At 36.5% G+C, this 72,089-nt stretch overlaps 2 protein-coding genes across 2 annotated transcripts; both read left to right on the top strand.

Annotated features, from left to right (window-relative positions):
* The first annotated feature begins 22,098 nt into the window (after window positions 1-22,098).
* dhrsx (dehydrogenase/reductase (SDR family) X-linked) lies at window positions 22,099-32,112 on the top strand. Its single transcript, XM_061715832.1, has 7 exons — window positions 22,099-22,214; window positions 25,599-25,706; window positions 27,626-27,694; window positions 27,773-27,874; window positions 28,767-28,974; window positions 30,815-31,022; window positions 31,928-32,112. The coding sequence occupies exons 1-7, from the start codon at window positions 22,115-22,117 to the stop codon at window positions 32,108-32,110; spliced, it is 978 nt and encodes a 325-aa protein (XP_061571816.1). The 5' UTR covers window positions 22,099-22,114; the 3' UTR covers window positions 32,111-32,112.
* Window positions 32,113-37,202: 5,090 nt separating this feature from the next.
* On the top strand, window positions 37,203-58,878 carry LOC133425011 (protein downstream neighbor of son homolog). The gene is made up of 11 exons (XM_061715648.1): window positions 37,203-37,657; window positions 40,216-40,293; window positions 43,065-43,241; window positions 44,701-44,879; window positions 44,953-45,028; window positions 46,782-46,884; window positions 48,852-48,948; window positions 50,852-51,170; window positions 54,152-54,221; window positions 55,957-56,084; window positions 58,597-58,878. The coding sequence occupies exons 1-11, from the start codon at window positions 37,304-37,306 to the stop codon at window positions 58,840-58,842; spliced, it is 1,827 nt and encodes a 608-aa protein (XP_061571632.1). The 5' UTR covers window positions 37,203-37,303; the 3' UTR covers window positions 58,843-58,878.
* Window positions 58,879-72,089: the final 13,211 nt, after the last annotated feature.

Here is a 72,089-nt window from a genome sequence, read left to right as displayed (position 1 = left end):
AAAAAATTGCATTTGAACACTTTTTTATGGATTGAAAATATTTTTTTCGATTTGAAGTGATTTTTTTTTGATTGAAGTGAAAAAAGTTTTGAAGTCTTTTTTTTTTTTTTATTGAATCATTTTGATTCAGTGGGCAGAGCTTCCCCATTGGTCAGCCCAGAGTCAGACATGTTTGATTATCAAATATTTTTTGGGATTCAAACACTTTTTTTCTTTGATTGAAATAAATTTTTTTGATTGAAGTAAAAAAAAAATTTAGTTGAAAATATATTTTTTGATTAAATAATTAAGAAACAAATCTACCTCCATACTTTTCCACTAGAGCCTACTCGGATCTACTCCATGGGGCCCTAAGCAAAATTAGATTTTGGGGCCCTCTACTACTGCCAAAAATACTGATTATTGATCCTTCACACACCCACTATAAACGTATTTCATGTTCTTCCCTGTCATTGGAAATACACTTGTAAAACTAGATGTAAAAACTGTTTGTTGTAGTTAGATTGTAATCCACAGGGATTAAGACCATGGAAGCTACGGAAGAGTATTATGGCAGGAGAAAAAGAGAAATAGTATTTTAGAGGAGGAATTTTTTTTTTCATTATGCACAGCGAGAAAAAAGAAAAAATGTCGAGAAAAAAGTCAAAATTTCTTGAATAAAGTTGAAATGTTGAGAAAAAAGGCGAAATTTCGAGAAGTTGAAGTACAATATCGAGAAAAAAGTTGAACTGTTGAGAAAAAAGGCAAAATTTCGACTTCATTCCCGAAATTTCGACTTTATTCTTGAAATTGTATTTCCACATTATTCTCGACATTTCGACTTTTTTCTCGACATTTCGACTTTTTTCTCGAAAAGCACAATAAAAAAAAATCTTCCCACTCAAATATCTTTTCTCCTGCACGGCCCTGATTCTCTTCCGTTTGGAAGCAGAACAACAGAATAACAAACTTGCAGAAAAATCTTTCATTAATATTGATCAGAGTCAGCATCTGCCCCTACTGGCCACACAGAGAAGCAAAGGTCAAAGGTCAAAGGTCACAGTTGCAGCAGAGTTGTTTCCATCATCCTACTGTCATTCTGGCAGGTTTTTACCATCTATGGTTTTTAATCTGAAATGGAGCAAATTCAGCTACAAGAGCAGCCTGGGGTTGATTTACACTAATATTTAAAGTGATATAGTACTAAGTGATACTGAGTGTCATCTACAATGTAGGCTACTAAAATAACAAAATAATCAAATAGATCATTTATAAACCCTTTACTGTAAACACATTATCTACTTTATTTTTGGTTTTAAATAAACTGCAACAACAATTAAGCAACAACAAAGTACTAGAAAAACTACAACTATAATTAAAATCACTCAAGTTAGATAAACAGAACCTGCCAACATGTTCTCCATAGAAGAATAAATTCAAATGTACAAAAACAGACATTATTAAATAGAATAAACAAATAAAATCCAACAAATACTTTTTTTTACAGTTTTTGTACAATAACACAATAACAACCTTTGATAATGTATGAATCATCACTCACACATAACAAAATAATTGTATTTTATTTATTTTAACTCTTGGGGGCCCCCTAGTGGCTTTACATCAACATTAAAAGCAGCAAGACACAATTCAACAGTAGATACAAAATAAAATGAATGAATAAAAACAAATAAAATGATAAATAAAAATCACAAGTTGTTAAAAAGTAAGGTCAGTAGATTACAGCAGGTAAGTATTTAATTTAAGAGTAGCTTCACTAAACAGTAATGTTTTTAGGCTGATTTAATTTTCAGTCATTTCCAAAATAAGAATTCAAATACAAAAGAAATGAAAGAAGAGAAAACCACAAATAAACATGAAGTTAATGCTAATATATTGCATTAGACCAAAATATATAAACAAACCAAGACCGAAAAGGTGCAGGCGGGAGTTTAGCTTATTGATAGGGATGCTATTGATCGATTCATTCATTAATTGATGACCTTATCAATCGATTAACAATTAATTGACAAGGCAAGTTTATTTGTATAGAACAGGGCTCGGCAACCCGCGGCTCTAGAGCGCCGCCCTGGTGGCTCCTGGAGCTTTTTCAACAATGTTTGACCTTTTTTTTTCCCTTTTTTTCTTCTTTCTTTTCCTTTTTTTCTCTTCTTTTCTCTTTTTTTCTTCTTTTCTTTTTTCCTTTTTTCTTTTTTCTTCTTTTTTTCCTTTTTTCTCTTTTTTTGTTCCTTTTTCCTTTCCTTTTTATTCTCGACCTTTTGACTTTTTTCTCGAAATTTTGACTTTTTTCTCGACATTTCAGATTTTTTCTCAATATTTCGACTTTTTTTCTCAACATTTCAACTTTTTTTCTCGACATTTCAACTTTTTTCTCGACATTTTGACTTTTTTCCAGAGATTGTACTTCAACATTAATCTCGACTTTTTTCTCAAAATTCTGACTTTTTCTCGACATTTCAACATCAAGTGCATAATGAATAAAATCTCCCCCAGTTCTAACTAACATAGAAACATGCAGCATGTGTTTCTTCATTCTAATTCTGATACAAGACTTTTCATTTTTTGCGGCTCCAGAAATATTAGTTTTTTGTGTTTTTGGTCCAATATGGATCTAAAACATTTATGGTTTAGACCCCTGGTTTAGCACAATTCAACACAAGATAATTAAAAGTGCTTTACATCAACATTAAAAGCAGCAAGACACAATTAAACAGTAACAAGTCAATGAAATAACAAATAAAATGATAAGAAAAGAGGTCAAATAATAAAAACATAAGGGCAGTAGATCCAGCAGGTAAGTATTTAATTAAACAGTCATGTTTTTATCCTGATTTAAAGGAGCTGAGTTTGAGCAGACTTCAAACCACAATCATCTTCTGTAACAATGCACCTTTCAATAACCATGTCTTCCTCATTCTGCTGCACCTTTCACTTATTTAATTTGTATATATGTTAATAAGATCCATTGGTCTATTTACTGTTTGCTACTATTTAAATCTGAGTTCAGTGAGCGAAATAACCAGAGTCAAATTCCCGTCTGACATGTTCAAACTTGGCCAATAAAGCTGATTCTGATTCTGATCGTGGTGTTTCCATGTGCAAACTAAAATAAAATTAAACGAGGATCAAAAGTTCCCTTTTTTTTCTGTGGTTTATCAATATTTGCTCAGGAAAGTGAACATTCACACTTTTTCAGACACTGGAAATACTGGGAGTTCTTATCTGTCCATGGAGACCAGGATTCTGCAGATTGTTCTTATAATTGTGGAGATATTGTTGATTTAACTTGTATAGTTTCACCTCCAAAACCCCTGGAGGTTAACTGGTTAATAAAAGGGTTAATAATGAAGAATATCTTCCAGGATTTAAAGGAATTATCCTGAACAAGGTCCTAGAAATAAACTTTGTAGATGCAGAGCTGCCTGTAACCACCAGGGGGCAGCAAAGCTACGATGTCACGACACTGTTTTTAGGTTTTTTAATGGGTTGTTGTTGTTTTTTTTCAACATTATCTTTATTTGTTTTTCAAAATCCTCCCAATGAGACAAAAAAAAATAAAAGGAAACATCGAAGCAGCTGAATTATTGTCCAGCATTCAAATCATATTTCCTTACAAGTCAGGTATTTATGAGATTCAATTCAGGAAGTTTTTTGGTTTTCACAGCTTCTCTCTTCTTAGCCCCATTGCATCAAATCACTTTTTTAAACCATCCCGTGAGGACCCCACCTTCCAGGAATGGCACAGGAAGAGTATAATCCGTTTTAAAGATATGTTCATAGACAACACCTTGGTATCTTTTGAGCAGTTAAGTAGTAAATTCAGCCTTCCAAAATCACATTTCTTTAGGTATCTTCAGGCTAGACATTTTGTTCTTTCCCAGACACTCAGCCCTGGTGCATCGATAAGCTTGACCACAGTTGACAAAGTTCTTGCCACAGACCCGATCATTTCATCTTTCTATGGCATGTTAGTGGATCTTAGGAGTGCAGATAAACTTAAAGCAGCGTGGGAGAAGGACTTAGGGCTCCCCCTAGTGGAGATACCTGGGAGTCCATACTCAGATTGGTTAATTCAACCTCCATGTGTCCACGTCACTGCTTAATTCAGTTTAAAGTGGTACACAGGCAGTGGCATCAATTCAGTCTTACTAAGGTATGGCAAGGTTACGAGTCACAGAACTGAACTAGAGTATCAATCAACACGTCCAGCAAATACTCATCACAGAAGTTTATGTATCTGATCTGTGTGGTCAAGAAAACTGGAACTTTTTCAAATGCAGTCTCACTCACTGCAAAAACTCAACATCTTACCAGGAATATTTGTCTTATTTCTAGTTAAAATGTCTCATTTTTAGTAAAAAAAAAAGTAGATTTTCACTTGAAATAAGTAGAAAAATCTGCCAGTGGAACAAGATTTATCTTCTTATTACAAGCAAAAAAATCTTGTTTCACTGGCAGATTTTTCTACTTATTTTAATGGAAAATCTACTTGAAACAGGTGAAAATTGATGTTTTTTGAGTCTTGTCTTAAATGTAATGAGATTTTTTTTTTACTAGAAATTAGACATTTTACCTAGAAATAAGACAAATATTCTTGTTAAGATTTTGAGTTTTTGCAGTGTAGGCTATAACTACTAGTGAAATCGATCATGTTGTTCTGATTTGCATTTGTAGTTATTCTATATGTATTCAGTAATAGAATAATCAATCAATACAAATAAACACAGAGTAATTCCATAAATGTATTTAAACTAATGAGTTTTATCTTTAGCTTGTGGTTTTCTGAAGCGTCTCTCTCCAGTTCGGTTCTGATGTCAGCGTGGGGATCAGGACCGGTTAAATGTGGTTCTGGTCCGGGCCCTTCACCTACTAGTCCCTGCTTCATGGTTACCATGGTTACTCCAGGACCCTGGAGGCCACGCCTCCCACCTGTCAGTCAGGTGACCCAGTCCCGGGTTCATCACCGTTCATCGGACCGTGGTTCCGCCCCAGAGGCTCATGGGAGATTAGAGCAGCGTGAATGGGGACGTTGTCGGGTCCAGATGAACCAGAAGGACCAGTTCTGGTTCTGGGAGCGCTCAGTTCCAGCTCACTGCACTAATCTACCCCACAGCAAAGCAAAGAGAGTTTATTTGTTTAGCTCAGGGATCGGCAACCCGCGGCTCTCTAGCGCCGCCCTAGTGGCTCCCTTTTCCCTTTTTTTCTTTTTTTCCTTTTTTCCTTCTTTTTTTCCTTTTTTCCTTCTTTTTTCTTTTTTTCCTTCTTTTTTCTTTTTTTCCTTCTTTTTTCTTTTTTTCCTTCTTTTTTCTTTTTTTCCTTTTTTCCTTCTTTTTTCTTTTTTTCCTTCTTTTTTCTTTTTTTCCTTCTTTTTTCTTTTTTTCCTTTTTTCCTTCTTTTTTCTTCTTTTTTTCCTTCTTTTTTCTTTTTTTTCTTAATTTTTTCCTTTTTCTCTTCTTTCCCTTTTTCCTTCTTTTTTCTTCTTTTTTTTCCTTTTTTTTTCCTTCTTTTTTCTTTTTTTCTTAATTTTTTTCCTTTTTTTTCTTCCTTTCCTGAAAAATAATCCTCCCCCAGTTCTAACTAATATAGAAACATGAAGCATGTGTGCCTTCATTCTAATTCTGATACAAGACTTTTCATTTTTTGCGGCTCCAGACGTATTAATTTTTTGTGTTTTTGGTCCAATATGGATCTAAAACATGTTGGGTTTAGACTCCTGATTTAACACAATTCAACACCAGGTAATTCAAAGTGCTTTACGTCAACATTAAAAGCAGCAAAACACGATTAAACAGTAAATAACAAATAAAACAGCAGTGAACACACGAGTTTTCTGTGATGGTTTTTATTCAAGTTTCCTCCGATCCCTCACTTTTACTCCCCAACTCTCCTGATCAGACTCTTCCTCCCTCTGATCCTCTTCTCTTCTGGAAACAGAGTTTAAGTTGGAACAATAGCAGATCAATATCCCTATTTAAACCCTGTTTTTTTAGTGGTCCGATCTGGGTGACATCCAATTTGAGGGGTGGAATAACAAAGATAAGAAACTGCTACAGTTTCCTGAACCCCCACTATAGAATGGATAGGAATAATATATGAAATATATGGAATGGAAAAGTTGTCATTCTCTCTAAAAAGGATCAAAATGTGTTTTGTAATATGATATATTGATATAATCTACAGCACAATCTTTACTCATTCTGCTTAGTGTGTAATTTTCTGTATGTAATATTTAAAATGAGAAGCTTTCCATGTTCCATGTAAATATTTTAGAAAAAGAAAATTCTGGGAAGAGCCAGGACATCAGAAGTTACAAAATGTCATGCCAATGTTACGTTAACTTACTTAAAGTGATTTTGACGCTATGAAAATCTGCATCTGTGAAATCAAGCCTTTTCCAAATAAAAGATACAAATTTAAAAAAAGAAAGTGGTCCAATAGTGGCGGTATCAGCAGCTCCTGCCAGGTCGGTTAATTAACGGGAAAATCAGGGACAAAAGAACCGCCATGATTGATCTGCAGTGAGACCTCTGACCTCTCTCATGCTCTGTTCTTACAACTGTTTCTGGTTCATAGTTCTGGTTCTGGGTCTGGGTTTGGGATCAAACCGTCCGATTTTCCTCAACTTTTACACTCAAAATCAGGGATAGAAAGGGGGGGGGGTGGTTCTGATCACTGACCGTGGTGGAGGTTTATCTTTTTTTCCTCTTTTTTCTCTTTTTTTTTAATATTTTTTCCTTTTTTTCCTCTTTTCCTCTTTTCTTCTTCTTTTTTCATCTTTTTTTCCTCTTTTTTCTCTTTTTTTCCTATTTTTTCTATTTTTTTCCTCTTTTTAATCTTTTTTTGCTCCTCTCTTTTTTCCTCTTTTATCCTCTTTGTTCCTCTTTTTTCTTCTTTTTTCCTCTTTTTTCTCTTTTTTCCTCCTTTTTTCTTATTTTTTTCATCTTTTTTCCTATTTTTTCTCTCTTTTTTCCTCTTTTTCCTCTTTTTTCCTCTTTGTTCCTCTTTTCTTCTTCTTTTTTCATCTTTTTTCCTCTTTTTTCTCTTTTTTTCCCTCTTTTTCTTTCTTCTTTTTTTTCATCCTTTTTTCCACCTTTTTTCTCTTTTTTCCTCCTTTTTTCTTCTTTTTTCCTCTATCTTTTTTCCCTCTTTTTTCTCTCTTTTTTCCTCTTTGTTCCTCCTTTTTTCCCAAATTTTTTCTCCTTTTTCTTCCTTTTTTCCTCTTTTTTCTCTTTTTTTCCCTCTTTCTTTTTTCCTCCTTTTTCTCTTTTTTTCCTCTTTTTTCCTCTTTTTAATCTTTTTTTGCTCTTCTCTCTTTTATCCTCTTTGTTCCTCTTTTTTTCTCTTTTTTCCTCCTTTTTTCTTATTTTCTCATCTTTTTCCTCTTTTTCCTCCTTTTTTCCACCTTTTTTCTTTTTTTCCTCTTTTTTCTCTTTTTTTCCCTTTTTTCTCTTTTTTCCTCTTTTTTTCCTCTTTTTTAAATATTTTTTCCTCTTTTTTTTAATATTTTTTCCTCTTTTTTCTGGTTCTGGTTCTGACCGTGGTGCAGGTTCTGGTTCTGACCGTGGTGCAGGTTCTGGTTCTGACCGTGGTGCAGGTTCTGGTTCTGACCGTGGTGCAGGTTCTGGTTCTGACCGTGGTGCAGGTTCTGGTTCTGACCGTGGTGCAGGTTCTGGTTCTGACTGTGGTGCAGCTCACTGATCCTCCTGTTGAAGGAGTTGGTCGGTTTGACTCAACGGCGCCCCTGGTCAGAACCAGCAGACCTGACGGGTCAGAGAGGACGTGCAGCCTGACACCTCACCGTTGTTGACTGGTTCTATTTCAACCACTAGAGGGAGCTGTTCCCTCAGCAGTTACCACCAGAACCTCAGACGGTCCAGAGACTCTTCACCTCCTTCACCTCCCTCCTCAGCTCCAATCTCAAGAGATGACTGAATGAGCAAACATGTGCTCTCACTTTTACTCATTTAAGTGTTTGGAGCTGAGCATGTGTGGATGGACCATCACCGCCCACATCTGCAGTGTTTACATCCACTCTCACCTGCATCCGCTAAACTGAGAATTTATGCCGCACAATAATAGAGATGCATTGATTTAGTTTCTTCTCTCGTCCCGCAAGAGAAATGTCCAGACAAATCTTTCTGATTTAATGTTAACATGATCATTGTGGAGCTTGATGGATGATGGACAGTTCATAGGTCACCTGACCTAAAGTTAGAAGCAAATCCATCCTTTATTTTGCCTTTATTTTGAACTGTTTTATTTTTCTTTTAATGAATGAAATAAAGAAATAAAAGATAAAGAAGCTTTAATCCGGTTAACTATGACCTAATGTTTGTTATTTTTGTTTTTTTTAAATTACGTTCATTGGAAAGTGTTTTTTTTTATTTGTTTTTCCTTTTTTTTATTAATAATCAATTTTAATAATCAATTTTATTTATAGAGCGCTTTTAAAAGACGCTTCACAGACACAAAGATAAAACATGGAGATCAAGAAAGTTTTAATTTAAAAAAGGATAAGAGATATATATTATTACATGAATTGAAATGTGATTTCTTAGGAAAAAGGGACAGATAAAATAAACTTAGTCTTCTTTCTGTTTCCTTTCATTGAAGGAAAGAGATTTGTTGTAATGATAGTGAATAGAGCGAATGTCTTGGATCACGATGACGGAGCAGAAACGTTCATCAGGGATCAACGAGGGGACAGGATTATCTTTGCTACGTTAATAATTAAACACAACCCTCTACTGTCTCCATGCCCTGAAAGCTGCTGAAATAGTTTCACACTTCATGATTGGACTTAAATTGTGCAGTTATAAACTTACACAAGTGGCCGTTGTGTGGCTGGTGGAGTTTTCTATTGATCACGAACCAGTACGTTCTTGTTCATATTAAGGCTTTTTATGCAGATTTAGAGTTTAAATCCTCAGTTAACGGTTGATTTGTTCAAGTTAGAGCAGATGAAACATTTGCAGCTCAGGTTTCATTCGTTGCATCATTTCATTTATTTTTTTATTTATTTAGCACCATTTTTTAAATGGAGGGAACGAAGCCCGAATGGCTTGTACTGTGATGAAGTAACAAAGAATGTACAACAAATTAAAAAAAAATAGAATATTTTAGAGGAAGATTTTTGTTTCATTATGCATTTGAGAAAAAAGTCGAAATGTCAAGAAAAGTCACATATATTGCATAATATTGTGAGAATAAAGTCGTAATATTACGACTTTATTCTCATAAATTACGACTTTATTCTCCTAATATCACGACTTTATTTTCGTAATATTACGACTTTATTCTCATATTATTATGACTTTATTCTCGTAATATTACAACTTTATTCTCGTAATTTTACGACTTTATTCTCATAATATTACGACTTTATTTTCATAATATTACGACTTTATTCTCGTAATATTATGACTTTATTCTCGTAATATTAAGACTTTATTCTCTTAATATTATGACTTTATTCTCATAAATTACGATTTTATTTTCGTAATATTACGACTTTATTCTCATATTATTATGACTTTTTATTCTCATAATATTACGACTTTATTCTAGTAATATTACGACTTTATTCTCGTAATATTACGACTTTATTCTCGTAATATTACGACTTTATTCTCGTAATATTACGACTTTATTCTCGTAATATTACGACTTTATTCTCGTAATATTATGACTTTATTCTCATAATATTACGACTTTATTCTCATAATATTACGACTTTATTCTCGTAATATTAAGACTTTATTTTCGTAATATTACGACTTTATTCTCATAACATTATGACTTTATTCTCGTAATATTACGACTTTATTCTCGTAATATTAAGACTTTATTCTCGTAATATTATGACTTTATTCTCGTAATATTACGACTTTATTCTCATAATATTACGACTTTATTCTCGTAATATTACGACTTTATTCTCATAATATTATGACTTTATTCTCGTAATTTCCCTTTTTTTTGGTCTTAGTTTGGCCCTAATACTCCGTCGTACAATGTGTATATAAACTGAAAATATTTAAAATAAATAAATGTGCTTTAATCCACTTTTGTTTTTTCATCTAGGTTCTATTATAGGAATTACAAACATAGGAATGTCCACAGCATGTCAGTGTCAACAAAGGTAGAACTATCAGATTCTGAACACATAATTGTAGTATGTAAGTGGTTGACAGGTAGTTATTATCGATTTATCTTAAATCTGTCTTAAAATGTCAGATACTGGAGCTCGGTTGCATAGACATATATACATAGACGCCGCATTGACTGACGCGGCCGACGTCGGGAGTGGCCGCCATCTTGGATCGGTGGCGCTTTGACTCCAGTGCGTTCACTTCTATTGAGGAAGGAGGTGTATGCATAAGTAAAATAACCAGAGGTGGAAAAAGTACTGAAAAATTGTAATTGAGTAAAAGTATCTTTACTTTGCTTAAATCCTACTCAAAGTAAAAGTAAAAGTACTCATCTAAAAATTTACTCGAGTAAAAGTACAAAAGTACTTCATTTAAAATGTAATTTGAGTAAAAGTTACTTTCAGTTATTTAATGCAAAAAAAAGGATGAGTCACGAATCAAATTAATCAACTTCGAGGCATATTAAAGTACACATCCACACTTGTTCCAGTACATTTTTTTAGATGTTGAAGTCTTGAAGGTTGAAAGCTCCGCTCTGCCGGGCAGGCACATTTTACACTGCATTATAATGTTGTTGCCTTTTGTGCGTTTGAACGCGAATAAGTCTTCCAAGTTTGGCCAAGGGTTTTTGTTGTTTTTGTGGCTGGTTTCTGCCCGCATTTAATTTTTTCACCATAAATTTTCTACTCAGTAACGTGAGGGGGTTCAAATGTAGCAAAGTAAAATACTTGGGTCAAAATGTACTCGAGTAAAAGTAAAAATTACATATTTCAAAAACTACTTCGAAAATTACAAATTACTCCTAAAAAGTACTCAATTACAGTAAAGTGAGTAAATGTACTTTGTTACTTTCCACCCCTGAAAATAACTATAACTCACTTAATTTTCAACCGATTTTCACGCGGTTTGCTTTGTTACAAACGGCAGACATGTAGCTATGATACAGGATGCTTGATGTACGTTACAAATGCAGGCTTTCATGCTAAAATACGTGCTGGCAGGTAGTCACACTACTGCTATTTAGGTATACACACACATATATGTGTGTGTATATATATATATATATATATACACACACATATATGTGTGTGTATATATATATATATATATATATATATATATATATATATATGTGTATGTATGTATGTATGTATGTATGTATGTGTATATATATATATATATATATATATATATATATATATATATATATATATATATATATATATATATATATATATATATATATGTGTATGTATGTATGTATATATATATATATATATATATATATATATATATATATATATACACACACATATACACAATACAAAATACAGTATAGCATATTAATGAATGTATTAATATATTTTAATAACAGACATAACAAACTTAAAAACAAAAAACATAACGGATGACAGCATACAATTGTCTGTATATATGTCTATGCTCGGTTGGACTGGTGGGACGGCGGCGTAACATTTCCCGTATTTTTAGATCCAAAACTGGTCGTAGAGGTTTTCCCAGAACACCCAGGAACACTACAGGTCCGTTGTTTTTTTATTTTTAAAGAGAACCACACTGACGAAGGCGTTAACAGTTGAGGGTTTTCCCTCCCAGACTCAGTACCATACTGTCTAAACCAGGAGTCGGCAACCCAAACTGTTTTAGAGCAATGTTGGACCAAAAACACAAAAAACTAATATGTCTGGAGCCGCAAAAGATGAAAAGTCTTGTATCAGAATTAGAATGAAGAAACACATGCTGCATGTTTCTATATTAGTTAGAACTGGGGGAAGATTTATTTATTCATTATGCACTTCGAGAAAAAAAGTTGAAATTTCGAGAAAAAAGTTGAAATTTCGAGAAAAAAGTCAATATGTTGAGAAAAAAGTCGAGAAAAAAGTCGAAATGTTGAGAAAAAAGTTGAAATGTCGAGAAAAAAGGTGAAATGTCGAGAAAAAAGTCGAAATGTTGAGAAAAAAGTCGAGAAAAAAGTCAAAATGTTGAGAAAAAAGTCGAAATGTTGAGAAAAATGTCAAGAAAAAAGTCGAAATGTTGAGAAAAAAAGTTGAAATTTCGAGAAAAAAGTTGAAATTTCGAGAAAAAAGTCAAAATGTCAAGAAAAAAGTCGAAATGTTGAGAAAAAAGTCGAAATGTTGAGAAAAATGTCAAGAAAAAAGTCGAAATGTTGAGAAAAAAGTCAAAATGTCAAGAAAAAAGTCGAAATGTTGAGAAAAAAGTCGAGAAAAAAGTCGAGAAAAAAGTCGAAATGTTGAGAAAAAAGTTGAAATTTCGAGAAAGAAGTTGAAATGTTGAGAAAAAAGTCGAGAAAAAAGTCGAGAAAAAAGTCGAAATGTTGAGAAAAAAGTTGAAATGTCGAGATTAAAAAGGAAAGGAAAAAGGAAGAAAAAAATAGATAAACAAAAAAAAGAAGAAAAAAGAAGAAAAAAAGGAAAAATAAAGGGGAAAAAAAGAAGAAAAAAAGGAAAAAAAAAGGTAAAACTTTTTTGAAAAAGCTCCAGGAGCCTCTAGGGCGGCGCTAAAGAGCCGCATGTGGCTCAACAGCCGCGGGTTGACGACCCCTGGTCTAATCTGAGAGGGAAAACTAATTGCAGATTTGCTGCAGCTGTGTCAGATTAGCGTTAGCCCTGCAGTACGTGGTGGTCGGGGGGAATGATGGTTTCTTGTTGGGTAAAGAAGACATTCACTGTTTGTTTTATCTGATATCTGCGATGATCCACATGATGGTTCAGCCGTTCAGCCGTCATGCTCTGATTGGTCCTGATTAGGCTTTATTTATATGAATTCTGTCATTTATAAACTATCACAAAGACCTCAGTTCATGATTCAGTTCAATGACTTGAACTGTTTATCAGGATTTCACCATAACTAGTAAAAGTTGTAGATGTTACTGATTCACAAACATCTATGGAGCATCAGTTGATGTTATAAACTCGTAAAACTGTTGATAAGAGCTTAACACACCTGCTGTTTGTTTGTTTACCTTTGTAAGTAAATTACTACAATCTTACAAATGCCATCCATCTTTGGTGATTCGGTGAATTCAACCAGACAAATAATGTGTTTGCAGAACAAATGAGACAAAACACTTGGAGAAAAGTCAAAATTTCCAGAAAAAAGTCGAAATGTTGAGAAAAAAGTCGAAATTTCCAGAAAAAAGTCAAAATGTCGAGAAAAAAGTCGAAATGTCGAGAAAAAAGTCGAAATGTTGAGAAAAAAAGTCGAAATGTTGAGAAAAAAAGTCAAAATGTGGAGAAAAAAAGTCAAAATGTCGAGAAAAAAGTCGAAATGTGGAGAAAAAAAGTCGAAATGTTGAGAAAAAAGTCAAAATGTCGAGAAAAAGTCAGAATGTTGAGAAAAAAAGTCAAAATGTCGAGAAAAAAGTCGAAATGTGGAGAAAAAAAGTCAGAATGTTGAGAAAAAAAGTCAAAATGTCGAGAAAAAAGTCGAAATGTTGAGAAAAAAGTCGAAATTTCCAGAAAAAAGACAAAATGTCGAGAAAAAAGTCGAAATGTTGAGAAAAAAGTCGAAATTTCCAGAAAAAAGTCAAAATGTCGAGAAAAAAGTCGAAATGTTGAGAAAAAAAGTCGAAATGTTGAGAAAAAAGTCAAAATGTCGAGAAAAAAAGTCAAAATGTCGAGAAAAAAAGTCAAAATGTCGAGAAAAGAGTCGAAATGTTGAGAAAAAAAGTCGAAATGTTGAGAAAAAAGTCAAAATGTCGAGAAAAAAAGTCAAAATGTGGAGAAAAAAAGTCAAAATGTCAAGAAAAAAGTCAGAATGTTGAGAAAATAGTCGAAATGTGGAAAGAAAAGTCGAAATGTGGAAAAAAAAGTCAAAATGTGGAGAAAAAAGTCAAAATGTTGAGAAAAAAAGTCAAAATGTCAAGAAAAAAGACGAAATGTCGAGAAAAAAGTCGAAATGTTGAGAAAAAAGTCAAAATGTCGAGAAAAAAAGTCAAAATGTGGAAAAAAAAAGTCAAAATGTCAAGAAAAAAGTCAGAATGTTGAGAAAAAAAGTCAAAATGTCGAGAAAAAAGTCAAAATGTCGAGAAAAAAGTCAAAATGTTGAGAAAAAAGTCAAAATGTTGAGAAAAAAGTCAAAATGTCGAGAAAAAAAGTCAAAATGTCGAGAAAAAAGTCGAAATGTCGAGAAAAAAAGTCAAAATGTCGAGAAAAAAGTCGAAATGTTGAGAAAAAAAGTCAAAATGTCGAGAAAAGAGTCGAAATGTTGAGAAAAAAAGTCAAAATGTCGAGAAAAAAAGTCAAAATGTGGAGAAAAAAAGTCAAAATGTCAAGAAAAAAGTCAGAATGTCGAGAAAAAAGTCGAAATGTTGAGAAAAAAGTCAAAATGTCGAGAAAAAAGTCAGAATGTTGAGAAAATAGTCGAAATGTGGAAAAAAAAGTCAATGTGGAGAAAAAAGTCAAAATGTTGAGAAAAAAAGTCAAAATGTTGAGAAAATAGTCGAAATGTGGAGAAAAAAGTCAAAATGTTGAGAAAAAAAGTCAAAATGTTGAGAAAAAAAGTCAAAATGTCAAGAAAAAAGACGAAATGTCGAGAAAAAAGTCGAAATGTTGAGAAAAAAGTCAAAATGTCGAGAAAAAAAGTCAAAATGTGGAAAAAAAAAGTCAAAATGTCGAGAAAAAAGTCAGAATGTTGAGAAAAAAAGTCAAAATGTCGAGAAAAAAGTCAAAATGTTGAGAAAAAAGTCAAAATGTCGAGAAAAAGTCGAAATTTCCAGAAAAAAGTCGAAATGTCGAGAAAAAAGTCAAAATGTTGAGAAAAAAAGTCAAAATGTCGAGAAAAAAGTCAAAATGTTGAGAAAAAAGTCAAAATGTCGAGAAAAAAGTCAAAATGTTGAGAAAAAAAGTCAAAATGTTGAGAAAAAAGTCAAAATGTGGAGAAAAAAAGTCAAAATGTGGAGAAAAAAAGTCAAAATGTGGAGAAAAAAAGTCAAAATGTGGAGAAAAAAAGTCAAAATGTTGAGAAAAAAAGTCGAAATGTCGAGAAAAAAGTCGAAATTTCCAGAAAAAAGTCGAAATGTTGAGAAAAAAAGTCGAAATGTTGAGAAAAAAAGTCAAAATGTGGAGAAAAAAAGTCAAAATGTCGAGAAAAAAGTCGAAATGTCGAGAAAAAAGTCAAAATGTTGAGAAAAAAAGTCGAAATGTTGAGAAAAAAGTCAAAATGTTGAGAAAAAAAGTCAAAATGTCGAGAAAAAAGTCAAAATGTCGAGAAAAAAGTCAGAATGTTGAGAAAAAAAGTCAAAATGTTGAGAAAAAAAGTCGAAATGTTGAGAAAAAAGTCAAAATGTCGAGAAAAAAAGTCAAAATGTCAAGAAAAAAGTCAGAATGTTGAGAAAAAAAGTCAAAATGTCGAGAAAAAAGTCGAAATGTCGAGAAAAAAGTCGAAATGTTGAGAAAAAAGTCAAAATGTCGAGAAAAAAAGTCAAAATGTTGAGAAAAAAAAGTCAAAATGTGGAGAAAAAAAGTCAAAATGTGGTGAATTCAACCAGAAAAATAATGTGTTTGCGGAACAAATGAGACAAAATACCTGAAACTCTGGATTGTTTGGCCTTTTCACTGCTGAAATCCTCAACGCTCTGTTTTTTCTGTTGTTGTTGTGAATGAGGCTGGTACTTCAGTATACTTCTGACTTTAAAATAAATAGCTAAATAAGTGACTCCGATGTCTAAAATACACACATTTTTTTAGATTTACTGGGCACATAAGGTGTATTTGCACAATGTATCGGTATCAAATCGGTATCGCCGATACCAGCCTGGATTTTACTCAATATTCGATCAGAAAGAAAATTGGTGGTATTGAACATCACTAACCAACACCGACTGTGGAAAACAAGCACTAGGTCATGTGACTCGTTGGTTTTCTGTTCCGTTTTTTCTTCACACTAGCGCAATAATGTGTATAACTAGACAATTTCTTGCAGAAATTTTGAGAGTGCCACGGCGGGCTGCTGCAAATTTGTGTACATTTTACAAGCAATAAAGGTGAAGGACTCAATACCGAGTCCAATGACACCACCCATGACTCTCTATGTCAAACCATTCAAAAGATATTGGACTTTAACATATCAGCCAATCAGAAGAAGGGGTGGGGCTAATTTGCACCAATGAGGGTCAGGGACTCGATACTTAGTCATTTGACACCACCCATGTCTCTGTATGTCAAACCATTCAAAAGATATTGGACTTTAACGTATCAGCCAATCAGAAGAAGGGGCGTGGCTAATTTGCACCAATGAGGGTCAGGGGCTCGATACTTAGTCATTTGACACCACCCATGTCTCTGTATGTCAAACCATTCAAAAGATATTGGACTTTAACGTATCAGCCAATCAGAAGAAGGGGCGGGGCTAATGTGCATTCCCTGGGTCATGTGACCAGTTCTGGGTCACATGACCCGGAAGTGTATACTGTATTATGCTGTATATACTGTGGATGGATGGATGGATGGATGGATGGATGATGGATGGATGATGGATGGATGGATGATGGAGGGATGATGGATGGATGGATGATGGATGGATGATGGATGGATGGATGGATGGATGGATGGATGATGGATGATGGATGGATGATGGATGGATGGATGGATGATGGATGGATGGATGGATGGATGATGGATGTATGGATGGTGGATGGATGATGGATGGATGGATGGAGGGATGGATGGATGATGGATGGATGATGATGGATGGATGATGGATGGATGGATGGATGGATGGATGATGGATGTATGGATGGTGGATGGATGGATGATGGATGGATGATGGATGGATGGATGATGGATGGATGATGGATGGATGGATGGATGATGGATGGATGATGGATGGATGGATGATGGATGGATGATGGATGGATGGATGGAGGGATGGATGGATGATGGATGGATGGATGATGGAGGGATGATGGATGGATGGAGGGATGGATGGATGATGGATGGATGATGGATGGATGATGGATGGATGGATGGATGGATGATGGATGGATGGATGGATGATGGATGGATGATGGATGGATGGATGATGGATGGATGATGGATGGATGGATGGAGGGATGGATGGATGATGGATGGATGGATGATGGAGGGATGATGGATGGATGGAGGGATGGATGGATGATGGATGGATGATGGATGGATGATGGATGGATGGATGATGGATGGATCATGGATGGATGGATGGATGGATGGATGGATGATGGATGGATGATGGATGGATGGATGATGGATGGATGGATGGATGGATGGATGATGGATGGATGATGGATGGATGGATGATGGATGGATGGATGGATGATGGATGGATGGATGATGGATGGATGGATGGATGATGGATGGATGGATGGATGATGGATGGATGGATGGATGGATGATGGATGGATGGATGGATGATGGATGGATGGATGATGGATGGATGGATGGATGGATGGATGATGGATGGATGGATGATGGATGGATGGATGGATGATGGATGGATGGATGATGGATGGATGGATGGATGATGGATGGATGGATGGATGATGGATGGATGGATGGATGGAGGGATGATGGATGGAGGGATGATGGATGGATGGAGGGATGGATGGATGATGGATGGATGATGAATGGATGATGGATGGATGGATGGATGGATGATGGATGATGGATGGATGATGGATGGATGGATGATGGATGGATGGATGATGGATGGATGGATGATGGATGGATGGATGATGGATGGATGATGGATGGATGGATGGATGATGGATGGATGATGGATGGATGGATGATGGATGGATGATGGATGGATGATGGATGGATGGATGATGGATGGATGATGGATGGATGATGGATGGATGATGGATGGATGGATGGATGGATGATGGATGATGGATGATGGATGGATGAATGATGGATGGATGGATGATGGATGGATGATGGATGGATGGATGGATGATGGATGGATGATGGATGGATGATGGATGGATGATGGATGGATGATGGATGGATGATGGATGGATGGATGGATGATGGATGGATGATGGATGGATGGATGGAGGGATGGATGGATGATGGATGGATGATGGATGGATGGATGATGGAGGGATGATGGATGGAGGGATGATGGATGGATGGAGGGATGGATGGATGATGGATGGATGATGGATGGATGATGGATGGATGAATGATGGATGGATGGATGGATGATGGATGGATGATGGATGGATGGATGATGGATGGATGGATGATGGATGGATGGATGGATGATGGATGGATGATGGATGGATGATGGATGGATGGATGGATGATGGATGGATGGATGGATGATGGATGGATGATGGATGGATGGATGATGGATGGATGGATGATGGATGGATGGATGGATGATGGATGGATGTATGGATGGATGATGGATGGATGGATGGATGATGGATGGATGGATGATGGATGGATGGATGATGGATGGATGGATGGATGGATGGATGATGGATGGATGGATGGAGGGATGGATGATGGATGGATGGATGGATGATGGATGGATGGATGGATGATGGATGGATGATGGATGGATGGATGATGGATGGATGGATGATGGATGGATGGATGGATGATTGATGGATGGATGGATGGATGATGGATGGATGGATGGATGATTGATGGATGGATGGATGGATGATGGATGGATGATGAATGATGGTTGGATGATGGATGGATGGATGATGGATGGAGGGATGATGGATGGATGGAGGGATGGATGGATGATGGATGGATGATGAATGGATGATGGATGGATGGATGATGGATGGATGATGGATGGATGGATGGATGATGGATGGATGGATGATGGATGGATGGATGATGGATGGATGGATGGATGATGGATGGATGGATGATGGATGGATGGATGATGGATGGATGGATGGATGATGGATGGATGATGAATGATGGTTGGATGATGGATGGATGGATGATGGATGGATGATGGATGGATGGATGATGGATGGATGGATGGATGATTGATGGATGGATGGATGGATGATGGATGGATGGATGATGGATGGATGGATGGATGGATGGATGATGGATGGATGGATGGAGGGATGGATGGATGGATGGATGGATGATGGATGGATGGATGGAGGGATGGATGGATGGATGGATGGATGGATGATGGATGGATGGATGATGGATGGATGGATGGATGGATGGATGATGGATGGATGATGGATGGATGATGGATGGATGATGGATGGATGATTGATGGATGGATGGATGGATGATTGATGGATGGATGGATGATGGATGGATGATGGATGATGGATGGATGATGGATGGATGGATGATGGATGGATGATGGATGGATGATGGATGGATGATGGATGGATGATTGATGGATGATGGATGGATGGATGATGGATGGATGGATGGATGATGGATGGATGATGGATGATGGATGGATGATTGATGGATGTATGGATGATGGATGGATGATGGATGGATGATGGATGGATGGATGATGGATGGATGATGGATGGATGGAGGGATGGATGGATGGATGGATGGATGGATGATGGATGGATGATGGATGGATGGATGATGGAGGGATGATGGATGGAGGGATGATGGATGGATGGAGGGATGGATGGATGATGGATGGTAGAGGAGGATGATGAAGGTAGAGGATGGTGAAGGTAGAGGATGATGAAGGTAGAGGATGATGAAGGTAGAGGATGATGAAGGTAGAGGAGGATGATGAAGGTAGAGGATGATGAAGGTAGAGGATGATGAAGGTAGAGGAGGATGATAAAGGTAGAGGATGATGAAGGTAGAGGATGATGAAGGTAGAGGATGATGAAGGTCAGGGTTCAGATTTCTCCATTTTCCAGGTTATATTATATTAAGTCTGTACTGACTGAGTCATGTGACCAGTCCTGGGTCACATGACCCAGAAGCCTGCGGGGGAGATGAGTCATCAGAACAGAGAAGCTTCTAGAAACTTCAGAAGCTTACTAGTATATATACAGAGGTAATGATTCAGCTATGTTTTCGGTTGTGACAAACCTCAAATCACTCCACTTTGTCATCAAACCGTAGCTCTTAGCAGAAAAATGAAAACATCGTGAGCGACGGAGAACCCAGCAGATTCCGGAAATGTTATTTTCATACAGATATCACTTAAAATGTGTTAGTAACGGCAATTCGAAAACAAAAGTGAGATTTTTTTTAAGAAAACTTCATTTAACATGGGACTCAATGGAGAGAGAGACAGGAATTCCCGTGTCTGTTGGCCCTGCCGTTCCAATTTTGTGCACACAACGCCTGTCAAAGTCACATTATTTGAAACTCAACATCTATGTCTACATTCTGACCAAAAATTATCTTTCTAGCTTTTACGGTTTGGCCGTGACCTCGAGTTACAAATAAGAAATCATGTTTTTTTTTCAGAGTAACTACACTCTAGCGAACTGACTCCCGTGCTCTAGATTTGAAAAAAAGTGATTTCCAGTCCTCGCTTGAGTGCTCATATCTTGAAAAGTGTACATTTTAGGAAAAAACTGTTCCAGGTTCAGAGAGAGAAGAGAAGTTTTCCTCCGTTTTGAAGTTTGAATGACATTTCTACGTGCAAGTATGAGAAAGATACGTGACTCAGAAAAAAGGTGAATTTCGTCTTTTTTCTCCCATCCGCTTTGAATGGCGCCATAGGAATGCATGGGACGTGATCTCCCCATTAGTTTGGGAAATTTGGAAATGTTTTTGCACTTCGTGCAAAAACTATTTGTGCCATCGCTCTGAAAATCCAGAGGACTGTAGTTAAATTCAGGGCCTACAACTTTGTAATTTGGTTCAGAATTTTTCGAGTAACCGTGTGCGAGTGGTGAGGCCCCAAAGTTCTCCCAATGCATTCCGGATGGGTTTTAGCGCGCACGTTTGTGCACGTTGCGCAAAAACGTGCACGCCAATTGCTTATAAAAGTCATAGCACACGATTCCCGATTAAGGCGCATGTTTCTACGTTTTTACTTTTCGCGTTTTCTCAAAGCTCTAGGAGGAGTAGCGAACCGAAAGTTGTCCGGAAGAGGAATAAGTTGAATAAACCCGCAGAATAACAATAGTGCCTCTGGCCTCCGGCCAGAGGCCTACTCCTCCTTGCTATTGCATAGCTTTGGAGGAGTCGTGCCTCTGGCCGGGGGCCGTGGCACTAATAAGTTCACCATCCCTCACGTTTTTATTATTCACTATTAATCGATTAGGAATCAGATTCAGCAGATTATTTGTTGGTAATTGATGTGTTTTGTCAGGTTTTATTTTATTTTATCCGTACTTTCACTCACACAGACACAAAGGAAACTGAGTTGTTTGAGTTCACATTTTATCCCCAGTTTCTGTATTTTCTGTATGTACATTTATGGTTTTGATTGCTTTTGAATTAGTAGAAAACTTAATAGAGTCCAGATACTGATTGAATTCACAATGAAAAGTAAAAAAAGAGGGTTTTTTGTGTAAGAATTTGGATTTGTGGATGTGGAATTTTGCAAGGATAATCAATAAATTATAATAAATGTTTCTTTCGGCTTTGTTCTAATCGTTAAATGGTCAAAAACACCAACAACACATCCTTCCAAAATCATTTGAAAAAGTGACCTCTGCTCTAGTTCTGAGAACCAGCAGTGATGATGAAGGAGGAAGTGACGTCAGCAGCTCCAGCTCAGCTGCGGTCATTATTTTATTTATTTTATTATTAAAGTAGTTAAATTTACTTTAAGATTATTTTAATTTAAGCTATTTTTTATTAATTTAATTAATTTTATTGATTTAATTTGCGAGCTGCGGTGATGAAGGCGGAAGTGACGACACCAGTTCCGGGGGGGCGGAACCTCCCTCAGGTTTAAACGCCGCGGCGGCGATGCCGGACGCATTAGCGGGGAGCGCAGCAGGAAGAGGGACCACCATGTGGCTGCTGGAGGTGCTGGTTCCACTCCTGAAGCTTTACCTCTGCGGCTTCAAGGTGCTCGTTTACCAGATGTTCCACCGCTCGTTCCCGCTGCCAGGTCCGGTGAATTTATCCTCCATTCCTGCTGTTCTGCAGTTAACTTTATCTGCCGGTCCGACTAGTGGCGCCGGACTCCGTTAGGAATATGTGCAATTTTGACAATGTTTCATTTATACACGGTGTAATTGTTTTTTTTTAGGAGAAAATTTTAAGTTTTACTTTAATATCAAAGACCTGTGAATGGTTCGGCAGAGATGTCACGTGAAAATGGCACTTAATTGGACTTTAAACATAATGTCTTAGTTTGGCTTATTGTAATAATGAGCCAAATTAGGATGGGCATATGTGCATTTTTGATAGTATTCTATTTATACTCGGTTTAATTAGTTGTTAGGAGAAAATGTTAACTTTTATTTTAATATCAAAGACCTATGAATGGTTCGGCAGAGTTGTCACGTGAAAATTGCCCTTAATTGGACTTTAAACATAATCTCATGATTTGTCTTACTTATTAATTTGACTCTTTATTAAAATGACCTGTTATTATATTTATATAAATCAGTGTATTGTGTCATATATCAGTGTACATGTAGAGATTATTCATTTTTATTGGTTGTTATAGCAACATTATTACAAAGTTATTGGGAATCAGTGCAGCCTTAAATTAGTAAAATTGTCAATGTAGTTTTGAATGCAAGGAGGTAACTAGGGAGGTTTTTATTGTATTATATCTGTTAATGCTGCTTTGATATGTAGATTCACATTTAATTTAAATGCATGTTTGTTTAAAGAAAAATCTCTGAACTGTTTTAATACTGTGTGTGTGTGTGTACATACATTCAAGTATTTATTATATATATATATGTTTGTGGTGGGACTCTATTTAAAAAAAATTAATCTAATCAATTAATCGCATATCAATATTTGACACGAGAAGCAACATTTTTCAATTTAAATGGATTTTGGTTTTTGACTGAATTGACACATAAATGAGCTTAAACAAAAAATAATGTTTATTTTGTTAACTGAGTGTTAACATAAAGTGTAATATGAATAATAGGAATATGATTGCATTGTCCACAAGGCACAAACGTAAATTCAATTTGGTGATATCCATCGTTCCTCTGACGGGGTTGGAACCAGCAACCGTCTGTCTGGACTCTGGACTGTGATTCAGACGCAGCAGCGCGACCTTTGACCCCCGTTGCCCAGGCGACATGTCGTCAGCCTCATACACATGACTTTACTGTTACCATGGCAACGTAAGAGTACGGTAGCCGAGACCCGCCATTGCTGAAAATAAAAATAACGCTGCAAATAAAAAACGCTGAAAATATAAAGAAACCCTGCTGCAAATAAAATAAAAAAACGACTCAATATAAAATCTGCACCGGTGTTTTTATGTGAGGAGAGGAGGAGGAGGAGGAGGAGGAGAATAAGAAGACGTAAGCGACGTTGAACACTAACCTTTTCACTTATTTTCTCGTTCGTTCTTCTTATTCCTCGCTCTTCTTATTTCTTTTTCACTTACGTCCTCTTCGTCTTCTTCTTCTCCTCAAGTAAAAAACACCGGTGCATCAGCAAAAATAGTCCCCGTAATTCACTTCCGTTGTGGCTTTTTTATTTGCGTCGTTTTTTTTTTATTTGCGTCGTTTTTTATGTGCAGCGGGGTTTGTTTTTATTTGCAGCGGGGTTTGTTTTTATTTGCAGTGGGGTTTGTTTTTATTTGCAGCGGGGTTTGTTTTTATTTGCAGTGGGGTTTGTTTTTATTTGCAGCGGGGTTTGTTTTTATTTGCAGCGTTTTTTTTATTTGCAGCGTTTTTTATTTGCAGCGGGGTTTGTTTTTATTTGCAGCGGGGTTTGTTTTTATTTGCAGCGGGGTTTGTTTTTATTTGCAGCGGGGTTTGTTTTTATTTGCAGCGTTTTTTATTTGCAACGAGTTTGTTTTTATTTGCAGCGGGGTTTGTTTTTATTTGCAGTGGGGTTTGTTTTTATTTGCAGTGGGGTTTGTTTTTATTTGCAGTAGGGTTTGTTTTTATTTGCAGCGGGGTTTGTTTTTATTTGCAGCGGGGTTTGTTTTTATTTGCAGCAGGGTTTGTTTTTATTTGCAGCTGGGTTTGTTTTTATTTGCAGCGGGGTTTGTTTTTATTTGCAGCGGGGTTTGTTTTTATTTGCAGCGGGGTTTGTTTTTATTTGCAGCTGGGTTTGTTTTTATTTGCAGCGGGGTTTGTTTTTATTTGCAGCGTTTCTTTTATTTGCAAAGCGTTTCTTATTTGCAGCGGCGTAGTTTCTGTTTGCAGCGTTTCTTTTATTTTCAGCAATGGCGGGTCTCGGCCGTGGTATAAGAGGGCCCTTAATCAGGCGTTAAAATGATCCAGAGTCAGAGTTTGCTCCTCCGTGTGTTTGATCACCACATCACTAAAAGATGGAGTTGTTTTCTGGAAGAACGTCGACCCGTTAAAGTGTAATATTCCCCCACTCTGACCGTGAAATGAGATTAAAGCCCCGAGAAACGATTAAACTTTCATCCCTCTGGGAATTTCATGTCGATTTAAGAGGCAGAAACTAAAGCAAACGTGACCCTGGGATTCGGGGACAAAGACGGGACTGTTTCCCTCGGAGGTTTGGGATTAAACCCAGATAATCGCTGGCCCAGGGACCGGATTATGAAATATAAACAATACTAGTTTTTTTATTACCGAGCTGAAACAGTCATGTGACCTTTCACCCGTTAAACATTTAAGATATTTCCAGGTCTGAGACTACTTTAATAAAGAAATCAAACAATTAGACAATATTGAATTCAACTTGATCAAGATCTTTACTGATGCATATCAGGCTAAAGACAGTAAACATCTAATATCACACATTTATAAAAGATTACAAAAATACTGGGAAAAGGTGGACTTTATATTCTGTGGAATGTAACTCAATGACTGTGTGAATGTAAAATCCTGTGTTTTTTGGAGTTTTCTTTATTTTTTTTATTTTATTTTTTTACCTTGTCTGCATATATTTATATATATATTATATATATATATATATTTTTTTAATGGTTAATACCATGTTGGTAAGAACCTAAGGCATATATATATATATATATATATATATATATATATATTATACATTTTTAATATAAAATATATATTTTTTAATATATCACATATATATATTTATTTATTTATATATATATATATATATATATATATATATATATATATACATGCACACACACACACACTTATTTTTTATTCTTTATTTTATTAACACCTTTTTATTTTTTATTAATGTATGCCCTAAGTCAACCTGTTTGTTCTCTAATTGTATAAATTTTTTTTTTTTTAACTTCCTTTATTGTTGGAAAAAACTTTAAAACACCAATAAAGAAAAAGTTGCAAAAAAGAAATATAAATGTAACTGTTCCTGCCGTCTCGTCCCCCAGCGTTGCCGAGGCAGAGCGGGAGGGTTGCCATAGTAACGGGCGGGACCAGAGGAATGGGCTACGAGACGGCCAGACACCTGGCGGGGCTGGGTATGCACGTCTTCATAGGTGAGTCCTGGTCTAGTCCGGTATCAGGTTGACTGTTAAGCAAAGGTTGAAAGATCAATTTCTGCAAAAATGGCGAAGTGAACTCTATAGGACGACATGATGTGATATTTATGTAGAGATTAAGCAAGAGTTTGAGGCCACGTTTCCACATAGCTGGTATTTACAAAAACTGACATTTCCCCCTCTACGTTTGTAAAAATCCCATCATTTCCAGGAACCTGCATAAATATCTGTTAAGGTGCTATGAGCAGCCAGACCTACAGGTCTTTTTTTGACTTTTTTTCTCAAAATTTCGACTTTCTTCGCGACATTTCAACCTTTTTCTCAAAATTTCAACTTTTCTCTCCAATTTTCTACTTTTCTCAAAATTTCAACTTTTTTCTCGACTTTTTTCTCAAAATTTCAACTTTTTTCAATTTTTTTTGACTTTTTTCTCAAAATTTTGACTTTTTCTCGACTTTTTTTCTCAAAATTTCAACTTTTTCCAGGAACCCACATAAATATCTGTTAAGGTGCTATGAGCAGCCAAACCTACAGGGGGCAGTGTAACGAGAAGATAAAGTCATGCTAGCCAATCAGAATCCTGGAAAAAAACATCAACAAATGACACCAGTAACTTCCAGTTACTTCCAAGATGAACCAGAGTCTTTGGTTTGGAGCGACAGAGAAGTGGAGTTACTTTTTTTTTTTTTTTTGGGCTCTAGTGGCCCTTTATTGTAGATGCAGACTGGAAAGGGGTAGAGAGAGAACGGGGAAGACACGCAGCAAAGGTGCGCGGGCTGGATTCGAACCCGCGACCGCTGCAGGAGGAGGACTGTAGCCTCAGTATATGGCCCGCCGCTTAACCCACTGCGCCACCAAGCCCAAGTGGAGTTACTTTTAAGTGTGACTTTGAGCTTCGTTTTCGTGTAAACGAACGGCTAAAACGCAGGAAAACGTCACCGTTTTTGCTGCTGGTAAACAGGGCCTCAGCTAGAACAGTACTTATTATGTCAAAGTCAAAAGTATAGATGGGCCATTTGTAATTTTAGGATGAATAACACCAGAATCCCAAAAGTCACTGGAAGGTTTAAAGGTTATTATAATAAAGGTCTGGATAGAAGTCAGAGTCAGAGTTTCATATTTAGTTTGAATGTAAATATAATGAATCTCAGACAAAAATACTTACCAAAGTTTTATACAAACCAACCATCTATGTTTAAATAGATTTTGTTATTATAATCTAATAAGTTAAATGTTTTTTTTTTCTTTTAAATGCTCCCTGACTCAATACAGAGGTTTTTTTCAATTCATGTGACTCCCTATAATCTTAGAGGTGTCTGCAATTTTACTGAACAAAAAGCTAAAAAAGGTCTGAAAAGGAGATGAGTCTCCATTACTGGAGTTAAATTCTGGAATGATGCCAACATAAATTTAAAAACATGTCATTCTCTTTTGGTTTTTAAGAAAATGGTTTATGAAGCTATTTTTGAAGCTTTTAAGTGCGATTGACTATCTGTTAATGTTTCTTTGCTTTTCTATTGTTTCTTAAGTTTTCTGGAGGTCGGTAGCCAGAAAAATAAAGTTGGTAATAAAGGATAGGCTTTTATAAGCAGTTTGCTTCAGCCTTTTCAGTCATTGTTCAGCACATGATTATTGGTTTTGTGTGAAATGTCAAAGCTGTGCACAATGTTTTTTGGTGTTGTGTTATGATTGAATAAACTTCATTCATTTATAAATTAGGCGCCTTTTTGAAGAATGTCCTTCCTCTGTTCAAATGATATTTATTTTGCCAAATTGAGCATTTTAATTGAACATTTACAGCCCGTCACTTGCTGTAAATGTACAATCGTTTGTAAACTTGTTCTCCATGTGATCCTGGTGATGAGTTAAATGATGATGATGATGAGGTTCTGGTTTCTGCTCTCCTTCGTCTCCAGCGGGGAATGAGCGTGAGGAAGGAGCAGCAGCCGCCGCTGCCATCAGTGAGGAGTGTCGTCCGGGGAAAGGTGAGGCTCTGCCGGGAACCAGAACCAGAACCAGGTTCCAGAACCGGGTCCAGGATTAACCTCAGCTTCTCCTCACAGCTGAGTTTGTGTTCGTGGACCTGACGTCGCTGAAGTCGGTGCGACGTTTCGCCCAGACGTTCAGGGCCCGAGGGCTGGAGCTGCACGTGCTGGTGAACAACGGTGGGAACAAAACTTAACTGTAGTTAAAGTGGTTAAAGTTCTTCAGGTTTGAATTCTGCACTTTGAAAAGCAGCATCTTGAAAGATCCGTACCTGAATAATCAGTCAGTGCGTTTACATGGGAAGTTTAATTCCTCTTTAATTCAGAATTGAAATTAAATCCGATTTTAAAATGAGTAAAAATGACAATGTAAACACCTAAGTCCTAATGAAAATGGCCATTTGAATTAAACTTAATTCCCAAGTGAGTGGCTGGTTTATTCTGATTTTAAATCCGCGACCATGTATACACTCATTCCAAAAAAAATAAAAATGAATAAATAAATAATAAAGAAAAACAAATAAATAAATAATTAAATAAATAATGAAAAGAAAATAATAAAAGAAAAAATAAATAAAAAAAGAAAAATAATAAATACAAAAATAAATAAATAAAATAAGAAAAGAGAACATTTTTTTAAAATAAATATTTAAATAAAATAAATAATAAAATAAAAAAATAAATATAAAAAGAAAAATAATAAATACAAAAATAAATAAAAGAAAAACAAATTATAATTAAATTAAATGAATAAAAACAAATTAATACATTAAAAAAAAATGTATCCACTCATTCCTCTTTAAATTAATTCCGGTCTTTCTTTCTGCTCGTTCCCTCGCCCGTCTGTCTCCATGATCTTATATTCCACGCTGGGCTGGTTTTCTAAATAAACAGTAATAATAATTAAGTAAATAAAAATTAAATGGGCCTAACGGGTTATGAACGGGGCCAGTAGTTCTGTGGGCGGGGCCTAACGGGTCTGGTAGGACTGTGGGCGGGCTCTAACGGGTTGTGGGCGGGGCCTAGCGGGTTGTGGGCGGGGCCTAACGGGTCCTGTTGTGGTGTCTCGTAGCCGGGACCATGCTGGTCCCTGAGAGGACGACGGAGGACGGGTTGGAGTTCCACTTCCACCTCAACTACCTGGGCCACTTCCTGCTGACGCAGCTGCTGCTGGAGCTGCTGCAGCGGTCGGGCCGGGCCGGACGCTGCTCCCGGGTCATCAACATGTCCTCGGCCACGCACTACGCTGGAGACCTGGACCTGGACGACCTGAACCGCAGGTACTAGCACCACACCGAAAATATGCTGCGATCCAGCCAAAAAACGTGGATCTCAGTGCAGGTGAAAACTACGATACTAGCACTCCATTCCAAAGATCCAGTCCAGCTTTTCCATCCAGCACTAGGTCCTAGACTAGAGCCCTGTGCGGGACTGTTTTCTTCCTCCTGCTCCCGCTGTATTTCTGACCATTACCACCCGCACCCGCAAAACTCTGAGAATTCATGCTGCACAATAATAGACATGCATTGATTTTGTGTCTTCTTCCGTCCCGCAGGAGAAATGTCCTTGACAAATCTGATTTAATGTTAACATGATAACAGCGCACTCCGGCGGCTCCCTCAAACAACCAATGTTGTTCCAAACATTTGAAAAGCGTGAACAACTCCAACGAGACAGCAAGAAGGGAAAAGCAATTACAGAAAAGATTGCGTAGTTTATTGTGCTTGATGACCCGCCCTGTCAGTAGTGAGTAATGTGGGATTTTAACGTTTAATTCAACACATGGACCCTCGCTAACGCTACGTTATTTCTAGTTCTGTTCTCACCACAGCAGCACAGGTTGCTACTGGCAGTAGAATTTATCTGACTTTTATGGATGGTAAGAGATGTCAAACAAAGCCTACTTTTAGTAAATACATTTTGAAATTTGCTTTTTTTTTGTTGTTTTTTTTATATTGGCTTTTTCATTTTCAATTTTATTTATATAGCGTCTAATACAACAGATGTCTCTAGACGCTTTCCAGAGACCCAGAACATAAACCCCCGAGCAGTTATTACATAAACAATGGCAGGTAAAAACTCCCATAATGGGAGAAAAACCTTAAGCCAAACAGTGGCAAGAAAAACTCCCCTTTAGGAGGAAGAAACCTGGACCAGGACCTGGATCATAAGGGGGGACCCTCCTGCCGAGGGCCAGACTGGTGGGTCAGGGACGGCAACAGCACAGCAGGCAGGTGGAAGCAGCAGCGGGATGACCAGGGGTGGGGACCGCAGGCCAGCATGCAGCTCCCGAAGCTCCGGCCCAATCATCAAGCCCCAGGTTGGGGTGCAGGGTCGGGGAAAGGTTGAGAAGGGGCAGGGCCAAGGAGAGGAGTCTTGACGGACAAACCTCTCCCCCGCCTGACCGGGCCGTTACCCTGCCCCTCTCACTCCCACGCTGCAGGAGCCCGTGTTTTACATTCAGAGATGCTCTTCGCCACCAGCAGAGGATGCTGCACCATGTACAAAAGAGAAGAAAAGGGGGGGGGGGCCAGCACAAGAAACTACAGGAGCGACTCTAACACACTAGAGTTTACACTACCTAGATCTACATTTAGATACTCTAGGCACTACGAGTAAACCTGCACCCTGGGAGCGGAGAGCTCTGCCAGGAACATAAGGCACTATCAGGTCTTGTAAATACTGCGGAGCTAAGCCGTTTTGGGCTTTATATGCAAGTAATAAAATTTTTAATTGGATTCTGAATTTTACGGGTAACCAATGGAGCGACGCTAACACTGGAGAGACGTGGTCTCTCCTGCTGATTCCTGTCAGTACTCGTGCTGCTGCATTCTGGATCAGCTGGAGCCTATTCAGCAAATTATTTGGACATCCTGCTAACAACACATTACAGTAATCCAGTCTAGAAGATACAAACGCATGAACTAGTTTTTTAAATACCCGGCTATGTGGAAACATAGCCCTAGTTACTCCTGGTGACACTTAGCAACACCTCGTAACAGATGCTAACGCCTAATGACACCTGGTAGCGCCTGGCGGCGGCGCCTGCTAACACTTGGCGGCGCCTGCTAACACTTGCTAACGCCTCCTCCTGTGATGACTTGCTTCCCCCCCTCCCAGGAAGTGCTACAGCTCCCACGCCGCCTACTCCCAGAGCAAGCTAGCGCTGGTGCTGTTCAGCTACCGCCTGCAGGAGCGGCTAGCCGCGGCGCGGCTGCCGGTGACGGTGAACGCCGTGGACCCGGGGATGGTGGACACGGCGCTCTACGACAACCTGTGGACGCTGGCGCAGATGCTCAAGAGACCCGTGGCCAAGCTGCTGTTCAGGGTGGGTGTCAATCACACGGAGAGGGGGCGGGGCCTCTGGGAGGGGGCGGGGGGGGCAAGCTCCTGTTCAGGGTGGGTGTCAATCACACGGAGAGGGGGCGGGGCCTCTGCGAGGGGCGGGGCCTCTGGGAGGGGCGGGGCTTAGACACAGGGGCCTCCAGAACTGTTTCCTAGGGGGGCAGATGGGGCCACTTAAACTCTTGGGGTGGAACCAAAACTAAAAGCTGTAATATATTGTTTTGTTACTGTGGCCATTACAGGATTTTATTATACTGTTGTAGAAGTTTTTTTTTTTTACTTTCTAAACTTGTCTGCATATATGTTAATGGTTAATACCATGTTTGTAAAAACCTTTAATATACATATATATAATATTTTAATATATCATATATATATTTTAATATCATATATTTATTTTATTAATAAATATTTTTTTTTTTGGTATATGTATATATATTAGGCTCAGAAATACTTTTTTTTTCAATCATATAATATATCATTTATATTTAAATATATCATAAAATATCATTTATATCATATAAAATATCATTTATATTTTAATATATCATATCAAATATCATTTATATTTTAATATATCATATCAAATATCATTTATATTTTAATATATCATATAATATATCATTTATATTTTAATATATCATTTATATTTTAATATATCATTTATATTTTAATATATCATATAAAATATCATTTATATTTTAATATATCATATATTTATTTTGTTTTTTTTTGTATATGTATGTATGTACAGTGTATATATATTATATTAGACTCAATACTCAAAGAAACACCTACTAAAATGCATTTGGCCCAAATGATTTGGGATGAAACGCATAACTGACGATAGAATCTATGTGACCGGAAAGTGTTGGTTTTTTTCTTTAGACTCCGGCGGAGGGCGCGTCCGTCTCCGTCTACGCAGCGGCAGCAGCAGAGATGGAGGGCGTGGGCGGCTGCTACCTCTACAACGGCCGCCGGACGCCGTCGTCACCGCTGTCGTACGACGCAGAGCTGCAGGAGAAGCTGTGGAGGAAGAGCTGCCAGCTGGTGGGCCTGCAGGAGGACTGAAGCCTGGTTTAAGGTTCTGCGTTAAACCAACGCAGAGCCTACGCCGTCGCCGTGACGCCGTCGCCGTGACGCCGCCGTCGTGAACCCTCCGTGAACCCTTCGGACTTCTCCATCTCTCCATTTCACCGCGGTGCAGTACCCCCCCAGAGCGCTAGTTGGGCTACGGCAGGGGTCGGCAACCCGCGGCTCTAGAGCCACATGCGGCTCTTTAGCGCCGCCCTGGTGGCTCCTGGAGCTTTTTCAAAAATGTTTGACCTTTTATTTCCTTTTTTTCTTCATTTTTTTTTCTTTTTTTTCCCTTTTTCCTTCTTTTTTCCCTCTTTCCTTTTTCTCTTTTTTCTTTTTTTTTTCCTTTTTTTTCTTTTTTTTTCTTTTTCGTTTCCTTTTTAATCGCGACATTTCGACTTTTTTCTTGACATTTCAACGTTTTTCGAGACATTTTGACTTTTTTCTCGAAATGTCGACATTTTCTCGACATTTTGACTTTTTTCTCGAAATGTCGACATTTTCTCGACATTTTGACTTTTTTCTCGACATTTTGACTTTTTTTCTCGACATTTTGACTTTTTTCTCGAAATGTCGACATTTTCTCGACATTTTGACTTTTTTCTCGACTTTTCAACTTTTTTTCTCGACTTTTCAACTTTTTTTCTCGACATTTTGACTTTTTTCTCGACTTTTCAACTTTTTTTCTCGACTTTTCAACTTTTTTTCTCGACATTTTGACTTTTTTTCTCGACATTTTGACTTTTTTCTCGAAATGTCGACATTTTCCTCGACATTTTGACTTTTTTCTCGACATTTTGACTTTTTTTCTCGACATTTTGACTTTTTTTCTCGACATTTTGACTTTTTTTCTCGACATTTTGACTTTTTTCTCGACATTTCGACTTTTTTCTCGAAGTGCATAATGAAAAAAAAGTCTTCTCCCGCTTGTCTTCATTCTAAGGCTGATACAAGACTTTTCATTTTTTGCGGCTCCAGACATATTAGTTTTTTGTGTTTTTGGTCCAATATGGATCTAAAACATGTTGGGTTGCCGACCGCTGGGCTACGGCGTAGGCTACAGAGAGACTCCGGCGTAGCCGCGTACCCTACGGCGTAGGTTTAACGCAGAACCAGAATTCAGGCTTTAGTCCCGCCTGGTCCAGGTCCAACCACCAGGGGCACTTTTAAAGTTTTTATAAAGTACGGTTTTATATTATTCATGTCGCAGCGGCCTGTATCACGTCCTCCAGCGGGAGTCGGACCTCGCCGGACGGTTCAGGTTGCTAAGTTGTCTAGATCAGGGGTCGTCAACCCGTGGCTCTTTAGCGCCGCCCTAGTGGCTCCTGGATCTTTTTCAACAATGTTTGACTTTTTTTTCCTTTTTTCTTCTTTTTTTTCCCCCTTTATTTCTGTTTTTTTTTTTTTTTTTTTTTTTCTTTTCTTTTTCTACTTTTTTTCTTTTCTTTTTTAACTATTTTTTTCTTTTTTCCTTTCCATTTTAATCTCGACATTTCGACATTTCTGGGAATTTAGACTTTTTTCTGGAAATTTTTCCCTTTTTTTTTTTCCTTTTTTTCTTTTTTCTCTTTCTTTTTTTCCCTTTTTTTTTTCCTTACTTCCATTCCTTTTTAATCTCGACATTTCGACTTTTTTCTCGACATTTCGACTTTTTTCTCGACATTTCGACTTTTTTCTCGACATTTCGACTTTTTTTCTCGACTTTTTGACTTTTTTCCTCGACATTTTGACTTTTTTCCTCGACATTTTGACTTTTTTCCTCGACATTTTGACTTTTTTTTCTCGACATTTTGACTTTTTATCTCGACATTTTTACTATTTCCTCGACATTTTGACTTTTTTCTTGAGATTGTACTTCAACATTAATCTCGACATTTCGACTTTTTCCTCGACATTTCTGATACCAGACCAGATACCAACACGTTTTTTGTGTTTTTGGTCCAATATGGATCTAAAACATTTTGGGTTGCCGGCCGCTGACCTAGCTGAACCTCTGGTGGCTCCGCCCACCTCTGGTCCAGGTGAGAGAACACCTGTTTCTCCCTCCGGGGTAATAAAGTATTTATAGAGTATTTATAAAGTATTTGTGACCGGAGGAACCTCCAGGTCTGAGGATGAACTCCCAGAATGCCTTGCAGCTTCCTCGTCCCGCTGGACACGTTTATGAGACTTGAACGGACAATAAACTACCTGCTCATATTTGTGTATTTAAATAAATGAAACATGTAAATGTACATTTCACTAAAGTGCAATAAAGGAAGATGTGTTCCACATGTATGTCTTTATCTTCATTCTTCTGTGATATTACACTAAACTACGACTGATTGACCTGTTGACTCTTTTATTCAGTTCAGAAGTCGAGTCCATTAAAAGAGACGTGACATTTAAACGTGTTTCTGTTGTAAAAAAAACAGCAGCTACCGGAAGGGCATGATCGATCCGTCAATCTAATAATAAATAGATGTATAGATAGACAGACAGAAGAATAAATAGACTGATGTATAGATACATTAATGGACGGATGGATCGATAGATGAATAGACGTGTGTGTATATATATATAAATTAATAGATGTATGGATAAAAAAGATGCATTGACACAAAGATGGATGGATAGATTGATGTATCTATAGATAGACACATGGATAGATGTAGAGAGAAAAAGATGGATAGATTAATATTGTACAGGACTGTCTCAGAAAATTAGAATGTTATTTTCTGTGATGCAATTAAAAAAACAATGTCATACATTCTGGATTCATTACAAATCAACTGAAATATTGCAAGCCTTTTATTATTTTAATATTGCTGATCATGGCTTACAGTTTAAGAAAACTCAAATATCCTATCTCAAAAAATTAGAATATTCTGGGAATCTTAATCTTAAACTGTAAGCCATAATCAACAATATTAAAATAATAAAAGGCTTGCAATATTTCAGTTGATTTGTAATGAATCCAGAATGTATGACATTTTTGTTTTTTTTAATTGCATTACAGAAAATAAAGAACTTTGTCACAATATTCTAATTTTCTGAGACAGTCCTGTATAAATGTAATATCTGTTGACTTTAAACAACGTGAACCAACATAAATAACATAAACTGAGCCCAGTTTGACCACCGCCTTTCAAAATAAAAGCACATATCTGCAACTCAAACAGACTGAAACAATAAGACTGACTGCACTAATTATGAAAAACAAAGACATTGAAAATACGACATAGCAAAAACACATAACTGAATATCTCCCACAAACTTTGTGGCATTTTAGTGAGTCAAGTGTGTCAGAATTTTGACCATACAGTTTTAATGATTTACTTATAAAGCAACATACCAGTTTTTCAGGTTAAAATGTAATTTTAGAACCATTTGAGATTAGAAAATGTTTCACCTTTGACAGCAGGGGGCAGCAGAGTTCACCTCATGTCAAAGTTTGTATAAATGTGTCTTTTTGTTTATAAATTGTGTTCAATAAAAACAAAAAAAAAGCATGTAAATTCGCCTGAAGCAAAGCGCCGGTTGGTGACGAGTGCGCATGTGCAGACCGGTTGCTAGGCGCCGTCCCGTCGCTAGGGGGCAGTAGCGGTTCCTCCAGACTCTTTCTTACTTTACTCTTACTTCTTATCATTTATTTATTTTATGTCTTCATTTATTTTATTTATTTACTTATTTATTATTCATGTTAATTATAATTTTCAATATTTTGTTTATCTTCTATATGCATTGTGTAATTAAGTTAATTGTTGTTAATGGTTTCTATGCCTTATTGTATGTAAACGATACATTTTCAATAAAAAAAGAGAGCATTTGTATAAAAAAAACGACGAATAAAGGATTATAGTTGTTTTTTTACCTTTTAATTTGACATAAAAATGGAGATATGGATTAATTTTACGTGGAAACATTAATTTAATTAAAACAAATATAGCTTTTTTTAATTGAAAACAATTTATAAACCAAAACCCACAGTTATACAAACTGCTAGTTGGGGAAATACAATACAAGATAAGAAAATAAAACATATTTTAGGAGGTATCATGAACAAGAGACACATTATCTATTTCTTGTAATGTTTTTATTATTGTTATATTTTATTGTTTTGGACTGATTATTTTTTAGCCTTAATTCTTGAAGTTTTATCATTATTTCATTTTAATTAACTATATTGTATGTCAGTGTGCATTGGTCTCCCAATTTTTATTTCATTTTAATTTTTTTTATGCTTATTTTTCAGTCAAAATGTTAAGCACTTTGTATTTCATGTACTTGGATGGTACTTGATTGATTGATCGATACACACAAACAATAAGGTAAACATAAGTAAAATTAATAACAAAAACAGTCAGGCATTTTAAGGAAAAATAGCATCGACATTTCAGAAAGATTTTTTTTTTTTTTTAATTCTTTATTTCATTCATTGATAAAACAAAACAACAGACAATTTAATATAAACACAAACGTTCCTAAATTGTGAATGAAAGGGAGCAGAAAGAAGAAGAATCTTATTTAATCTGCCCCTTTTTCCCAAAGAAATAAATTTACAAAGAACGTAAGTTAAAAAACAACAACAAAGTAAACAAAAAAAAACTTAAATAAAATAGCTGCAATCCAAGCCCAGACAGTCACATTCCTTTTTAGTTCCCAATTCATTAAAATAAAAAGGTACTTTGATGACATAGAGGGGACAGTGGAAAAATAGGACAATGGAATAACACCTCATTGGTTTTTCAGGAATGCATGAATTTATTTATTTTTATGTTTTTTATTTTATATTTATTTTTTTCCTTTATTATTATTAATGTAGAACAATTTGTCTGGCTACATAAATGTATCTTTAATATTTCTGTTTAATATTTATGTGTTTTTTCCCCACTTCTGAATTAATTAATTATTAATATTTGGTACAAATGTGTACGAATTTATTTATTTAAATACATATATGTTAAAAAAAATTTACTTTGATATATTAGCTAGTAATTTTTTACAGTTATTTGACAAAACAAATTTAGCAAGTTAAACAAAAGAAGAAGAAGACGTAGGGAGGATCTTCACGTTACGTGCTGACGTCACGACGCTACGCGCCAAATTCAGAGCAGCTGGAGCCGCAACAATACCGGCGGGTTTTAACGCTTTTACTCTTTTACTCAGCTTTAAACTTCTTTTTAAAATTAACTTTACTTTTATATTATGGAGCAACAGACCGGTTACTCACCAGGCTTTAAACGTCCCGCGGAAATCCTGCGTTTGAGGAGGAAAAGAGCTCGGAGCGAGGCCGGGGTTTCGTGCTCCTCCAGCCCGGGTCAGGGCAGCCCTTCCCCGGCCAGCGCTCCGGGGGAGTCCCCGGGGGGAGCTCCGGGAGCTCCGGGGGTCCCCAGGACCAGGGCCGCAGGGACCAAACGCAGGAACCCGTTTGCAAACATTGAAAACACGTTCAGCCCGCAGAAGAAAGCTTTTATTTACGAGGACCGTGAAGGCAGCAGCTCGGTTCTGGACTGCAGCTGGACCCAGAACCGAAACCAGAACCAGGACCAGAACCAGGACGAGAACCAGGACCAGGACCAGGTTAATAATTATTAAAATGAATTAACTTTTACACCATATTCTAGTTGAATTATTGAAATAAATTAACTTTTACACAATATTCTAGTTGAATTATTAAAATAAATTAACTTTTACACCATATTCTAGTTGAATTATTGAAAAAAATAATTTTTACACCATATTCTAGTTGAATTATTGAAATAAATTAACTTTTACACCATATTCTAGTTGAATTATTGAAATAAATTAACTTTTACACCATATTCTAGTTGAATTATTGAAATAAATTAACTTTTACACAATATTCTAGTTGAATTATTAAAATAAATTAACTTTTACACCATATTCTAGTTGAATTATTGAAAAAAATAATTTTTACACCATATCCTAGCTGAATTATTGAAATAAGTTAACTTTTACACCATATTCTAGTTGAATAATTGAAATAAATTAATATTTACGCCATATTCTAGTTGAATTATTAAAATAAATTAACTTTTACACCATATTCTAGCTGAATTATTGAAATAAATTAACTTTTACACCATATTCTAGCTGAATTATTGAAATAAATTAACTTTTACACCATATTCTAGTTGAATTATTGAAATAAATTAACTTTTACACCATATTCTAGTTGAATTATTGAAATAAATTAACTTTTACACCATATTCTAGTTGAATTATTGAAATAAACTAACTTTTACACCATATTCTAGTTGAATTATTGAAATAAATTAACTTTTACACCATATTCTAGTTGAATTATTGAAATAAATTAACTTTTACACCATATTCTAGTTGAATTATTGAAATAAATTAACTTTTACACCATATTCTAGTTGAATTATTGAAATAAATTAACTTTTACATCATATTCTAGTTGAATTATTGAAATAAATGAACTTTTACACCATATTCTAGTTGAATTATTGAAATAAATTAACTTTTACACCATATTCTAGTTGAATTATTGAAAAAATAATTTTTACACCATATTCTAGTTGACTTATTGAAATAAATGAACTTTTACACCATATTCTAGTTGAATTATTGAAATAAATTAACTTTTACACCATATTCTAGTTGAATTATTGAAATAAACCAATTTTTACACCATATTCTAGTTGAATTATTAAAATAAATTAGCTTTTACACCATATTCTAGTTGAATTATTGAAATAAATTAACTTTTACACTATATTCTAGTTGAATTATTGAAATAAACCAATTTTTACACCATATTCTAGTTGAGTTATTGAAATAAATTAACTTTTACACTATATTCTAGTTGAATTATTGAAATAAACCAATTTTTACACCATATTCTAGTTGAATTATTGAAATAAATTAACTTTTACACTATATTCTAGTTGAATTATTGAAATAAACCAATTTTTACACCATATTCTAGTTGAATTATTGAAATAAATTAACTTTTACACCATATTCTAGTTGAGTTATTGAAATAAATTAACTTTTACACCATATTCTAGTTGAGTTATTGAAATAAATTAACTTTTACACCATATTCTAGTTGAATTATTAAAATAAATTAGCTTTTACACCATATTCTAGTTGAATTATTGAAATAAATTAACTTTTACACCATATTCTAGTTGAATTATTGAAATAAATGAACTTTTACACCATATTCTAGTTGAATTATTGAAATAAGTTAACTTTTACACCATATTCTAGCTGAATTATTGAAATAAATGAACTTTTACACCATATTCTAGTTGAATTATTGAAATAAATTAACATTTACACCATATTCTAGTTGAATTATTGAAATAAGTTAACTTTTACACCATATTCTAGTTGAATTATTGAAAAAATAATTTTTACACCATATTCTAGTTGACTTATTGAAATAAATGAACTTTTACACCATATTCTAGTTGAATTATTGAAATAAGTTAACTTTTACACCATATTCTAGTTGAATTATTGAAATAAATTAACTTTTATACCATATTCTAGTTGAATTATTGAAATAAACCAATTTTTACACCATATCCTAGTTGAATTATTAAAATAAATTAGCTTTTACACCATATTCTAGTTGAATTATTAAAATAAATTAACTTTTACACCATATTCTAGTTGAATTATTGAAATAAATTAACTTTTACATCATATTCTAGCTGAATTATTGAAATAAATTAACTTTTACACCATATTCTAGCAGAATTATTGAAATAAATTAGTTTTTACATCATATTCTAGCTGAATTATTGAAATAAATTAACTTTTACACCATATTCTAGTTGAATTATTGAAACAAGTTAACTTTTACACCATATTCTAGTTGAATTATTGAAATAAATTAACTTTTACACCATATTCTAGTTGAATTATTGAAATAAATTAACTTTTACACCATATTCTAGTTGAATTATTGAAACAAGTTAACTTTTACACCATATTCTAGTTGAATTATTGAAATAAATTAACTTTTACACCATAACCCTAGCAGGACCCCCGGATCAGGGACTGGAGACGTTACTGGGGGTTTTTAAGTGGTTTTAAATGTGTTTAAATGTGTTTTTGTGCAGGAACAGGAGCGGGTCAGTGAAGCGGCACTGCTGCTGCAGGAGGAGGAGCGGGGCGTTCAGGGACCTGCTGTCCCGGTAGGAACTTTGGACTCTCACTGGTTCACTTACATTTACAACATTTTAGATTAGATTCAACTTTATTGTCATTGCACATGTCAAAAAGTACAGGGCAATGGAATGCAGTTAGCATCTAACCAGAAGTGCTTATGCAGTGACATAAACACACACACACACACACACACACACACACACACACACACACACACACATATACATACAGGACTGTGATTTTCTGTAATGCAATTACAAAAATGTCATACATTCTGGATTCATTACAAATCAACTGAAATATTGAAAGCCTTTTATTATTTTAATATTGCTGATCATGGTTTACAGTTTAAGAAAACTCAAATATACTATCTCAAAAAATTAGAATATTCTGGGAATCTTAATCTTAAACTGTAAACCATAATCAGCAATATTAAAATAATAAAAGGCTTGCAATATTTCAGTTGATTTGTAATGAATCCAGAATGTATGACATTTGTTTTTTTAATTGCATTACAGAAAAAAAAGGACTTTATCACAATATTCTAATTTTCTGAGACAGTCCTTTTATTTTTGATTGAGTGTTTAATGTGATTTTGTTTATATAGTGCAGATTAATAAATAACTGTTGTTATAAGGTGCAGGTCACACATGAATTAATGATAATATATATTATGAGCAGATGAGATGTGATTATTCGATTTAAACAGATTTGAGTTACAGTACTTACATGGGTGATTGATTTCCAGGTCCATAATGGAGTCGTAGTAAAGTCCGCCTAAACCAAGACTAGTTCAGCTCAAGACTAAGACACTACCAAGACCAGAGAGTATCAAGACCAAGACTAGTTCAGCTCAAGGCCGAGACCAAAGACTGGGGAGACCAAAGACTCTGGCGAGGCCAGGACTAAAGACTGGCGAGATCCAGAGACCCGAGACCACAAAAAAAGTGGTCTCGAGACCAACAAGTTTGGTCTACAGACAACAAAAAACTTCAGGAACAAATGTACCTCCAGGTCATTAGAGGACAGAAACGTCCTACAACTCTGATAAGAATTTATGAATTTATTAGCTGATGCAGAACATCAGCTACTCTTCCTGGTTTCACACATAACAGACATAACAATATACATTTACAAGCACAGAAACAATATGATCCATACTTATATTCCCTGCTTAAGTACACTTAACAGTCAAATAAAACAACATTAACAGTAATAGTAAAAATGCAAGATAAACTCAATAACAAAATGAGATTAAAAAGTAATGATAATGATAAAATATAGAATAAATAAACATAATTATAAGTGTGTGTGATAGTATCCTACGTGTGTGTCTACATGTGCAGAATTGTTTACAGGCGTTGGGCTATTTGACGTTGTTTCAGTTGTCTTTTAACGCTTGCTTTTGTTTTTCCTTTAGTAATTCTATCATGGCTCCATATATAACTGTTCTTTGCATTCAGTACCTTTCCATGCAGCAGTTCAATTGTATTTCTGATCGTATAAGACATCGTTGGGACTTTTAAACTGCATGTAAACACCTCAATCCGATCTATTTTGGACCTTTTTGGGATATTTAATAATCGGGTAGCAACACCTAGATAACTCGTTCACAGTCGGAATGTTAACGTCATGTTTACGGAGACATCGGATATTGCAGTCTGAGCAGCTGGAGAATTTCCTCTGGGGCGTTTCCTTCCTTCCTTCCTTCTGTCCTTCCTTCACCCGGAAGTGAAAGGAGACGGCGCGTGTTAAATAGTTGTTTAAACACCAACATAAAGAGATGCAGAAGCTTCATCAGGAACCGGAGCAGATCAAAATAAAGTGGAAAAATATACGGAAGGCGTAACGTTGGCACCAAACAAAACAACCGTCAACCGGAAATGGCTCTTTGTTGAGATGGTTACCATGGTTACAGCGCCACATAGCGTCACGGAGTCAGCATGTGAACTCAGACAAGTGATTGAGTTCTGGATGTTTATCTGATACGATCAGAAATCCCATTTCTTTGCTGCATGTAAACGTACTGATTGGTGATGCACCAAATGTTCGGTAACCGAAATTGTTCGGCCGAAAATAGCAAAAAAAACACCCTCGGTGTTCGGTGGAATAAGTGGGGCAAAAAACGAACAATTACCTGTAATAACGGCGTGTTTAGATGACGCAAAAGAAGTGGATAAAACAAAATAAAGAAAAAGAAAATCAATCCCTTTCCCATATTAATACTTGTATGGGAAAGGGAGTGATTTTCTTTTTCTTTATTTTGTTTTATCCACTTCTTTTTCACTTTTTTTCCAATGCACTTTAATGCATTTCTTTTTTTTGTTTCAAGGCCTATGTTACAATTTTTCAGCAGTCGGTTATAGGCCTATAGTAAGCTCAAAGATGGCTAAAAAAATTATTTTGCTAATTTATTTAATCATTGTGCCTTGTAGGTATAATGCCTGCTGGAATATTTTTAAAAATGCCAGGAAATTAAAAAATGTTCAGTTGTTCATGTTCAAAAAATATTTCTACCTTTTTTAATTTTGTAAAAAGATTTTTTTCTTTGAAAACGCCTAAAGCACATTTATTTTATTTATGCAATGGTGAAAAAATTGGCAAAATAAATGGAAAAACTGCGAAGAACCTTTATTCGGCCAAGTGTTTATTATTATTTTTGGTATTTTTTTATTATTTTTTCATTTCGGTGCCTCACTAGTACTGATTGATTGTGTCTAGCTTTCGGAACTGTATAGCGGCCTCTGGTGGGCTTGTGTGGTATGTATGATTAAAAACTCTCCCTGTGTCCCCCCAGACCCCCCCGGCCCCCGGCGTCTCCGACTACCCCCCCGACTGGAGCCTGAAGACCCGGGTCCTCTTCACGTCCCCCCGGTCTCTGTCCTGGACGGAGCAGCCCAAGGCCCAGGAGGAGGCAGCAGGACTCAGCAGCAGCTGCAGGGCCCGGTTCTGCAGCCTGCCGCTCCCGCTGCAGGTAAATGGTTCTCGTTCTGGTTCTGGTTCTGCAGCCTGCCGCTCCCGCTGCAGGTAAATGCTTCTGGTTCTGGTTCTGCAACCGCTGCAGGTAAACCTGGTTCTGTTTCTGGGAGATGGCGGTAGCGGGACCTGGGTTCACCAGAAGTATTCGTTCGACCGGTGACGCCGGACCGGTGCAGAATACGGCGTCAGTGACGGCGTGTGGTCTGTGTCGACGAGTAACGCACGCCGTAGGCACGGCGTTGTTTTGATGCAGAACCATAACTCGGCTTTAAATCCTCGTCGGAGCTCCACTCTTCAGTAGGGATTTCATATGGATCCAAACCGTTAATAATCATTATTTTCTCCATATTCCGCTCCCTGGCTTCCTTGTTTAAGGTATCCCGGTAAATTCCAGTTCCTCTCCGGCATTTTAACATCTTTTTTTGCGTTCCGTCTGTTCACTTGGTGCTACTACACTGTTTGTTTACACTCACGAGACCGCCAACATGGCCGCCGCGTCCCAGAATGCAACTTGGTGACCAAGCCCTATTGATTGGGCCGGCGAGTCAGTTGAGAATGGGACAAACACATTTCTAGACGAGGAAGTATAACTGTTTTTAAAAAGCATTAAGGTGCCTGATGGAATAGCATTAGCAACAACTGACTCTCCAAAGGTAAAATATGTTTTTCACTGACCCAAAAGAATAATAATAAAAGGGTACGTGCCTTATTTCAAAAAGATATTGTTGCTACCCCTAATATTACTGTTTATTGGAATCGTTTCACATATAATGATTGGAAAAAAACTTGGATGCTTCCTAACAAGTTTTTAATCACAAATAAGGTTTAGGAGGTCTCTTACAAAATCATACATAAATATTATCCTGCTAGCCATTACATGCAGAAATTTAAAAAGGACATTAATACGAACTGTTCCTTCTGTAATTTACATCCAGAAACAGTTTTTATTCTGGCTTTGCTCTTATTCGAAAAAACTATGGGCAGATATTAGCAAATTTATTATTGACTCTTTTGGTATAGATTTTAATTTACATTGGGAAAATGTTGTTTTTGGTTTCCATTGTTTCCCTAAGAAAGAAGGAAAATGTTACTTTTTGATAAATCTGTTTTTATTTCTTGCCAAATTTCATATTCATGAGAGTAAATTTTCAAAGAAAACCCCTTGCTTTTATGTTTTCCAGAAAGAAATGGAACTTTACTTAAAACTAATCACTAAATCAACAGATGAAAAGGCTATTAAAACCGTACACTTGTGTAACATGTATAAACTTCTTGAATAACGAACATCACCCCTGGCACATGTTCTGTTTTTTATTTGTATACTGTTCCTGTATACTATTCTGTGATAACTCTTTTAAATAAAGTAAAAAAAACTGAAAAAAACTGAAAAAAAAAACCGTTCTGACCCGGTTCTCCCCCGGTTCTGACCCGTTCTCCCCCGGTTCTCCCCCCAGGACCCCCGGGGCTGTCCGGAGCTGCGTGTCTCCTTCCAGCAGAGCCTGGTGTACTGGCAGCACCCGTCTGTGTCCTGGCTGTCCCTGTTCCCCCGGATCAACGCTGAGAGGAGTTTCTCTGGGAAGAGCGCCCCCTGGGCCGCAGACCCGGTTCTGCAGCAGAGCCTCATGAGGGACTGGTGAGTTCCGGCACCGAGTGGCCCCACGGGTCGGACACCCCTCCCCGGTTCTGACTGGTTCTGTCTCCTGCAGGTCGGTGAGTCTGTCCTCCCTCTACAGCCTCCTGAAGGCCAGACTGTGTCCGTACTTCTATGTCTGCTCCTACCAGGTAAACTCTCCTCCTCCACGTCCTCCAACCCTCACTGCAAATTAGCTTTAGTGACTAAAAGCTGTTTGCAATAAATAAATCAAATTAAAGTTGCAAGCAGCGATGAACGGGCCCTCGCACGTGCAATTTTCACCAATGACTCTTTATGTCAAACCATTCAAAAGTTATGGCAGAAAGTAGGAAAAATATGGACCAATCAGATGAAGGTGGGTGCGCTTTTTGGCGTCTAGCGTCACCACGGTAACGCTTTTGACTGAGAAAAGTAATGCGTATTGTCGCAGGATGGAGACGCACATTTTGATGTATAACACACCTGGGTTCACGATACGGTTCGGGCTCTGAAGCGGCTGAAGAAATTGTATAAATTGCGGCAAAATTACACGATTAATCCAAAATGGCCGACTTCCATGCAAAAAACACTGTCTTATATTCGGGCCAATACGGTAATATTACAAGTGTTTTATCTGAATTCAAGACAAAATGCCACTTTTAATGACCACTGCAGTTTCAGAATTATTGCCCCTAAACCCCCCTAAATAAAACTCCCCTAAAGCTGGGCAAACACTGTGCGATTGTCGGCTCGTTTTGAACCGATTTTTCACTCGTGCGACTATTTTTTTGGATCGATTGAAGCAGTGCTGCAACCCGATTGGCCTCATCCTTTCACAGACGGCATGCGCAATCTCTAATATTTTTTTTATTTAATTATATGTAGTTTAAAGTGTTGCAAATTCACATTACAAATCATGTTTTAATAGCAGCAGCAACAAAACCAAAAATAATCATCATAACAGTGGCAGTCAGTCTCTTTTCAACTGTTATTAATAGAGGCCCGGCTTTAATTTGAGGAAATACGGTAGGTTGATATCTAAGTAGTAGTTTTATTTTTTAGACTATTCTTCCTGGGGTCCAACATTGCACACATAAAACAATAAAGTACAATCCTTACAATTAAAACATAATTAAATCTAAACCCTTAAATTTAAATGTAGCTATTTATTTGAGCCGTTGTCAAGCCCCGCCCCCGTTGCTAGGTCGTCCACTTCATGGTAACAACATGGTTTTACATCACTTTATTTATAATTATTGGACCAAAGAAAATCAACCTCAACTAGATATAAATAAAAGGTACTTCAGGTACCGTGGAGTGAGTTTAAAAAACTGAGGTTTTCTGCAAAAACAAGATATTTTGATGAGTTTAGCTGATAGCACGGTGGAAAGTGCAGCCGTCCATGTAGCTTTATCCAAAACATACATTTTTCATAATTTACGGTTGATTTTGGGATAAAATGTACAAGTAACGGGGGTCACTTTTACAACTTTTACACACCACTTAACCATTTTAAGATTAATAAATAAACGCTTTTGTGGGTGTAGCTGCTGCTGAGCCCACTTTGTTTTGGAAGTACGGATCAGATTTCTGCCAGTTTGGGGATAAAAATACACTACAAGTGTTCCTTTTACTTATACAAAGTTTTGTAAAATAATCCAGTGATTTAAATGTTGAAACAAGGCAGTAAAAACTGCTTTTTCCATCAATGTGAACGAGAGACACGACTGTTTGGTCCAACCGGATAAACCTGATGCAGCAACGGAGGAGGATGCTTTTAATTGGTCAGTCAGGGACCAATCAGAAGGCTGATAAAGGGTCAATTAGTTCTTATTTGATTTGTTTATTGCAAACAGCTTCCAGTTTGTACATTTTGCTAATAATAATTAGAATAATGTTGACTGAACTCTCCTCTGCCGTCAGTTCACGGTTCTGTTCAGAGCGGCCGGCGTGGGCGGCTCCGACAGCATCACCGCTCTCATTTCCCCGACGACCCGAGGCTTCAGAGAAGCCATGAAGAACGAAGGTGAGACGAGCCGGAACCGCCGGTACCGTCGCTAAGGTCGCCACCTTTCAGAAATGGAAATAAGGGACGCCCCGAATTCAGCAGCGCAGGAGCCAAAAAAAAGGGACATCCTCCCATAATTCAACTAGAATATGGTGTAAAAGTAAATTTATTTCAATAATTCAACTAGAATATGGTGTAAAAGTTAACTTATTTCAATAATTCAACTAGAATATGGTGTAAAAGTTAATTTATTTCAATAATTCAACTAGAATATGGTGTAAAAGTTAATTTATTTCAATAGTTCAACCAGAATATGGTGTAAAAGTTAATTTATTTCAATAGTTCAACCAGAATATGGTGTAAAAGTTAATTTATTTCAATAATTCAGCTAGAATATGGTGTAAAAGTTAATTTATTTCAATAATTCAACTAGAATATGGTGTAAAAGTTAATTTATTTCCATAATTCAACTAGAATATGGTGTAAAAGTGAATTTATTTCAGTAATTCAACTAGAATATGGTGTAAAAGTTAATTTATTTCAATAATTCAACTAGAATATGGTGTAAAAGTTAACTTATTTCAATAATTCAACTAGAATATGGTGTAAAAGTTAATTTATTTAAATAATTCAACAAGAATATGGTGTAAAAGTTAATTTATTTAAATAATTCAACAAGAATATGGTGTAAAAGTTAATTTATTTCAATAATTCAACTAGAATATGGTGTAAAAGTTAATTTATTTCAATAGTTCAACCAGAATATGGTGTAAAAGTTAATTTATTTCAATAATTCAGCTAGAATATGGTGTAAAAGTTAATTTATTTCAATAATTCAACTAGAATATGGTGTAAAAGTTAATTTATTTCCATAATTCAACTAGAATATGGTGTAAAAGTGAATTTATTTCAGTAATTCAACTAGAATATGGTGTAAAAGTTAATTTATTTCAATAATTCAACTAGAATATGGTGTAAAAGTTAACTTATTTCAATAATTCAACTAGAATATGGTGTAAAAGTTAATTTATTTAAATAATTCAACAAGAATATGGTGTAAAAGTTAATTTATTTAAATAATTCAACAAGAATATGGTGTAAAAGTTAATTTATTTCAATAATTCAACTAGAATATGGTGTAAAAGTTAATTTATTTCCATAATTCAACTAGAATATGGTGTAAAAGTTAATTTATTTCCATAATTCAACTAGAATATGGTGTAAAAGTTAATCTATTTCAATAATTCAACCAGAATATGGTGTAAAGGTTAACTTATTTCAATAATTCAAATAGAATATGGTGTAAAAGTTAATTTATTTCTATAATTCAACTAGAATATGGTGTAAAAGTTAATTAATTTCAATAATTCAACTAGAATATGGTGTAAAAGTTAACTTATTTCAATAATTCAACTAGAATATGGTGTAAAAGTTAATTTATTTCAATAATTCAACTAGAATATGGTGTAAAAGTTAATTTATTTCAATAATTCAACTTAAAAGGCAAAACTGATATATTACATAGTCTCATTACATGCAAAGCAAGATATGTTAGACCTTTATTTTTTTTTTATAATTTTGATGATTGAGTTGTTGATTTCATAAAATATTCAAATTTTTTGAGATTTTTTATTTGGGGTTTTCCTAAACTGTGAGCTATAATCACCAAAATTATGACAAATAAAGGCTTGAAATATTTCACTTTGAATGTATTGGGAAATAATATATTTGCTTCACCTTTAGTTGAATTTACTACGAATGAAGTTTTGCAATATATTCAAATTTTCAGACCTTCACCTGTATATTATGACATCAATAAATAAGAGCATAATATATTTCCATATTGGTTTAATACGGAACGCAACTTTTAATTCCCAATTAGGTAAAGATTCTGTATTTTAAGGGACGGGTGGCGAGCCTAACCGTCGCCCTGACCCGACCGTCCTGTTTCACCGTCCTGTTCCCTGTTTCCTGTTCCCCGTCAGGTATTGAGTTCAGTCTCCCCCTGGTGGAGGAGAAGAAGAAGAGCAAGCAGCAGCCCAGGACTGAAGAAGAGGAGGATGACGAGGGGGAAGAAAAGGAGTGAGTGTTTTATTCTTGTTGGGTCTATCCGAGTCCAAAAGGACTTTCAGTAGTTTTCAGAACCAGCTCTTTGTTAACACTGCTCTTAGACACCATGTTGATTGTTTGATAGTTTCACACCATGCAGCAATTAAATGACTGCTGGGATTAAAGTTCACCGGGAAAAAATGTCATAATGAAAATCTTTAGACTTATGAATCGATTTTTAGGAATAAATATGAGAATCGATTTAGACTCGGAGAATTGATTATTTCCAACACGGGCCCGATGAGATCCCAGGAAATGTCTTGATCCCTCAAACCAGGACGTTACGCGGTGCTCCGTCTCTAAACTTACCTGACGGTGATCTGGTGTATATAATAAGCCCTGAATGCAGGCATTGTGATCTAGAATTGTCAAATTGGTTTAATTCAACGTACGAATTGTACGGAACTTTTGTACGGAAGAGTATTAGGGCCAGGAAGGAGAAAAATAAAAATAATATTTTAGAGAAGGAAGATTTTTTTTTTATTGTGCAATTTGAGAAAAAAGTCAAAATTTCGTGAATAAAATTGAAATGTTGAGAAAAAAGGCTAAATTTCAACTCTATTCTTGAAATTGTATTTCAACATTAATCTCGACATTTCAACTTTGTTTCTCGACATTTTGACTTTTTTCTCGAAGTGCACAATAAAAAAAAAAATCTTCTTTCTACGTTTTCACCGTATAGAAACGTAATTCTTGCCATTGTAAGAATGAGATGAAACTGCTTGATCTATTGCCCTGACTAACAACTTGATCTTTCTATTATTTTACCTCTTATCTTATCATTTTATTTCATTAGGGCCCAAGCACTGGCAGTGCGAAGGCCCTAATGTATCTGTAGATGTTTTTATTTTTGTTGTTTGTTGGTTTTTTGTTTTTCTTCCGACGAAATGACCAAATTTTGCACACAAAAGTCCTAGAAAAATAATATATTATATATACCGTATTTTCTGGACTATAAGCCGCATCCGCTCTATTTTTAAAAAAACTATTAAAAAAAAAGATATTTAGCCGCAGATATTTCTGTTGTTAGATTAGATATTTACTACATGTACAGAAGGATTCTGAACTGTAAATGATGTACATGTTTGTACCTAAATAGATCTTTCCTAACAGTGTCTTTTAACACGGCAGCAACTTTGCTGATTAAAACGGGACAGAACCAAGAGAAAATAACCGGTATTTATTTATCTATTTATCTGTTTGAAATCTACTTCTACTTCTATCTGCTAAAGAAGAAGTAGCGTATTCTTCTTTGCATTTATTTTGTCTTAGTTTTTCTTCTAACTCCAGTTAGAGCGCCCCCTAGCAGTGGAAGAAAAATCCACAGAATAGCTGCACCTTTGTATAAGCTGCACGGTTGAAAACCTATGAAAAAAGTAGCGGCTTATAGTCCAGAAAATACGGTGTGTGTATATATATATATATATATATATATATATATATATATAATGGAAACATATTACAATAATATATTATAAAGTAAAAAAAACAAACAAAAAAAATAATGTGTGTAATAAACAATATTAAAGAAATAAAATAACAAAATAAAATCGAAAAACTAGAAAAAAGTGCATTTAATAAAAAAAAAAATATTTTCTCTAAACTCATTCCGCTGGTCTTTTATAGATTTGTTTTTATTGTTTCTGTGCTTTTATGCTTTTACTTCTGGTCTTTTATGTGTCTTGATTTTATTCCTTTTTGTTTATGTTAGCACTTTGAGATTATTTTATTGAAAGTGCTTTACAAATAAAATGTATTATTATTATTATTATTATTATTATTATTGCTATTATTATTGTTATTATTATTATTGCTATTATTATTATTATTATTATTATTATTATTATTATTATTATTATTATCTGTTTCCCAGCAGCAGCTCAGCGGCGGATCGTCCAGGAGACGAAGCCAGCGGGGACGAGGACGATGACGAGCAGGGCAGCTTCCTGTGGCTGAAGGAGCTGGGGGTCCAGGTCCGGCAGCAAGACGGGGCCCCCCGGAGCGAGGCCCGGGCCCTGGCCGTGGACCACCGGCCCGAGTCGGTGGCTCGAGTCCGGGGAAGCAGCACCTTCACCCTCATCAACTTCCTCATCAACTGCAGGAGCCTGGTGGCTGCAGCCGGGTCCCAGGCCGGGCTCCCGCCCACCCTGCTGGCCCCGGGGCCCTTCAGGGGGGCCACGCTGCAGACCCTCAAGGTAGGGGGGGTAATACACCCCAATATACACACTAATACACTCTAATATACACTAATATATACACTAATACCAACCAGTAACTAACACTAACCCACCCTGCTGGCCCCGGGGCCCTTCAGGGGGGCCACGCTGCAGACGCTGAAGGTAGGGGGCCCTAATACACACCAACACACCCCAATATACACACTAATATACAATAATATACACCAATATACACTAATATATACACTAATACTAACACTAACCCACCCTGCTGGCCCCGGGGCCCTTCAGGGGGGCCACGCTGCAGACCCTGAAGGTAATACACACTAATATACACCAATATACACACTAATATACTCTAATATACACCAATACACACTAATACCAACCACTAACTAACACTAACACACCCTGCTGGCCCCGGGGCCCTTCAGGGGGGCCACACTGCAGACCCTCAAGGTAATACACACTAATATACACCCCAATACAACCACTAGGTAAAAACATTTACCGTATCGGCCTGAATATAAGACAGTGTTTTTTGCATTGAAAAAAGACTGAAAAAGTGTGGGTCGTCTTACATTCGGGGTCTAGACGTTATACCCATTCACACCGCTAGATGGCGCCAGATATCTTTAAAGCCAAGGCTGAACTTAACTCTCCAGGCCAAAACAAACCCCTGTCACGAAGAAGAAAAATAAAATTAACGGTAGCACGGAGAAGAAAAATAAAAAATAGTATAAGAAAGAAAAGAGAAGAAAATAAGAGAAGAGATAACAGAAAATGGAGAAACGTAGCGACAATCTGGAGAAAAGTGTGTGGAAGATCGGCAGGTGAACCGGCAGCTGAGGAGAAGTTATGATGCAAACTTCAAGATAATGATTTAAATGAGGCAAAATAACAGGCTTTTTCTCTTGAATATATTGTTATAATCATTTGTTTCAGATGCACTGTCATTATTTTCTGTATAAAAATTGAATTTGGTGTTAAAAAAAGTCTTTTTTTTTAAACTTGAGTCTAGAAAAAGAGGGTTGTCTTATAATCAGGGTCGTCTTATATTCGGGGCGATACGGTAGTTCAGGTAAAAATGGCAAAAATGTCAGTTTGCTGGATGAAATATATCAATCCTGATAAAATAAGTGTGTTAGTGACAGCTCTGCTCCTGTACGCATGTGAATGAGTGAACGTTTGTGTGAACATGAAAGTACAACGTGCATTGAGGCTTCAGGAATCCCAGTCTGTGATTGGACGACGCCTCGGCGTCAACGCTGCTCATTTACATAAAGTTCAGATTATTCAACTTCAAATTGACGCTCCAACGCCTCTAGCAGCGAGCTTTCGTAGACAATGAATGGCAGCCGGACCTGTGACGCTTTTGGTGTGAATCCAGGGTGTCACTTACTAACACACACACACACACACACACACACACACACACACACACACACAAACAACACGTGTGTGTAACAGCAGCTTGTAGATAAATAGATATTTATTGTCATTATAACTATGTACAACGAAATTAAAAGTGCTCTCCACTAGGGATGGACTAAAAAATGTATCACGATAATTTCTGGCATTTATCCCGATAACGATAAAAATGACGATAGAAAAAAAAAAAAAAAAAAAAAAATTCAACTCCACCTTTGTAACTATAAATCTATCACCACATTCAGTCTTTGGAGCCAAAACACTGCTCTAAAAGATACTAAATACTAATAAACATCATCAATTGGAATCAATCTTTCTTTCGCTCGCTCGCTCGCTCATTTATTTCTTTCTTTCTCGCTCGCTCATTTCTTGCTCGCTCATTTCTTTCTTGCTCATTTATTTCTTGCTTTCTTGCTCATTTATTTCTTTCTTTCTTGCTCATTTATTTCTTTCTTTCTTGCTCATTTATTTCTTGCTTGCTCATTTCTTTCTTTCTTTCTTGCTCATTTATTTCTTTCTTTCTTGCTCATTTATTTCTTGCTTGCTCATTTCTTTCTTTCTTGCTCATTTATTTCTTTCTTTCTTGCTCATTTATTTCTTGCTTGCTTGCTCATTTATTTCTTTCTTTCTTGCTCATTTATTTCTTTCTTGCTCATTTATTTCTTTCTTGCTCATTTCTTTCTTTCTTGCTCATTTATTTCTTTCTTTCTTGCTCATTTCTTTCTTTCTTGCTCATTTATTTCTTGCTTGCTTGCTCATTTCTTTCTTTCTTGCTCATTTATTTCTTGCTTGCTTGCTCATTTCTTTCTTGCTTGCTTGCTCATTTATTTCTTGCTTGCTTGCTCATTTCTTTCTTTCTTGCTCATTTCTTTCTTTCTTGCTCATTTATTTCTTTCTTTCTTGCTCATTTATTTCTTGCTTGCTTGCTCATTTATTTCTTGCTTGCTTGCTCATTTCTTTCTTTCTTGCTCATTTATTTCTTTCTTTCTTGCTCATTTCTTTCTTTCTTGCTCATTTATTTCTTGCTTGCTTGCTCATTTCTTTCTTTCTTGCTCATTTCTTTCTTGCTTGCTTGCTCATTTATTTCTTGCTTGCTTGCTCATTTCTTTCTTTCTTGCTCATTTCTTTCTTTCTTGCTCATTTATTTCTTTCTTTCTTGCTCATTTATTTCTTGCTTGCTTGCTCATTTATTTCTTGCTTGCTTGCTCATTTATTTCTTGCTTGCTTGCTCATTTATTTCTTTCTTGCTCATTTCTTTCTTTCTTGCTCATTTCTTTCTTTCTTGCTCATTTCTTTCTTTCTTGCTCATTTCTTTCTTTCTTGCTCATTTCTTTCTTGCTCATTTCTTTCTTGCTCATTTCTTTCTTGCTTTCTTTATATCACCCATTCCTACTCCAGTCAGCGCATCATATAAAATAACTGAAAAATAATCCAATAAAATGTAATATAAATATATATATCTCTAGACACATCAACACACGGACCCCACAAGAACCTTCATCATACAATCATTTTTGTTATTGTGTGTGTGTGTGTTAGTGTGTAACAGCAGTCTGTGTGTGTTACAGAGCCGTCACATCAACGTGAAGACTCAGGTTGGAACCTCGTACCAGAACATCAGCAGCCTGGAGATCTCAGGTGAGCAGCCGTGACCCCTGACCTTCACGTGACCTACAGGTGACCTTGAAGGTCCTTAGAAAGTCTTAAATTCCATTTTTGCTAAAATAAGGCCTTTAAATGCCTGAATTTGTCTTAAATCTCAATCCAAGGTCTTAATTTTAGCGGGAATGTATGCAGTCATCATTAAATAGTTTAATTGTTTTGAGGAAAATCTCCTCCTGAGGTTCTAAATCTGTGTTGCCAGATTGGGCAACTTTCAGCCCAATTGGGCTGAAAAATATATATTTGAGCTGCTTTTCCTGGTTTTTACTAAATATTTAGGAGAAATTATTAACTAAAAAGTTTCCATTATGGCAGAGAAAAGTAGAAACTGATTTTATATTTGCTTTAAGCTGCTCAATTTAATTGTAGTCTTTGTTTGGAGCCTGAACTTTTTTTGGCTATTGTGTTGTGAAGCTTGAAATTTATTCCACATTTAATTATTTATGGTTTTAACATAGACAACGTATGATTTGGACTGTTTTTCATTATTTTGGTGGGTTTTTATATCACGTTTGGGCTGAAACTTTTCAGATCTGGCAACTTCCACCTCAGTGCTGGATTTCTCAGTGACTTTTTGGTCTTAAATTTAGTAATGATGCATTAACGCTAGATATTAACCATCCCAAAGCCGTATGAACGTAATAAACTCTTCACGGGACGCAGCAGGAAGCAAAGAACTACGATACCCATAATGCAATGCAACTACAGCACGTTACTGTTTTCTTTTAAAGCTTAAATTGGAGAAAATGAAACCAAATAAGTTATTTATCCTTGTTAGGATGATTCTTTTTTTTCTCGACATTTCGATTTTTTTCTCGACATTTCGACTTTCTCGACTTTTTTCTCAATATTTCAACTTTATTCATGAAATTTTGACTTTTCTTGACATTTTGATTTTTTCTCGACATTTGATTTATTTATTTCTCGACATTTCAACTTTTTTCTCGACATTTCATTTATTTTTTTCTCGACATTCTGATTATTTTTTTTTTCTCGACATTTCAACTTTTTTCTCGACATTTCAACTTTTTTCTCGACTTTTCAACTTTTTTCTCGACTTTTTTCTCGACATTTCAACTTTTTTCTCGACATTTCAACTTTTTTCTCGACTTTTCAACTTTTTTCTCGACTTTTCAACTTTTTTCTCGACTTTTTTCTCGACATTTCGACTTTTTTCTCGACATTTCGACTTTTTTCTCGACATTTCGACTTTTTTCTCGACATTTCGACTTTTTTCTCGACATTTCGACTTTTTTCTCGACATTTCGACTTTTTTCTCGACATTTCGACTTTTTTCTCGACATTTCGACTTTTTTCTCGACATTTCGACTTTTTTCTCGACATTTCGACTTTTTTCTCGACTTTTCAACTTTTTTCTCGACTTTTCAACTTTTTTCTCGACTTTTTTCTCGACATTTCGACTTTTTTCTCGACATTTCGACTTTTTTCTCGACATTTCGACTTTTTTCTCGACATTTCGACTTTTTTCTCGACATTTCGACTTTTTTCTCGACTTTTTTCTCGACTTTCTTCTCAACATTTCGACTTTTTTCTCGACTTCTTAAAAAGTTTTGAACATCTTAATTGTTTTTGCACGGATTCCCAATGAAATGAAACCCCGCCCTCGTATCAAGGCTCCGCCTCCAGGTCTGAGGGGGCGGGGCTCCCATCATGAGTGACAGCTCCAGAACCGGTTTCTGTTCCCCTCCAGGTCCGGTTCTTCCCTCCGTCCTCCACTCCATCACGGAGCTGCTCCGACCCGCCCAGGGGGGAAACTTCTCCGCCTCCCTGTTCACCCACCAGCCCACGGCCGTCATGAACGTGACCGACGAGCAGCAGCAGCAGGTAACGTCTCTTAACCGGACCGTTCTGCAATTCACTTTTATTTGTTTAGATTTTTTTTTTTTTTTTAGATTTATTTATTAGCACAGTAAATTAATTACACAAATAAAAGTAACAACTTTACAAATTAAAGTGCAGGAAGAGGCGGAAACTCAAAGAGCTTATCAGGTTCCTACACCTATAGTTAACATAAAATGTAATATCATACTTATAAAAACAAAATATACAAATGAGCAATTAGAAATCTATACAGGACTGTCTCAGAAAATTAGAATATTGTGACAAAGTTCTTTATTTTCTGTAATGCAATTAAAAAACAAAAATGTCATACATTCTGGATTCATTACAAATCAACTGAAATATTACAAGCCTTTTATTATTTTAATGTTGCTGATTATGGTTTACAGTTTAAGATTAAGATTCCCAGAATATTCTAATTTTTTGAGATAGGATATTTGAGTTTTCTTAAGCTGTAAGCCATGATCAGCAATATTAAAATAATAAAAGGCTTGTAATATTTCAGTTGATTTGTAATGAATCCAGAATGTATGACATTTTTGTTTTTTTAATTGCATTACAGAAAATAAAGGACTTTATCACAATATTCTAATTTTCTGAGACAGTCCTGTAGATGATAGAAATAAATGAAAATTACAAAGAATTTACACAAAAGAAAAATGATCGGATATATGAATAAAGATAAAGAGAACAATTTAATAATTAAGAAACAAACAAAAAATAAACGACTAAATAACAAAACAAATAAACAGAAACAAAAAATAATTTCAAGGAGATTACACAAGACGATAAAGTGGTGTTTCAGACATCGTTTAAAATCTTGTACAGAGAAGCATTTTTTTGCTAAATGGGAATATTATTCCATAGTTTGACCCCCCTGTACCGTATTATTTACCCCTGGTTGTAACACATTTTGGAGGATGCAGAACTTACACAAGTCTGGACCTGAGAGTTTGTAGTGAAATAATCTTTGAGCTGAGCAGGAATACTTTCCTCCTTAAGACCTTATAAATAAAAACACATGTCTGATAAATATTCGTTATAAATGTTAAGAATATAAAGTTTCTTAAAGGACTTGAGGGGCTGTATGAATCTGAACAAGTTGCTATCCTGACAAAACGTTTCTGACAAACCAAAATTTTATGTAATGTTGTAGGAAAAGTATTTGTTAGACAGGGACTGTAAATAATAATAAACACTAGTGTAAATATTCACGGTTGTAGCCAGTAATTTCCACCATTCGTCCCCGCAGTGAATTAATGCCAAACACAGAATCAGAACCAGTAGACAAACGAGACGAGATATGACATTTATACCAACAAAAACACAACATTAAAAGATACGACTGAACTAGATAAAAATAATTAAGCAATAAAACAAGTTGCAATTGATAAACCAGTAGGTGACCGTAAAGTTAAAGTGCTAAGTGCTAGAGTTTGTAAAGTGCTGATGCAGATTAGTCGAAATGTTGAGAAAAAAGTCGAAATGTCGAGAAAAATGTTAGTTAGTTAATATTTATTTCGGTCAATCACAAGCATAAAAATCAACAAACAAGATAACACAGGTTTTTCTTCGGTCAACATTGTGATTATTTTGAGCGAAAAGGTCTGGGCTTGAAGCATAAAGATTATGTTGCCCATAAAAGTTGAAATGTCAAGAAAAAAGTCAAAATTTCGAGAAAAATGTCGAAATTAAAAAGGAAAGGAAAAAGGAAGAAAAAAAATGAAGAAAAGAAGAAAAAACAGAAAAAAAGAGAGAAAAAGGGAAAAAAAAGGTCAAACATTTTTGAAAAACATCAGTGAAGTACAATCTCGAGAAAAAAGTTGAAATGTCGAGATTAAAAAGGAAAAAAGGAAGAAAACAAGAAAAAAAGAGGAAAAAAAGGGGGAAAAAAAGGTTATTTTATGTATATTTTTTTTCCAAACATTTTGGAACCATCAGTGAAGTACAATCTCGAAAAAAAAGTCAAAATGTTGAGAAAAAAGTCAATGTTGAGATTAAAAAGGAAAGGAAAAAGGAAGAAAAAAAGAGAAAAAAAGAAGAAAAAACAGAAGAAAAAGAGAAAAGGGAAAAAAAAGGTCAAACATTTTTGAAAAAGATCAGTGAAGTACAATGTCGAGAAAAAAGTTGAAATGTCGAGATTAAAAAGGAAAGGAAAAAGGAAGAAAAAAAGGTTATTATATTATGTTTTTCAAACATTTTTGAAAAACATCAGTGAAGTACAATCTTGAGAAAAAAGTTGAAATGTCGAGAAAAAAAGTCAATGTTGAGATTAAAAAGGAAAGGAAAAAGGAAGAAAAAAAGAGAAAAAAATGAAAAAAAGAAGAAAAAGAAAAAAGGAATAAAAAAGGTCAAACATTTGTGAAAAAGCTCCAGGAGCCACCAGGGCGGCGCTAAAGAGCCACAGGTTGACCAGCCTTGGTTTAAAGAGAGTGTAGTAGATTTGTTGTAAAGTTCTGACCCGGTTCCTCCCTGGTTCTTTCCCCTGCAGGGCCCCGGTACCACCGTGCACCTGTCTGGTTCTGGTCCCGTGGTGGACCTGTCTGGTTCTGGTTCTGGTCCCGGTCCCGTGGTGGACCTGTCTGGTTCTGGTTCTGGTCCCGGTCCCGTGGTGGACCTGTCTGGTTCTGGTCTCCCCCCGTCCTCCCTGCAGCAGCTGCAGGTTCCTCCCTCCCTGGGGAAGACGGCGCTGACCCACATCAGTCTGAAGGAGAACCGGGTCAGCTGGAAGAGCTGAACCGGACCAGAACCGGGTCACCTTCATGTTCCACTGCTGTGATTTTAACTCTGTTTTTAAATCTGTATAAAGTTTTAATGACAACGAGTCAATTCTGCTTCTGGTCATTGGGTTTTGGGGTAAAAGGATGTGTGTGTGTGTGTGTGTGTGTGTGTGTGTGTGTGTGTGTGTGTGTGTGTGTGTGTGTGTGTGTGTGTGTGTGTGTGTGTGTGTGTGTGTGTGTGTGTGTGTGTTACTGTGTGCAAGTCAGGCCTGGCGATAAATGTGATATTTCATGGTTTGCATTAATGGGCGTGGCCTAACGGCTCAACAGCGCCCCCTAGAAAACTTTGTGCCTCAAGCCCCACAATACGGTTTGACGTACATGCACGAAAATCAGTACACACCTGTATCATGTCACAACTTAAAGAAAAGTCTCTTGGCGACATGGCCGAAACCCAACAGGAAGTCGGCCATTTTGAATTAATCGTGTCATTTTGGCGAAATTTATGCCATTTCTTCTGCAGTTAATTCAGCCCGAACCGGAACGTGCACCCAGGTGTGTTATACATCAAAATATGCGTCTTGATCCTGCGACTATGCGCATTACTTTTCTCAGTCAAAAGCGTTACCGTGGCAACGATAGACACCAAAAAGCACGCTCCCCCTTCATCGGATTGGTCCATATTTGAAAAGAAAAAGAAAAGAAAAAAGAGGAAAGAAAGAGAGAAAAAGAAATAGGAGAAATAAGAAAAAAGGAGAAAAGAGGAAAAAAATATGGGAAAAAAGAGAAAGAAAAAAGGAAAAAATATGAAAAAAAGGAGGAAAAAGAAAAGAGGAAAAAAAGATGAAAAAGAGGAAAGAAAGAGAGAAAAAGAAAAAAAATAGGAGAAAAAAGGAAAAAGAGGAGAAAAGAGAGGTAAAAGAGGGGAAAAAAAGAGTAAAACAAAATGGAAAAAGAGATGAGAAAAAAAAAGATGAAGAAAAGAGGAAAAAAAGAAACCGGACAGGAAGTTGGCCATTTTGGATTAATTGTGTCATTTTGGCGCAATTTATGCCATTCCTTCGGCAGTTAATACGGCCCGAACCGTAACGTGCACCCAGGTGTGTTTTACATCAAAATGTGCATCTCCCTTCTGCCACTACACGCATTACTTTTCTCAGTCTGGACATGTTAATCTTGTGGCACATAGTTGGTTTGATGGGTTGCTGTAAAGCTCAGGAGGTAGAGAATGTGTTTGAGATGTCGCAGGACTGAGTTCAATTCTATGCAAAACTATCAGAAAATTACGCCAAGGAATGCTCTGTCAAATATTAAATGTGAGAACTAGTCAGTTTTTTTTTTTCAAACCTTATACCTGACCCACTTTTAAAATGACGTCCTTTTTTTCTTTTTTTTTTTTTCTTTTTATTTCACAATAATTTTCACAATTCACATTTTCACATGCATGATTTCTATTATACCGACATTTCTACCCTCCCCATAATTACCCTAGGGAAAGAAAAAAAACATACATTAAGGGAGAACAAAATTAAATAAATATAAAAAAAAAAATAAAAAAATATATAATGGCTGCAACAGCGATATCAAACTATATATATATATATATATATATATATATATATATATATATATATATCCATACATGCATACAAACATACATACATATAAAGCACAAGTTCGAAAATAAAGATACTCATTGGTCCACTTTGGAAAAATTATCCAGTTTTGAAAATAATGGAAACCAAAATTCTTGAAAAATATGACCAATGGTAAAAAAAAACTGAAATTTGATCCAAAAAAAAACTTGAAAGATGGGAATCATCTTTCCAAAGTAAAAGTATGCATTTCTTAGCGAAGTATGTGATCATAATTAATATCCTGCTTTTTTTCCGGTCTAACTGAAGATCCAGTGTATCATTTAATAAATACCAATTGGAGCTTAACTCAAAATTAATTTCTAATACTGATTGTGTGAAGGAATGAATTGATTTCCAGAAACTTATTAAAAGATCGCATTCCCAAAACATATGCACAAATGTTCCATCGATTATTTTACCTCTTGGACATTTTGAAGAGATATCCTTTGAAATTTTGTGCATTTTAATTGGAGTTAAATACAGTTTGTGAATAAATTTAAAATTAGCCTCTTTAATTTTATTACTAGTAAAGGGAAAATGTATATTTTCACATATATTTAACCAAGTATTTTCTTCAAAGACCATCCCCAACTCCTTCTCCCATATCTTCACTAAAGTTTGGAAAGATGACAAACCTCCTTGTGATAAAATATTATAAAACTCACTGATCTTTCCTTTAATTGTGTCTGAAGTTATAAATATGTCGTCTATTTCAGATAGTCCAAGTCGAATTTTATTTTGCTTTGATAAGTGATTGAACAAATGACGTCCTTCTACTGACGATTGAAAACTGGCCAGGAAGCCTTGGAAAGAGGCAAGATTGTGGCGCCTCATGGTGAAGAGCTGTACATTGTTAAAGAGACTGTGAGTTCAATTCCCGGAAGAGGTCTTCAGCCCGTTGACTTTAAGTAGCACAAATCCACTTTTAGAGCTAAAAACACTCAAAATGAAAAGTTAAATGCACTAAGAGAGATGTCTTCCCCCCAAGGATACTGGTGGTGTGGAGGGTTTGCTCAGGGCTTTAAGGCGCCAATGAAAGGGTGGTGCATGCTGGTTCAAAACCATCCTCAGTATCTGGAGGCATCAGACCTTATAATTGGACCACTTTTTAAATGATGTCCTTCAACTGAGGACTGAAAACTGGCCAGGAAGCCTGCAAAGGAGGCAAGTATGTTGTGCACCATGGAAGAGTGCTGCACGTTGTTAAACAGACTGTGAGTTCAATTCCCGCCAGAGTTCTTCATCCAGCTGTCTTTAAGTAGAACTAAATCCACTTTTTAGAGTTCAACACACAAACTGAAAAGTTAAATGTGCTATGAGAGATGTCTTCCCCCAAGGATACTGGTGGTGTGGAGGGTTTGCTCAGGGCTTTAAGGCGCCAATGAAATGGTGGTGCATGCTGGTTCAAACCCGCAGTATCTGGAGAGGTAGAGGCATCAGACCTTATACCTGGAACCCTTTTAAAATGATGTCCTTCTACTGACGATTGAAAACTGGCCAGGAAGCCTGGGAAAGAGGCAAGATTGTGGCGCCTCATGGTAAAGAGCTGTACATTGTTAAAGAGACTGAGAGTTCAATTCCCGGCAGAGGTCTTCAGCCCATTGACTTTAAGTAGCACACATCCACTTTTAGAGTTCAACACACAAAATGAAAAGATAAATGCACTAAGAGAGATGTCTTCCCCCCCAAGGATACTGGTGGTGTGGAGGGTTTGCTCATGGCTTTAAGGTGCCAATGAAAGGGTGCTGGTTCAAACCCTCCCCATCCTCAGTATCTGGAGGGGTAGAGGGATCAGGGAGGATGAGAGGTTAGGAGTGCTAGGGGGGTCAGGGAGGAGGAGGTTAGGGGGGGTCAGGTACGAGGAGGAGGTTAGGGGGGGTCAGGTAGGACGAGGAGGGGGTCAGGTAGGACGAGGAGGGGGTCAGGTAGGACGAGGAGGGGGTCAGGTAGGACGAGGAGGGGGTCAGGTAGGACGAGGAGGGGGTCAGGTAGGACGAGGAAGGGGCAGGTAGGAGGACGAGGAGGGGTCAGGTAGGAGGACGAGGAGGGGTCAGGTAGGAGGACGAGGAAGGGTCAGGTATGATGAGGAGGGGTCAAGTAGGATGAGGAGGAGGGATCAGGTAGGATGAGGAGGGGTCAAGTAGGAGGACGACGAGGAGGCGTCAGGTAGGAGGACGAGGAGGGGTCAGGTAGGAGGACGAGGAGGGGTCAGGTAGGAGGACGAGGAAGGGTCAGGTAGGAGGACGAGGAAGGGTCAGGTAGGAGGACGAGGAAGGGTCAGGTAGGAGGACGAGGAAGGGTCAGGTAGGATGAGGACAGCTAGGGGGGCTCAGGTAGGACGACGAGGAGGAGGCAGTCAGGTAGGACGAGGAGGGCAGGAGGACTAGAGGAGAAAGACAAGGTGGATCACGGTGTAAGAGGTGGATTAGGGACATGAGGATAGACAGCTTGGGGGGGTCAGGAAGGTTGAGGTAGGAAAGTAATTAACCTTTTCAAAGCTTTGATAAAATAAAAGGCCCTATCACCTGATCCACCATTTCCTCCGAGCATTCCTACCTAGCCACCTCTTACACCTCATTCTTCCTGGCCCCCCTTTCCCTTCTCCTACCTAACCCCCCAGGCCCTTCTCAACCTTCCTGACGCCACCAATCCCTCCTCTTCATACCTCTGGCCCTTCAGCTGTCCTGTTACTCCCTAGCCCTCATGCCCTCTCCTCCTACCTGACCCCTCTCCTCCTACCTGACCCCCCCTAACCTTCTCATCCTTCCTGGCCCCCCTTGCCCTTCTCAACCTTCCTGATGCCACCAAGCTCTCCTCTTCCTACCTCATACCTCCTACCCCTGGCCCTTCAGCTGTCCTCTTACTCCCTAGCCCTCATGCCCTCTCTTCCTACCTGACACCCCCTAACCTTCTCATCCCCCTAGCACTCCTAACCTCTCATCCTCCCTGATCCCTCTACCGCGCCAGATACTGAGGATGGGGAGGGTTTGAACCAGCACCCTTTCATTGGTGCCTTAAAGCCGTGAGCAAACCCTCCACACCACCAGTATCCTTGGGGGAAGACATCTCTCTTAGTGCATTTATCTTTTCATTTTGAGTGTTGAACTCTAAAACTGGATTTGTGCTACTTAAAGACAACTGGATGAAGAACTGTGGCGGGAATTGAACTCTCAGTCTCTTTAACAATGTACAGCTCTTTACCAGGAGGCGCCACATTCTTGCCTGTTTCCCAGGCTTCCTGGCCAGTTTTCAATCGTCAGTAGAAGGACGTCATTTTAAAAGTGGTCCAGGTATAAGGTCTGATGCCTCTACCTCTCCAGATACTGCGGGTTTGAACCAGCATGCACCACCCTTTCATTGGCACCTTAGAGCCCTGAGCAAACCCTCCACACCACCAGTATCCTTGGGTGAAGACATCTCTCTTAGTGCATTTATCTTTTCATTTTTAGCGTTGAACTCTAAAAGTGGATTTTGATCTACTTAAAGACAACTGGATGAAGAACTCTGCCGGGAATTGAACTCACAGTCTCTTTAACAATGTGCAGCTCTTTACCATGATGCGCCACCAAATAACCTCTTCAGTCATGTCTCATAGCGCATTTAACTTTTCATTTTGAATGTTGAACTTTAAAATTGATTGATTGAACAGGATGAAGAACTCTAGAAGGAATTGAACCTTAAGTCTTCTTTAGACCATGCACCTCCATTACATCTGAGTTTTTAGTCCTCAGTAGTAGAACTTTAAAAGTGGTCCCGGGATAAGGTTTGAACACAAGCTCTGCAGTGGAAAGCCTCTTTGCATCCAGTTGAGCTACTGAAGAGTACTTTGATATGAGGTTTCAAAATAGTCTATCACAGGGCTCTTCAAGTCCGGTCCTCGAGGGATCAGGTAGGATGAGAGGGCAGGAGGGGTAGAGGGATCAGAAGGGTCCTGCATGGTTTAGGTGTTATTTTGCATCAACACACCTGATTCTAATCAATGGTCATCACCAGAAGTGTCAAGTAACGAAGTACAAATACAAATGGTGTGCGTCGCCGCGTACCCTACGCCGTAGGCTCTACGTTGGTGTAACACAGAGTCTACGCCGTAGGGTACGGCGTAGGGTTCGTGTCGCCGCGTACCCTACGCCGTAGGGTCTGCGTTTGTGTGACGCAGAGTCTACGCCGTAGGGTACGCCATAGGGTGCGCGTCGCCGCGTAGCCTACGCCGTACCCTACGCCGTAGGCTCTGCGTTGGTGTGACGCGGAACCATAAATCAGCCCTGAGCAGCTCTGAGGGGAGGAGGGGGAGCGGGGCTCCGCTCCCGTCTTCGCGGATTTGCAATCACAGGCTGAGCCTACCGTTAGTTTTTAAACTGTAAAGTGGGGGGGACAAAAACATGATTTTGAAAAGTGGGGGGGACATGTCCACCCTGTCCCCAGTGGTAATTGCGTTGTGGCACTAACGGGCAGCAACGGCGTGCTGCCACTCACTCGCTTTATTTTATTGTATACTATTTATATACTTATTCTAACTTTTACTGTGACCAGTGTTGGTCAAGTTACTTTGAAAAAGTAATTAGTTAGTGATTACTGATTACTGAACCAAAAAAGTAATCCCGTTACTTTACTGATTACGTATTTTCAAAAGTAATTAGTTACATTACTAGTTACTTTACTTAGTTACTTTTCAAAAACATGATGCACAACCTGAATACACTTTACTGGAACAATATAAAACAATAGAACTTTCAGTTTAATTCTATTCTTTGTGCATATTCCACCATTTAAAATTAAATGACAATAAGTAAATGAAACGGTCTATTTTTAAACTTGTTTTTATTATTTTCAGTCTTTAATTTATGCACATTGCGTCAGGCAAAATACAGCTCTCTCTGACTTGAACTACAATTTAACTTTCGACAAGCTTCTTCAATTCCTCCCACACAGACTTTACAGCGGACGACAATGTTTTTATCATTTTTGACCGAGTCAAACTCAAAATAATGTCTGTAATTCCAGGCGTTAAACGCTGCATGCTCCTGCTCTCTCTCGCACTCCATGTCGTCTCTGGTTAACCACTGAAGCCTGATTTATGGTTCCGCGCACCGACGCAGAGCCTACGGCGTAGGGTACGCGGCGACACTCACCGTACGGCGCGCGTCGCCGCGTACCCTACGCCATACCCTACGCCGTAGAGTACGGCATACCCTACGGCGTATACTGTGCGTCGATTTAACGCGGAACCATAATTCAGGCATGACTTTGCGCCGCTTATACGTCAGAATGAGCGGCGAAAAGTCATGAAATATTTTCACAAAACAAATAGTGCATTTAGTAACGCAGTAACGCAGCCTTCTTTCAGAAAAGTAAAGGTAATCTAATTACTGTTTTTGCAATTGTAATCCCTTACTTTACTTGTTCCTTGAAAAAGGTAATCGGATTACAGTAACGCGTTACGTCTAACGCGTTACTGCCCATCACTGACTGTGACCACCAAATAATGTGGTTTTCTTGTCCTCCACATCATCTACAACATCTAGATCTAAGTCTCCGTGAAAGTCAGTGTCACGGTGGCTGGACACCCTCTCATTCATCCTGAAGCCAAACAGGCTGCAGGAAGCCGCTGCACATGCTCAGTAGGCTCATCCATATGCATTTATGGTAAAAAGTGGGCGTGTAGAGGGCGGGATATGAGGCGGATTCAGCTGCGCAGCTTTCCAGGTGGACTGTGATTCATAAAGAGAACCTTACGTGCAAATCTGCGTGCACACGGTTTTATTGATCCGGATTTTTTTTTGCGCCCGGCATTTTCGGCTTTTGGGTGTACGTGCACTAGTATGAATTCTACACACTCTCTTATAAATGAGGCCCCAGGTCTGAAGAATCTACATGAAGTCATACAAGCTTCCACTGCAGCCTGAACATGCACAAGGGTGTGAGGGCCCGTTCATCGCTGCTTGCAGCTTTAATTCTAGTTTGGTATGGTACCTGCCTTTGTTAGCTCCAATACCCAATTGTGAGTCACCTCAGAGTGTAATGTGAATTAAAATGTACATGTTCTGCACTGTTTGGATAATTGTGTTCATAAATATCCTACAATTTATAACTGAGTTGTTTCAATTATTTCAAATACATAAGTTATCTGTCCAATCCAATCGATTCAGCATCTTCTAAAACTTCTAAACTGACTGAAACTTCATCAAAATCGGCCCACCAGGAGTTGAAATATGGCCACTTCTGGTTGAAACGGGCATTTTGAATTCTGAAAATTTCAGAAATGGATTCAGCATCCTCAATAACCCCCAAAACCACTCCAATAAAGTCGAAATGTTGAGAAAAAAGTCGAAATTTCGAGAAAAAAGTCGAAATGTTGAGAAAAAAGTTGAAATGTCGAGAAAAAAGTCAAAATTTCGAGAAAAAAGTCGAAATGTCAAGATTAATGTTGAAGTACAATCTCGAGAAAAAAGTCAAAAGTTCGAGAAAAAAGTCGAAATGTTGAGAAAAAAGTAGAAATGTCGAGAAAAAACAAAAAATTTCGTGAATAAAGTCGAAATGTTGAGAAAAAAGGCTTTCGACTTTATTCACAAAATTTCGACTTATTATTCTTGAAATTGTATTTCAACATTAATCTCGACATTTCGACTTTTGTGCACAATAAAAAATAATCTTCCACCCTCAAATATTTTTTCTCCTGCATGGCCCTGATACTCTTCCGTAGAGTTCCTCACATCTGAAAAGGGCTTTAATCTTTTACAGTAAATAGCAAAGTAAACAGCAAATTGGCCAAGCAATTGCTGAAATATTGTCCATATATGTGAGTATGCTAATTGATGCTAATTATGCTAATTATGCTAATTGCCCAACAAGTTAGCATCCGGCAGTTTCTAAATGCTGGGGACCTATACTGTACATTTGTAACATAAAACTTTGGGGTACTCAAAATGTCGAGATTAAAAAGGAAAGGAAGAGGAAGAGAAAAAGAAGAAAAAGAAGAGAAAAGAAAAGAAAAAAAAAGAAAAAAAGGAAAAAGAAGGAAGAAAAAGGTCAAACTTTTTTGAAAAATCTCCAGGAGCCACTAGGGCGGCGCTAAAGAGCCGCATGTGGCTCTAGAGCCGCGGGTTCCCTGTGATATACAGATAAACTTCCTTTAATCTGAACATTGTACAACCTGGTCAAGTTGGGACCTGTGTGGGACTGACTAACCCGATTCATTAACCAGGTTGGAGCGCCTAGATAAGCCAGTCGCAACCAGGTTGTTAACGGCATGTATACGGGGACATAGATATTGCAGTCTGCGCACCACTCCAATATTGTCCAAATTGGCCAAGCAATTGCTGAAATATTGTCCATATATGTGAGTATGCTAATTGTTGCTAATTATGCTAATTATGCTAATTGCCCAACATATGTAAGTTAGCATCCGGCAGTTTCTAAATGCTGGGGACCTATACTGTACATTTCTAACATAAAACGTTGGGGTACTTAACATTTCCGGGTTCACAAGAGGGCTCTATAGGCTGGCAAATAGACTATTATTATATGAATGCTGGAGGGTTTCTGGTAAATTCGGCCGAGAACAAATGAAGTTTGCAATAATAAAAACATAATGTATGAGAACATTTATGACTGCATGCACAGAACCCAGCAACGCAACTTAAGAGACATTTAGTATTAGGTGAACAAGGTTTGACACTGACTCCCCAAATTAAGAACAAAGAAAGAGATTTATAAACTATTTCTTAACAAAATGTTGATTTAAACTGGTCAACTAACTTTGTTTTGTCGTGCAGGAGACAAACGTCTGAAGAACTCCATTCAGAACTCCATTAAGAAATGTGGATATTTAACGTTCTTTGAGTTTTCACACAACATCCGACTGATACACACAAAATTAACATTATTACATGAATGCTGGAGGGTTTCTGGTAAATTCGGCCGAGAAGAAAATGAAGTTTTAGATTATAAAAAGATAATTTATGAGAATATTTATGAACGTATGCATGCATGCACAGAACCAAACAACGCAACACTTTATATTCAGAATGAGGTGAAATTAACAAATTAACAACAAGGACAGAGATTCATGAACTATTTCTTCACAAAATGTTGATTTAAACTGTTCAACTAACTTTGTTTTGTCGTGCAGGAAACAAACGTCTGGGTGTTTTTAAACCGTCCAGTTTCTTCTGCTTAACCCTGATACAAACTACGGTTCCTGTTTCTAATATAAGACAAAGATGCTGCTAAATATCAGTATTTGACGCTTCTTGTTAAGTTTTAAGATACTTTTAAGATAAAATCCGCTGCAGGTTCATGTGTCGGTTGTTTCTCTTCCGCCGTTTGGTTTAAACACACCACGGTGACGTCACCGCTCTAAGCCAATAGGAAGCGGGTATTTCAGGCTTCGTCCAATCAGGTGACAGCATGTGTTTACCGTTGTAATACTGCATGTTGACCACAAGATGGCGCCAATATACCGTGTTTCCACCCGTTAAATCACCGCAATTCATGTTTCTATTAAAATAATCACTAATATATAATTTTTATGAAATAATTAAATATTTCTATGTGTTAAAATGTTTCTGCAATCTTTGCACTTATTTAATTTGAGATCATTTAATTTAAGCACTAGCTTAATGTGCTTTTAATGTGTGATTTGTTTCTTATCCATTATCTTATCTTTTATCTTATCTTTTTATCCTGTTTTTAATTTAAAATTTCTTGATCTCGATGTTTTATCTGTGTGTCCGTTATTATTATTATTATTATTATTATTATTATTATTATTATTATTATTATTATTATTATTATTATTATTATTATTATTATAACATTATTTGGAAATATTTCCCACTAATATTTCTGTCTTCTTATTGTTTTTTGTTGTAGTTTCTTATAAAACAAAATAAATTAATATTTATTAAAAAAATGTTATTGGTGCAAACTAAAACTATTCATTGTTTGAATTTGTTGATGTTATAAAATGTATGAATATGTATTGTTTATATTTATATCTAAATGTTAAACTGAATTACTTTTTATTTTTTCTTTATTTTCTGTTTTTCCTTTCTTTTTCATATAATACCACTTTAGGTTTTCTTTTAATGTTTTGTTGTAATGTTCTGTTTATTATGTGTCAGACTCCAGGAAGAATAGCTGCAGTTTAGCTGTAGCTGATGGGGATCCAAATAAAACTATAAAACTATATAATGTATCATTTTTATTACATCATTAAATATATGTATGTGTTAAAATGTCTGTGCAATCTTGGTACTAATTTCATTTGAGGTCATTTAATTTAAGTATTCAATTATTTGGAAATATTTCCCACTAATATTTCTGTCTTATTAGTTTTCTTGTTGTAGTTTTCTCTTTTCTGCTCTTTATTGACTCAGACCTGAACTTCAACAGCATCTAAAGTTTATCACTAAATCTGCCTTTTACCACCTCAAAAACATTAGAATAGAATTAAGGGGTTTCTGTCTAAACAAGACATGGGAAAACTTATTCATGCATTCATTTTCAGTAGGTTGGATTATTGCAATGGCATCTTTATATGGAGGATTTTTAGTGCCAAAATAAAATAAATAAATACGTCATGAAAATGGGAATGAAATATTTCATTCATTCATTAAATGTGCCATTAATTAAAATTGGAATGAAATATGTAATTCATGAATTAAATATGTCATTAATTATTTAAAATATTATTATTTTTATTTTTTTTTAATTATTTCAGTATTTAATTAATTAATGACACATTTAAATGTGTCATTAATTTATGAAATACTGAAATAAATAATTAAATACTGAAATAATTAAATTATATTTTTTGGGTTTTAATTTATTAATTACATATTTTATTCCAATTTTAATTAATTAATGACACATTTAATTAATTAATGATATATTTAATTCCCATTTTAATTAATTCATGATACATTTAATTAATGAATGATATATTTAATTCATTAATGACACATTTAATTAATTAATGAGACATTTAATTAATGAATTATATATTTAATTCCCATTTTAATTAATAATGACAAATTTAATGAATGACTGATATATTTAATTCCCATTTTAATTAATTAATTACACATTGCGTCGTTACATCAGTAATGATGCAACCAAAGGGGCTGTCAGCCGCAGTGCTATTTTACCTCTTTTCTTATCATTTTATTTATAATTTACTGTTCAATTGTGTCTTGCTGCTTTTAATGTTAATGTAAAACACTTTGAATGATTAAATATTTTTTTAACAAATCTTGTCTTATCTTATCTTGTTTTAAAATAAACAAGACAAACAGTCAAATGAAACGGTATAAAAAACAACAAATTCAATGTTTTTGCACAGATTTTAATCAGGTGTGTGCATGTATTAGTGCTTTTATGTATTTACGCACATGCATAGCAAAGCATTTTATCACTAAACAATGCTGTTGTTGTTTTTCCCCATAGTTGCTGTTTTTAATTGTTTTATTCTCTTTTCTGCCATGTGTTGACTTTTTATCCCTTTTATTTCTTGATTTTATTATTTCTGTTTCCTTTTAATTATCAAACTGTAGCACTTTGAGATTTTCAGTAATGTAAAATGCATTTTAAATAAAATGTATTATTATGGGCATGCCAAGTAATGGCATGACCATATTGCAATCGTCCAGAATGGCCCAGAGGGCAATGTTGCTAGCATTTTGCTAACAAGCTAAAGTTGCAAAAGTCCCACGTCACACCAGCGGGTGTAAAGCATGACCCCGCTCGGATGTGGAAAAGAAAAATCCCCCAAAAATAAAACACGCTCCAAAAAATGAGGAAAAACATGAAAATGAAGGCGATATAATGGTATACAGAAAAGGTTTCCCTTTTCTTATTATGGGCATGCCAAGTAATGGCAAAAAAAAGGCAAAAATTCGGATGCTTATTGCTCAGCCGAACTTTATCGTAGAGACATCGTTGAAACTTTCAAACACTCGGCCCGATTGGCACTAACGGACCCTACAACTTCATTATGCCAATTATTACAGTTTTTGCGAAATTTACCTTTAATGTTTTTTAAATTTCCATTTGACTTTGGAGGCTTGTTGCTAAGCAACAGGTTATCGTAGAGACATCGTACAAATGTTCCCCTACTCGGCACGCTGTGGCCTTCAACATATTGAAATTTCATGAAGCTGGGATTTAAGGAAATTTTATGTCAAAATCCAGGCCAAACGGCCCCATTCATTCGGATGGGGTTTTGTACCATGGTGAAAAAAAAACCTATCCGTTAACGTAGCCTGAACCGGAACATGCACCCATGCATGGCATACATCGTTAGATGCATCTCCATCTTGCCTCGATGGGCATTACTATTCTCAGTCAAAAGCGTTACCGTGGGGACGCTAGACGGCAAAAAGCGCGCCCCATTAATAACTATTGGGAGCACAGGAATGAACAACCATAAACACCTCAAACTGACATAGAACCACCCCGAACACAACCACTACAGCCCTAAACCAAAGCAGCAAGAGGGGACGAATGGGCGGTAGGGCATGCCCATATCAAAATTTCCAGAAATTTTCTAGTTTTATATTATTATTTTTCCGCCGAAATTAGGTCCTTTTTTCCCCCTAAACGTGCCCCAAAAGTCACCAAATTCTGCA

The sequence above is a fragment of the Cololabis saira genome, chromosome 24 (assembly GCF_033807715.1).
Source record: "Cololabis saira isolate AMF1-May2022 chromosome 24, fColSai1.1, whole genome shotgun sequence".
NCBI lineage: Eukaryota > Metazoa > Chordata > Actinopteri > Beloniformes > Belonidae > Cololabis > Cololabis saira.
Note: the sequence above shows the minus strand (reverse complement) of the source record. Positions and strands in the feature narration are given on the sequence as shown.

Coding starts and splice junctions, on each gene's coding strand:
- LOC133425011 (XM_061715648.1), top strand. CDS start 37,304: ATGGAGCAACAGACCGGTTACTCACCAGGCTTTAAACGTCCCGCGGAA. Junction 37,658..40,215: donor ACCAGGACCAGAACCAGGAC/GAGAACCAGGAC, acceptor TGTGTTTTTGTG/CAGGAACAGGAGCGGGTCAG. Junction 44,880..44,952: donor CAGAGCCTCATGAGGGACTG/GTGAGTTCCGGC, acceptor TGTCTCCTGCAG/GTCGGTGAGTCTGTCCTCCC.
- dhrsx (XM_061715832.1), top strand. CDS start 22,115: ATGTGGCTGCTGGAGGTGCTGGTTCCACTCCTGAAGCTTTACCTCTGC. Junction 22,215..25,598: donor CCGCTCGTTCCCGCTGCCAG/GTCCGGTGAATT, acceptor CTCGTCCCCCAG/CGTTGCCGAGGCAGAGCGGG. Junction 27,695..27,772: donor GGAGTGTCGTCCGGGGAAAG/GTGAGGCTCTGC, acceptor TTCTCCTCACAG/CTGAGTTTGTGTTCGTGGAC.